This window comes from Camellia sinensis, chromosome 8, assembly GCF_055761805.1.
Source record: "Camellia sinensis isolate YWXY chromosome 8, ASM5576180v1, whole genome shotgun sequence".
Lineage (NCBI taxonomy): Eukaryota > Viridiplantae > Streptophyta > Magnoliopsida > Ericales > Theaceae > Camellia > Camellia sinensis.
Window position 1 is genome coordinate 121,457,119 of NC_138968.1, and position 72,089 is coordinate 121,529,207.

At 37.7% G+C, this 72,089-nt stretch overlaps 2 protein-coding genes and 1 pseudogene across 10 annotated transcripts; 1 reads left to right on the forward strand and 2 right to left on the reverse strand.

The window, feature by feature from the left end:
* Window positions 1-11,256: 11,256 nt before the first annotated feature.
* Window positions 11,257-25,842, reverse strand: LOC114261540 (putative F-box protein At3g52320). Of its 9 annotated transcripts, none has more exons than XM_082883264.1 (6): window positions 25,706-25,842; window positions 23,411-23,486; window positions 14,573-14,717; window positions 13,470-13,557; window positions 11,790-12,908; window positions 11,257-11,562 (listed from the first exon to the last, which is right to left on the reverse strand). In XM_082883264.1, the coding sequence occupies exons 3-5, from the start codon at window positions 14,579-14,581 to the stop codon at window positions 11,803-11,805; spliced, it is 1,203 nt and encodes a 400-aa protein (XP_082739390.1). In that variant the 5' UTR covers window positions 14,582-14,717; window positions 23,411-23,486; window positions 25,706-25,842; the 3' UTR covers window positions 11,257-11,562; window positions 11,790-11,802. The 9 variants fall into 9 exon arrangements, with proteins under 9 accessions (XP_082739390.1, XP_082739394.1, XP_082739391.1 ...); XM_082883268.1 differs by lacking the exon at window positions 14,573-14,717 and adding an exon at window positions 24,647-24,803 and having other exon boundaries at window positions 25,706-25,820; XM_082883265.1 differs by lacking the exon at window positions 25,706-25,842 and adding an exon at window positions 24,647-24,803.
* A 12,421-nt stretch (window positions 25,843-38,263) lies between these two features.
* Window positions 38,264-38,860, reverse strand: LOC145798017 (glucan endo-1,3-beta-glucosidase 11 pseudogene; annotated as a pseudogene).
* Window positions 38,861-54,851: 15,991 nt separating this feature from the next.
* Window positions 54,852-55,700, forward strand: LOC145798018 (uncharacterized). The gene has a single exon (XM_082885460.1). The coding sequence runs from the start codon at window positions 54,852-54,854 to the stop codon at window positions 55,698-55,700; it is 849 nt and encodes a 282-aa protein (XP_082741586.1).
* Window positions 55,701-72,089: the final 16,389 nt, after the last annotated feature.

Genomic DNA, 72,089 nt, shown 5'->3' on the forward strand with positions numbered 1-72,089 from the left:
GTGACAAATTTTCACTTTCTGGACTTCTATTCATTTGCCTTTTATTTATTCAACCTTTTAACAGTAGATAAGTTTGATTATGTTCACCTAATTAATTAATTAATTTTAAAAATAAAAAATAAAGAGAAGCATTATGAATAAGCAAATGTGTAAACTACAATATTTAAGTCTGCCGAAAGTTCTTCCCTCTTCATGCTTATCCATATCCATTAGGTGTAAAAAAAATTAAAAAAAAATGAAAAACAAAAACCTACTTTGGATGGAACATTGGCCCTGTTTGGTACAATTTTTTTTCAATTTATTTTAACTTTCAGCTTAATTTAAGCTATTTTGATGTGTTTGGTTTAACTTAACAATGTAGCTTATAACTTTTTGTAAATCAGAAATTAGCTTATTCTTTAAGTGGGGTAGGAGAAACTTAATTTATAAGTCAAAAATTAACTTATGTTCATAATTATAAACTATAAGCTATTAAGGTATAAGGTATAAACACTTTCCCATAACTTTACCATTGTGTGAGCTGAGCTGAGCTGAGATTCCAAGAATCCACAGTAAGTGGATAACCTGCAAAATATGATTGGCTACAAAACCAAAAGTCAAAAGGACCCTTTTTTAAGCCTCAAACTCAATTTTAATGGTCAAATGAAAATCTAATGTGGATATTTTCACATGTTTCTATTTGCTTAAGCCTACATAAGACAAGGGTTTGTTTGGTAAACAGGTTTTTGTCTGTACTGTTTAGTCCAACTAGTGTGAGAAGTGTTTTGAGCCCTACAATTAGGTTTGTACAAAATATCGTTTAACCCGTTAAAATTGTATTGATTTATATTAATTTATATTACTCTAACCATTAATCGCTGTTTAAACTTTAAAATTTATAATTCGTCTTTTAAACTGTTCCACTCCGTTATAGTTAATACATATATATTTTTAAAACTTTCAATGAAATATCAAAGTAAAAATGAGTGTGATAAAGATTTTAAGATATGAAATTTATTACAAATTAGTAATTATATATATGAAACATATTATGTAAAATTACTTTGTATTATATATATATATATATATATATATTATAAATTAGTATTATATATTATGTAAATGTATGATAATTCGTTAGAATATTTTTCAATCCGTCAAAAACCGTCAAACCACAGTTTGTCAATCCGCTAATCTGTCAATCCACCATGCGATTCATAATTTTACTCTCAAATCACCCGAATCATACCGCACACACCCGTACCTACAACAATGATTTCACTATAAATCTTAAGCCAACTCATTATCTTTATTTTTTTTAAAAAAAATTAAAAATTACTAAAAACGTTAATTCCCAAACAAACCATCGTTTTTATGGTTTTTTAATTAAACAACACGGTCCACTAAAAAGGTACTCTTAATCTTTATTTTTATATAAAAATTTATTTAATTAATTTTTTATCATGTCTTTATTTTGATAATTGTTAGTTAAAAAAAATCACATGCAGCTTGAATAATGCTCCGATTTTGTTAAATTTGGAATCTCTTGGATGACATGAATATGTTAATTAAATTCCTTGGCATTTTATGATCACTCAATTTTATAATAAACTTGTAGTTTTGTTGTTTATGAATTTTATTACACTAAACTAAAGCTATGAATGATTCGAGGTTAAAAATGTTGGATAAAGCTATTTTACCTCGTGATAAAATTATCATAGGTTTTCATATTATACAGAATAACTTTGTTTGGGAAAGGGATAGTATATCTTAGGATAAGAATTTTATTGTAAAATTATTCAAAGAACAATGCATATAAGTTCTCTGAAGATATTTTATCTCATATTCGTAAACTTAACATAGTTTAAGACTATATTTGATTGAGGGACAAAATGATGATTTAAAGATTCAAACATGAGTTGCTCATGTTTAATCGTTAAAGAAACAATTTGACTCATGTTTTAGCAAGGATTTGTTTGAAAAGTGACTTATTTCTAATTAACTTATGAGGTGAAAAAAATTAAAATTAGCCCCCACAAGTTTAAAAGAATTACACTGAACTCTGGTTTAAGTGACAAAAACATTGCAATTGTAGGTTAATAATGGTAAATATACATTTTAGGTATGGTTTGAGAAGTAGGTTGATTTTTTAGCTTTTTTAGTATGAGGCTAAAAAGCCTGGTTTGGGAAGAGTTTTGGACTCTTTTGGCTTTTTTGAATTTTTTATGAGAGAAAGAATGTAATAATTATGGATTAGATGTGATATTTTGTATTATTAGGCCAAAAAACCTATTTTATTTTTTGTAACTATTTTAGCCCAAAATCCCCCAAACCCTCTTCCCAAACCATGCCTTAGTAGAAAGAATATGATAATATCATCTTTTCATTCATACGACTCAAGAATTATTGATGAAAAAATATTTAAGTGTTATGTAAATTAAAACTTTGAGAGATACAAATGTAATTATGTCAAAAATGTGAAACTAGTTGTATTTTTTCCAAACTATTTTGATGAAAGTAATTTACCTTTTTAAATTGTTAGATTTTGCTTATTTAGTTTGGTGTAATATTTATTATATTTGTAATTATTTTCTTGCTAATTAAAAAAAAAGAAAAAAAAAGGAGTAAATTATAGGGAAAATCGGTCTAGGGTCCCTCTTCCACTTTTCGTAATGGAAGAGATCCATAAAATTATTTTTTGATGTCTAAGGTCCTAAACATATATCAGACAAATTTCAGTCAAACCCACCGCCATTCTTACCCACAACCACCGCCATTCTGATCACCATTTCCATTTCCATTCCTATTCCCACCACCTCTGCTTCGCTTCCAAACCACCAACACAGATTGAGGTTTACCGTTTCTACATTTATATCCCAAAGGCTGTCTCGAAATCGCAACAAAGCCGAAGATGAAGCCGATGAATGTTGAGTCCGCTCCCGATCTCACTTCTCTTTCCACTGTTACGCGATCTGGAAGATGTGTCGATGGAAAGGTTTAGAGAGGTTCTCGCGGAGCTTGATCGACGGAGAGAAGCTCTACGGCACAATCACAGTCACTGACGGACAGAGTTCTCAATCCATCCACAACCGATCAAGAGATCATTACGAATCCATCAGTCCGGGCCAAGCCACATTGCTGACTGGCCCAGCTCGATCCATCTCAGCCTGTGACGGCTTCACCATCGACGTGGTTCTCAAGGATAAGGACAAATATATCTTGTTATAAAGGATCAAGTAAATTTGAAGAGAATGAGTAGATAGTGATATCTTCGGTTTAGTATTTATATAGATTTTTGCTACTCATTAGGATTTTATTGAGGCAACTAGGGAGCCTGGCATCACATTCTTGGCTGCTAAGTTTGATGGTATACTTGGACTTGGTTTTCAAGAGATATCAGTTGGGAATGCTGTCCCTGTCTGGTAAGTTGATAAATATTTGTTGTTAATATTTCGATGATTGCTTGATTGTGTAATATTGGAAATTAAGGGAACTTGCTTGATTGGCATATATGTATCATTTCTCTGGAAACTAAGGATTTTTTTTTTCTTCTCTGTACCTTTTGGTTCAACTGTTGAGATCTAGAAGCCTTGGATGTAAGTAAAAGACCATTTCTTTAACTACAGTCATGATTTTAGTATTAGATTACCCTTGGTATAAGAATTTCTCTGGAGAGAAATTCTGAAGTCCAGAGAAATTTGGTTAAAACACAAACAGAGAATCTAGAGAAATTCAGAATTTCTCTGAAGAGAAATTCTCTGGATTGAATTTTCTCCATCAACCACTCCCCCAGTCAGTCAATGCATCAGAGAAATTCTAGGAAGGATTGGGCTAGAAAAATTCTGAGAAGAATTGGACCAGAGAAATTCAAAATTTCTTTGGACTCAGCCAATGCATTAGAGAAATGTTGAGAAATTCTAGGAAAAATTGGGCTAGAGAAATTCTGAGAATAATACACTATCATAGTCTTTGCTATTTGTGTAACAATGTATGCTTCAAGTAATGCTCTTATCTAATCTTTCATTGCAACTCTATTCATCAATGAAATACCTATTTTACGCTTTTTAATTCTTAAATCAGTTTTGATCGACCATTATTGGCTCGATTGGCTCAACTTATCCATTATTATACTGGTTTTGTTTTTTATCCCCCCAAATGGTCGTGTATCTTTTACATGGATTGGGTGATTTCAGAAGAAAAGAATATTGGATTGCTAAAAATGAGAGAAATTAGGGAAAATGAGAAGAAAAGTAGAGAAACTCATCCAGAGAAATTTGGTTCAGAGAAATTTCTCTGAGCCAGAATTTATCTGACCAATTTTCTCTAGACTGAAATTTCTCTGGACTGAAATTTCTCTGGACCAATTTTCTCTGGACTGAAATTTCTCTAGATCAAGGTTGAGGGACCTTAGACATTATGAAAATATTGTTGATGGATCTTAGACATGATAAAAATATTTGGTATCCTTTATGCTATAAAATCATAATACCAGGGACCTTAAAAAAAAAACCCCTAAATTATAATCACCTCCTTTGAGATTTGATAAATATATAGTTAGCCTCACAAGTTTAACATAATTACATTAATCTCTCTTTTAATAAAGTTAAAGTTATTAAAACTAATGTAGATGATGGTGTACACATAAATAAACAAAGATAAATATACGTTTTAGTAAACCAAACATGATAATATTATTTTTTCTTTCATGCAACTTGTGAATTACTAAAAGAAAAAAAAATCTAAGCATTATATTAATTAAAATCTCGAAAGAAATTAGTACAAGAGCATAAATAGTCAAGTCAAAAAATTTGACTTATTTTTTAAGCTCAATAATATGATAATTAATTATGATATTTAAAATAACACACTCTTTTATCTTTTCTAATCATCAACTAAATTATATCATTTAAACATTATTAAGTCTAAAAAATATATCTAAAAAGTAAATTTGTATATAATTTTTCTTAACATAATTAATTATATTACAAATGTAGAACTAATTATATTTTTTTAAAAAAATTTCAAAGAAAATGAGACTATTTAAGTTTTTTAAAAAAAATCTAAATTTTTTAGGGACAATTACTTCTCAGTGTGAGCAGAAAATCTAATTTATTGATCAATGGGAAAAGATACAAAATTTCAACAAGTCGTGGGAACGCGCCTCTAAATTCTGTCACTTCTCTCGGTATGTTTTTTAACTGACCAATAAATTAGTTTTCGTGCCATCACTGTAATTGTCTCAATTTTTTACTAAAATGTTGGCTTTAAAAAATTGGTCATAATGCGATGTAAGGATGTCGGCAAACATACAACCTGGCATATTTATGTTGTATTTGGTTAGAAGATTTGAAAAGAAATTTGAAAAGAGAAAGGGAATAGGTGTGTAATATTAAGTGAAATGTAAGTATATTTTATTTACATTTCACATAACGTTTTCTTTTTCTTTTTCAAATCCCTCCTCAAATCTTCCAACCAAATACAGCATTAACGAAGTCGGCAACCGCCTCGCCGGAGATTGGCGTTTCGCGAAGCTTCCTGTTTGTGCTGTGTTGACAGCTGTAATATCACTTTCGCAAAGCTGATCCAATCAATCTTATTTCCCTTCCTTCCTTCCCTCCTTCCTTCCTTTCTTTTTTACTTTTCTTTGGTAGTGAAGTGCTTTGAAATGAATAATTTTTATATGTAAAGAGATTATATGCTATAGGGTAAATTATATTTATATTTCTTAAAGTTTTTGCCAAATATAAAGATTTTCTCTGTGATTTTAATATTACAGAAATCTCATTTATTTTATTTGATAATATCAAGATTTTTTTATTTTCTTACTTCTGTTCACACAACTCACAGAAACTGTTCACTGTGTTTGGTTTGAGTTTTCTGGATTAAGTTTTTTAAAAATTGAGTTTTTTTATTTTCGTATTTTTTTGTTTTTAGTGAATATTTTTAAAATTTTAAACATTTTTATTACTTTTTTAAATACACCTTACTTAGATGTGTCTAAAAAGTAAAAAAATTGTGAAAAAATATTTTAAAAAATTAAAAAATACATAAAAATACAAAAAATGTACTAAATTCTTGTATTTTTGGTATTTAGTGAATTTTTAAAAGATTTTTTTTACAATTTTTTTACTTTTTAGGTGTATTTATGCTAGGTGTGTTTAAAAAGTAAAAAAATTGTATAAAATATTTTAAAAATTCAGTAAAAACAAAAAAAATACGAAAAATAAGAGTGTAGAATTTTCTGAAAACTGTTTTTAAAAAATGAGAACCAAGCAAAGTGATTAATGTTATTAAAGATAAATACTAAAATATCCATAATGCTCTCAAGTGTCTTGAATCCATCTATATATACCAAACCATAGACCTTACAACACCTAATCCTACCTCATTAAGCTTTATTCCTTCCCTTTGAAAAAAAAAAATAAAAATTATCATTATCACTGCTATAAAAGCAAGAACACAACACCCATAACACGGCCATTATTATTATTAGCGTATCTACCCCACCAGCCAAACACCAAGCTCTACTGGCTCTGCAACAAGCAAACCACCACTATCATTGCACAAACTCACCACCTAAACACCCCTTAATTTTTATTTTTATTTTAAAAAAAGAAAAAAAGACACCACCGCTAAAAAACCCACCATATTAAAGAATGGCTAATATATCCAAATTCAGTCCACTAATGTATAATCTTTTCTTTTTCACTTCTCGGATATGAAAAATCAAGTTAGTCATCCACATATCTAGCAAGAAGAAAAAAAGAAACATATGGCATTTAATCAAATTTGTTCCTTCTGATTATGTCAATGGGAAAGCTAACTGTGAAAGCTAAAACAATACAAATCACATGACCCAAAGTCATATACATATTCATTTTCATACTTGAGTCCTCTGCTAAATATAAACCCAAACCCACATGGAGAGACTGTCAAACAACACCATTTAATAATTTAGGATGCCATATCGAAGAAAGTTGCGCGCATTCAAAACCAAAAACCAAAAACAAAAAACTGAATAGGTAAAAAGGTAGATATTTATACTCAACTCAAGCCTTAATCCACAAGAAGTTGGATAGCCACCATCAACACCATCTCCAAAAAAAAAAAAAAAATAGTGCAAAATCAAAATCAAACCATATACCCATTGTTACCCAAAACAAATAAGGTACTGGGTTATAGTGCAAAAATTGGGTCGGGCTTGGAATCGCATGAAATTTGGTGGGTCAATAGAAAACATGATTTTAAACAGGATCCATGATGATGTAACATGCATAGCCATACAATTCTCAGATCAAACAGACATGAAATGCAAAAGCCAAAATCAGGTCAAGCTCGGAATCACGTGAAAATTTGGTGGGTCAATAGATAATGTGATTTTAGGACGAAGAATTATATGGCTATGCATGCTACATCATCATGGATCCTTCTTAAAATCATGTTTTCTATTAACTTACAAAATTTCACACGATTCTGAGCTCGACCCGTCTCTTTAAACCCACCACCTTTTCCAGGCTTCTTCTCTCATCTTCTCAATTTTCTTCTCCCGTCGTTCATCCCCATTCTCTGATTCTCTTATTCCTCTTCTCCCAATCGCGACCCAGATCGCAACCAATTGCCACAAACCCAAATTGCAACCTAACGCTGCTACTATCACCTCCTGCTACCGCTCTGAAAACTATAGATATAGGGTTAGGGTTCAAAAGAAGAAGAAGAAGAAGAAGAGGATAAGAGAAAAAGCTGGCAGCAAATGTTATAGGAAAGAAAAGTAAAGGAAGAAGAAAAGAAGAAGGATGAAAAAGAAATACGGCGGCGACAGATGGTATACGACGGACGGTGGAAAAGAGGAGAGAAAGAGGATGCCTAATGACGTCGGCGAGAAAGAACTTCTCTCTCTTGCCGTTTTGATCTGATGAGAGAGAACAAAAACAAACAAACAAAAAATTATTTTGTATTTGGTACGGTTAACAAAACTCGAAAAGATCAAAGGGTATTTTTGTCTTTTTATGCTCAAATAAAAGGGTAATATGGTCATTTTGTATAGGCAAGTAACGTCGTTTGTGTAAAATTGACGGATGGGGAAATCTTGATATTGTCAATTAAAGTAGAGGAAATTTTTGTAATTGTTGAAATTATATGGAAGGTTACTGTATTTGTCAAAAATCTCAGGAGAGATAAGTATAATTTATCCTATTTTATATGATACTTTTACTATTGTTATTAGATTTGATAGTAGAATTCACTATATTTATGTTGAATGTTTAGAGAATAATAAGAAACATATACTCTTCTTCTTTTTTTAAAGAGAGATATATACATTTGTGATTAGAAAAATGCTTCAGACCCCTAATTTCACACTACTAATAGACCATTAATGACGTGGCGGACATAAACTCCACTACTGATTTGATAGTTTGATTTTTATTTTATTTTTTTCCCCTTAGACTACCAACTCATTAAAATTAATATTAATGCTCTAATAAAATGATATTAATACTCTAAAATTAGAGTACTAAATCAGTACTGGAAAAGTAATATGTGATATCCTATTCTTATACACAACTTTTTCCTTTGGAAGACCCTGGGAGTTTCCTACTTGACCCACGTGGCCTTTCGAACTCATCCACACGTGCACCGCCTAAACAATGTTTTGGATAAGATTGTCTTGCCACGTCACATACTCTTTTTTATATTCAGAGTAAGCTAATCCCAAATCCGACTAAAAGCTTCTCCGGTCTCTCACTAAATTCTTGGTTAAATTTAAATATTTTGATAAAAATAATTTCTATTCATTAAACTCGTGAAAAATTTTGTAGTGTAAACATCTCAACTAGTGTGTATTATGCTTCCATTTGACAACTAAGTTGGTAAGTTAGAGCTAAAACAACATATAAAAAGATAAAATAAGTTAAATAAGTAAATAAAATAAAATATTACATCGAAATTATAATTATTTTATTTTATTTCTCTCATAAAAAAATCAAAAAATTCTTCCTAAACAAAATTAATTTGACCAAATTAAATTAGCTAAAAGTCCGACTAAAAATAATCTTCCCAAATGAACCCTATATACATCATGTTAATAATATTTTAATAGAGTTATACTCTCTCCGTCTCAAAATATTAGCCCCTTATTTTATTTTTCATTGTCCCAAAATTTAGTCCCTCTTCAAAAATCAAGTATAAAAATAATATAAATTTTCTATTTTGCCTTTCTTTTAAATTAATAAACAATATAAAAAGTACAATTATGACATTGATATTCCCAAAAAATATACTATCAAAAGGGTAATTTTGAAAAATTAATTTTTTTAAAGTGCAGTAATTGTACTACCAAAAAAAAGTTGGATTCCCCGAAAGAAATCATTATTTTGGGACAGAGGGAGTAACAATTTCAATTCTGATTTAGTTTCATGATTCTATGTTAGAAAATTTTAATGCCGTATATAGATTATTAATTTTTTTTTAATAATCTCCGAACTAAATTTATAAAATGTGTAAAGACAAAATCATGGGTCCAACTTGTCTCATATTGAGATCAAGAGTGGACCCGTTCAGTCCGGCCCATGGGTTTATTTTGGAGTCCCGTTTCGATAATCTAAACTGTTCAATGTATAAAACTCGTCAAGTACTATATCCCTTTAAAAAATCACATAGATCGAATATCGATAGCTATTTTATCGGATTAGAATTCTGTCAACCGTTTATTTTTTCACCATTCATTTTTTTAATACGAATTTAATCCGATCAAATAGTTATCGATATTCGGTCAATGTGATTTTTTACAAAGATATAATACTCGATGAGTTTTACATATTAAACGATTCGAATTATTGAAACAGAGCCCAAAAATGAATCCATAGGCTGCACTTGAAGGGCCTAATCTTAATCTCAACATAAGACAAGTTGAACCCTAAAATCATATTATATAACAATTACTATAATAGTGGAGAAAAAAAAGCGCACACAAAATTATGTAGCTTGGTGAATGAAATTCGAACCCAACACACAAACCTTCGGTGATTTAACAGCACACCTAAGACCTTCGATACTGGAAACATATAGTGTAAACTTCCATGGTGTTGCACAATGTGGAGCTTAAGAGTCGAACCCAAGACATTTGTTGATATAGGAAATAGATCATCTTTACCATTTGACAAGTATACAATATATATATATATATATATATTTAAAATCAAAATTAAAATTCATATTTTACAAATTTAACAGCACACTCAACAGGTAAACACACTCACTAATATATTTATATAGAATCGCAATATTTTGTAAATAAAATAAATGAAAGTGTCCACAAGATTAAAATAAAATTGAAGTTATAAAACATCAATGAAAAACAAAATAAATTCCTAATGAAATACCCTTATATTATCAAAATTAATAAAACATAAGGAATTGTTTGGTCCGTTTAATTCGATTTTTTTTAGGCTAAATCCGAGAACCAACCCATAATCAATGGTTTTTAATTTATTAAAATCAGAACAAAACCATCTAAAAAATTGAATCCAATTGCACAGTTTGTACCATTTTGGATGGTTTAACAATGTTGACCTATTTTTTTAAATACCCCTATCTCAAAAAAATTAAACTATACACACTTTACATACTTAAGAAACACAAGCCTATCGCTTAGACATATATAAAAACATATTACAAAACACAAATAAAATACGACAGTGCCGGGACCCCAGCACCCCCACCCCCACCTCCACGTGGGAAAAAAAAAAAAAAAAATTTGAGCCAATCAAAAAACAGTAAGGGTAGTAGGAGTCACCCCACTAGGGGTCTTAGTCTTTTTCCAATAAAATAACTTGAAACTTTAAGGAGCAAATGAGTTGCTTTTGTCCAAATGAGTTGCAATTCTAAGATTTAAATGTGTTAAGAATATCCTTTATACATTAAAAATTACTATATTTAAATTAAATACTTACATAAATGACATATAATAATTATTTATATATATCACATAATAAATATATAAAATTATATATTTTTCATGTGTCTCCCACTTGCATCGTCCTTTAAAAAAAAATTGTGTCGATGTTTCATGCCTGTGTTGAGTCATGAGTATGTGTCTGGTCGCTAGGTTAAATTCTTGTAACAGTTATCAATGGTTCCTATTGCCAATGCAACAATGCTAAGAATACAGAGAACTAAACACATAACGGACACACAAATGTCACAATGCATAAGTTACATCCCCAGCCATGTGAAGAGAGAGAGAGAGAGAGAGAGAGAGAGAGAGAGAGAGAGAGAGTATACAAAATAACAAGGATCCACAACTATGAAATGCAAAATCCCAACAGGTACCAATTCAACATCAAAATATAATCACAGTTTGTAAACTGAAACATCCTATCTACGAAACCTTAAACTTCAATTCCCCCAAAAAACAAAAATATAAAAACCTTTACCATGATCTCATTCAGCTAATAACACATTCCTTTTTCTTCATAAAATTCAAATATAAGCCTTCACTTCTAAAAGAACCAGACCTGGGTGAAGCAATTTGAGTAACAGCACAGATCAGACAGAGGTTAGCCAACTCATACAGAAAACTGTCACCTGAAAATTCCAAAAATACACATAATACTAATTGAGCATATAACCCAACCACCAATATAGACACGATAAAAAATCCCAACGCCTCATAAAGAACAAGTTTTGCATGACAAATCATACTTAACGCCTTTCAAATGCAGAGAATGTTTAACGACAAATTTATCATCATAAAATAAAGGACAAATAATGGGAAAAGTTTCTGTAATAAGGAGAAGAAAGAAAGGGCTTGCCTCTGAGGAGGCACTAATGCTGTATCGTCCATGAAGCTAGTGTGCTGGTGTGAACATGAGCATAGAAATCATATGCACATAAGCTTAAATCAACAATTTTTATCTCATTTTTCTTCACGTCATATGCCATATACATATCGCCCTGAGACGTCAATGCCTCTAAAATGAGTACTTCGTCGTTGTTCAGCCAACCCAAAGGTAAGTAGAAAAACAGATCCTGAGGGACATCAATACTGATTTCCATATTCACCTGATAGAGTTTAGCCCACTGTCCCTGGCGCCAGTCTTTCAAAACCCATATCTCGAATTGTAAACTTAGCGGAGCTGTTGTAAAACCAGAAAGATAATCTCCCATCTTCATATAAGCACAAGGCTCTTGAGAAACATCTGGAATCGGGACCTCGTGAATTGTTTCATTGTCCACGTCCATCGCAAGAAAGAAACTGAAACCATCCACTTGAAAGTCACAGTCGGTCCAGTAAATAACCCCTCCAACAGAAACTGGAAAATTGTCCAAGTCTACATATTCACGGCTAAATGGGTGCTGACACGAGATTTTTCTCCACAAATTATCAATACCCACAGTCAAAACAAGCCAATGGTATTCTTTGTTTAGGTCTTCATATGCATGCACTACTTTGTATTCCCCGGTAGAATGAACACGTCCTATGCAGTTACTATAGTACAGAGGATTGGAAGGTGCGTCGAGATAAGGGAGCTTCAACACCTTCAAGGTAGCAGGATTTGCAACATGAAAAACTCTATTATCGTTAGGATCATTAAACAACGCTACACCATCACAACTAGCCATCATTCTTCCGGGAAACCGATGTCTTAGATCGGTCACTTGAAAGCCGCCACCTTGTATCTCAAGTAAATGGGCCTTCTTTGGAGAACCCGTGCCTTCAATAAAAAGAACCGTCTTTGATTGTCGGAGGTGTGCCTCAATGAATAGAGGATCACGAACTATATAAGCCCAACGCTTGCAAACAGGCCTCGCGGAGCTGTGAAGCACATCAGCAGGAAGCCTCATGAGGATGTTAATGATCAGCTCTTCAGGAAGATACGGTATGGTGTTGCTCTGCTCTTTAATTTTCTTGTCCATCAATATCTCTAATTCTTTGAAAAAGAAAATTTTCTCTCTCAGGATAAGCACAAAGAAAACACATGAAAACAATCTCGAAATAAAAAAAGGACAACATATATTGGTAAATAAAAAAATTAAAAAAAAAAAAAGAATTAGTCAATAGTTATACATGGCATCCTGAAGATAAGAATTGGAGAATTGAATTAAGATGGTTTTAGTGAAGCTCAATTAATGCACCAGTGACATGGAGTAAATTTATGAAGTTGAAGGTGCAAAAAGGACAGAAGTAGGCCAAAACGGAAGAAATTTTAAAAATAAAAGTCATGTCTTGGCCTATATCAGAATGGTATCTGGAAAAGTTTAGTTGAAGAGCGCATATCAGAGAAGTTGTCCACATTGGGAGACTACAGAGCACAAACTATGATGTAAGCCCCATTAATAATATTAAAAAAAATGTCTTTCTGCCAAGAGAAAATGAGAAAGAAGAATACAAGCATGAGAGAGAGAGAGAGAGAGAGAGAGAGAGAGAGAGAGAGAAATGTTCTATTGCCTTAAATAGGCATAGTTAACATAACGAGAATTTTGGTGTTTACCTGGGGCTGAATTATGACAAATGATAGCAGATGGATCACGTCTTCTCGAAAGAAATTCACAACAGAGCTTGGTTTTCACTAAAACCTCCTGGATTAATAAAATGAGCACATCAACAATTGGAAACATATGAATTGCACTGAAACAAGTATTAAATGAATTTTGCAAGAAAAATTGAGGACACACATTGTGATAACCCAACCCGTATTATGCTTAATTATGCATGTGATTATGTGTTTGATATGAATTTGCAAGTTTAAGTATGTGAACTATGTGATTTTGAAATTATATCTGTTGAATGTAGGAATATCTGTTGCAATTACAACTTTGAATTGAAATTGAAAGTCTTAGAGGTGCCAGAAACCAAAACCAATTTCATATTTGTGTTTAACATGATTTTTAGAGTCTACGGCGAAATTTTGTAAAATTACAATTTGTAATGATTTGATTAAGTTTTAATTGACCTAAGTATATATGTATATAGTTTCTTGAGTTCATCATTTTGAGAGCTTTGCTAGAGAGTGAGTTAGAGAGAGAGAGGAAGAGGAGAAGCTAGGGATTTGGAAGAGATTCAAGGGGCAAACCCTAGATTTGAGCTAAGGTATGGAAATCTACCTAGAATTCTTGTATATAACTCATCTTTTGCTTGAAATCAAGAGAGATTTGAAGATTCAACACTTATATGAGTTAGGATTTGGAAATGTGTAATTGTTTGAACTAAATTTAAGAAGTGGAACCTTAATCTCTTCACCTTTGTTTGATTTGAATTCAATCTTGTGAATAATTCATGAAATAAGCTCTAGATTGTTGATTTGTTGAAAGATTATCCATGTTTATATATATTTTGGGTTTGATTATATAATTTATGAATGTATGAAAAAGATGAGACCTTGATTTTGTCATTGAAGCAAGATTGATGTGTTTGACTTGTAATTACACATGAATCATGTTAGTATATCATGTTTTTGAGTTGTTTTTGCATGAATTTGGGCTTGAAAATGAGTTTAGAAGCTTAAGGTTGAATCAATTTTCAGACTGTCCAGAAAAGCCCAGAACCGCACGTGCGGAAAGCAAAACAAATCTGAGCATCACTACTGTGCAGCACCTTCTGCATGTGCGGTGAGGGACTTCCGCATGTGTGGTGAGGGACTTCCGCACGAGCGGAAAACAGGAAAAAAACTAGTCTTTTTCTGTTAACTTCTCCGACCCTCTGGATCTGTTTATGAGCATGTTTTGACCCTCCGCAATGCCTAAAGATGAATGGAAAACAAACGAATCGTAAAACGAAGAAATAAAGGAAAAAACCTAAGAATTGAATGAATTGTTTACCGAATTTGTATATCGAACTTGTATATGTGTTATTTTGTGTAGGTCACCTACTAGAAGGACCGCCACACGGCCAACATCACTGTGAATAATAGTATTGTAAAGATATGTGCTTAATTGATTATTTTGATTCAGGTACGGTAACCTATTCTAATAATGTGTTTTGATCGAAATGAATTAGTTTTTTGAACGTTATATGACATGTGCAATATGGACCCAAGGTCATTCCATTTATGCTATGATGTGCTTGGGCCCAAGGCTGTTCTGTTAATGATATGACAATCTATGATTAGGCCCAAGGCTATTGTGATATATGATTGGGCCTAAGGCCGTTGTGTTAATATGTGGGCCCAAGGCCGTTATGTTATATCTTGGGTCCCGTTGGGCCTGAGGCCGTTCCGTAATTTGTTAGGCCCGAGACCATTATGTTATATGTTGGGCCTACGGCCGTTCTATAACTTGTTGGGCCTGAGCCCGTTCTGTAAATGTGACTATGGATAGTGTTATAAAGGATGACATTTTGGAAAAGTATTGTGTTTATATAATATGCTTTCTTTTAATTTAAGATTACTCATTTGATTCTCTTTACTTTACTATTATTCATTGAGCGTCGCTCACCCCTTATGTTGTATGTATGTAGGTAGGTGATCAGCATGGAGGTCAACCTTAGAGTCAGCCTAGAAATTGCTTATGAGGACCTATCGTGTCGAATCTCCAAGATAGAGCTGTTGTCTTTTGACTTTATGTCTATGTTAAGACTTTTGTACGGTGTTTGTTATGCTAGTCTGGTCTTGTGGATGTGTAACTTAATGTCTTGACTCCTATATATATAAGTATTTTATCTCGACTGTTTAAGCACGGCTCAATGGACATTATTTCTTAAATTTGCTTCCGCTTAAGGCCCCATTATTAAAAATATTTGTTTTTTGTATGAGGCCGTAGGTAATCGTGTGATTATTGGCCGGTTATGAATCAAACTTTTAGGGGCAAGTTTGGGTCATGACACACATGTACCTAAAAAAATAGATGACATCATAAGCATTTGCACCTCAATATGCAAATCAAGTTGACAGAGGAGCAGCCTATATTTGCTAAATCATGCGAACAAAACACATTTTGCCGATATGCCAATCAAATAACATCTAAGATAAATTCATTGCTTTGTAAAGATCACCATCGCATGTCACAAACTTGGATCGGAGCCTTTTAACACCTTTTCCGTCTAGGAAAACAAACACAGGTATGGACACAAACATGGGGCATGATTCAAAAAGTCAAGATGCAGACACAACAATGATATGGCAAAAAAACATTATATATATATGTTTATTTTCTGTCTATGAAAATTACATCCAAAAATAATAAATAATGAAAAACTATCACTAATTCAATATGAAAAAACAATTCAATCTATAAAACTTTATTCAATATAGGAAATACTATTTTATCAATTATAAAGCATTATGTTAAAATTGTTTGCCTTCATCAACAACAGAAATTGTAAATGTACTATCGAAAAAAAAAAAAAAAAAAAAAATTGTAAATGTACTACCAACACCATTAAAAGAATATAAGTTTTCCTACAGTCATTACACATAAAAAAAAATAAATAAATAAACAGCAATTTCAACAATCAAACACTAATTTAGAATCACAATTCAACAACATCAACAATTAAACATGAACGTAGAAATTAAGAGAGAGAATACTACTTATTTGTATTGTTTAAAGAATAAGGAGGGAAAACTACATAGTGATGATAAACACAAACATGTTTATATAGTAGTGATTATGAATTTACAATGACTCTTTCTATAGCTCAAGGCAAGAAAACTATGTCTTCGGGTGAATCCGGAGGCAAGACAAAACTATGCATTGTTTTCACTAAAATTCTCCTGACAGGCACGATAAAGCACTGAACTGTTAATTGGAAAGGAAGTAGGCGTGTCTTAAGCAAACTCATGCAAACTCAAAGAAACCCAAAAATCTACAAGGACTCATCATAGGGCAATCCCCTAAGAAAAATACTACCAATAGCTTGTTTAAGATTTTATAAATTTGCATCTCCCTTTCTTCAAAGGTTCTTCTAGACCACACATTCCAAACTTTTACCGGAAATTGATGGGCACAACTCTCCAGATCATCCTAAGCCTTCTATTGCTACAACCCCCCTCATCGAGCTTGTAAAATCTCAAGAACCGACTCTTGAGTAAGCCATTAAACCTCAAAAGAGAAGAAAATAAGTAATAAAAAAACAGTTGAGTGACCATTTGTTGCACCAAAAAATGATTAAAAGTTTCCTCTACCTGAATACATGTTAGAAGGTGCATTTCACCAACATCCTAAATTTCAATAACTACTTTTGTTGATGACTGATAGTGGTAAGCCCAATTAACGTGGCTAAAGGCCATTTGCTTATACAAACAAAAAAAGAAGCTTAAGCAACCCAAATAATTAACCCAAATCAAAGCCCAATCCAAAAGGGCACCAAAATAGTTCAATCATCAATTCAAACTAATTTCAGTCCATTTTTGGATGACTTCGGCTTGGCACAACCCATCTAAACCCATTTTTGGGTTGCTGACAGGGCCACATGCGATCTCAACCAACATCATCATGGAATGACACGGGAGATGTGGATTGGTTGGTGTAGTGACACCTGCTTCATCAGCTACAGCAGAAAATTGTTGGGCATTGTAGGGTGTCCCGAAGAGTTTAACAGATCCATAAGATGCACTTGTGGGATTTGACTTAGGTGATTTGACTTAGCTGTACACACTGGTTCAGGTCATATTCTGCCATATTCCTTTTTGAGAACCCATGTTTTTTACCTAAAGATAAATGGTAAGGAAAAGTGATATTATCACATGGCGATGTCAGGGGGAGAGAAAGACCTAAGCTAACATGGGATGTGATACTGAAAAAAGATATGTATTTATTTAATTTAACTGAGCATATATTCCCTGATAAAGTTGAATGGCGGTTAAAGATTCATGTAGCTAACCTCACTTGATTGGAATTTGGGATATAGGGCTTAGTTTGATTTGGTCCATACTGCAAGAGAGTTTTTTGTCCAACAAGTTGTTTTTATTCCTTTTTGGATTTCAAATGCATCAAATATGATAAAATATTTCTGAACCAAATTAACTATTATCTTGACACCTCATCTCCCTAATTAAGAGCCGAAATGACCCTTGGATAGGCGTCAACACCCTGTTTCTCTTGCTTCAGCAACTCCACTATAAATACATACCATTTACACATTTCAAATCAAACTAAGTTAGCCAAAGATTTTACTCCCTCAGTTCCTCATCTTTTAGATCTCTTAGGGCCTCAAAACTCTGGAAATTTGAAGCTTTAAAAGGCCAAAACCACCACCAGAATGATTATCTTACTCTCCAGCAACAAGCTTTTCACAGACTAGCTTAGTCTTTCCTTCTCTCCCTATGCTTTCTCAGGACTTCCTTGTTATTTCCTTCTTCTGTTTGCCCTCTGCCCTCCTCTCAGGACTGACTTGTCATTTCCTTCTCTCCCTCTACTCTCTCACGACTTCCTTGTCTATATGTTTGAGCTTAGTTGATTATTTCTGAGTTCTCCTCTCATAATTTATTGTGGATGCATCTAAAATGTTAGGGGTTGGACACAACCCTAGCATCCATGCTCAACCACCAAAAACTTGAGATGCTTGACAAAATGTACATAATCAGCTCCAACAAGCTAGGGGTTCAACATGTTTGACAAGCTTTCCAAAATCTAAATAATGTTTACCAAAAGGTCTAACAGTCCTATTGAACCCTGAACCACTTCCAAACAAAGTTCCAAGCTTCTAGCTGAACCTCACGAACTCAATCAGCTCAATTGGAACAACTCAGGCTTCTTCAACAATAAGCCTTTCTTGGGCCCAATTGTAACAGAGGAATACAGTCTACAACGAATCTAAAGTTCTGATCACCTGATGTAAAATTGAGATTAGTTATCAAGTTCCATTGTGTATGCAGTATTCGCATATGATATTGTCATAGTAGATGAAACTAAAATAGGAATTGACCATAAATTAAAATTTTGCACAGAAGCACTTGAGTCAAAAGGGTCTAAAATAAATAGAATAATAAACAAATATATGAAATGCAAGTTTAGTAACAATTAAATAAAAACAACATAGAAGTGAAGACCGAAAATCAGAAGACAACTAAGATTGAAGAATTCCATTATCTAGGTTTGATCATTGATAAGGATGGAGAGATTGGATAATGTGATCCATAAAATCAAAATAGAAAGCCTCAAGTGGAGGAGTGCTTCGGGCATATTATGTGATCGAAAGATTCCAACAAAATTTAAACTTTCATGGAATAGCTATTAAGCTGGTTGCATTGTTGAACAGAATGTGGTGCAACTAAGAAACAACACATTAATAAAATAAGTGTAGCTAAGGTGTAGCTAGGATGAATATACTAGAATGGATATGTAGTAAGACACAAAGAATTAAAAAATGTAAACATTCATGAAATAGTAGAAGTAGCACCAACGAAGATAAGTTAAAGAGAACTTAGTTACAAGAATCTCCTACATGGGGTGATGTTTCCACTCTAGAACTGTGATTCCACAATTTAGAGTAAGAATCTTATTAGAACCACGTTCCCATCTAGATGAAATCGTGATGATTCTAGCTAGGATGAGACCACTCAAACATGTGAATTCCACACCCAAAAAAAAAAAGTTGCCAAGGTATAAAAAAAACTAGAAATAACACATTTATCCTAAATTTTGGCTTTCCTCTTAGAAATTTAACAATGAAGATTTATGTTCTCTAAGGATTGATAAGTAAAAACATATATGTTATTGGTGATAAATTGTTACTTTCATAATGAGAATTTATTGTGCTTATGTTTAACAGTTTAAGTGGTAGTGCAATGTAGAGAATTAACACATGTATTACAACTAAGTAACAAAAATATTTCTCATAATAAATATTATATATAATACATTCACGCTCCCCTAGGCATTCCTAACCTTGGACTCTTCTATTCTATTCCCCCCACTCCCACTCCTATTTCGTGCAACTAAGGAACACACTAAAATGGTTTGTTCATGTATAACGAAAACCAACAGATGCAACGGTAAGGAAGAGTGGATATGATTCCAATAAATAGACATGGAGATGTTAGGGGGAGGGGAGGACCCTAAACTAGCATGGGCTGTTGTAGTAAAAAAATTAAATGATTTTTTTTTTTTTTTAATTTAATTGAGCATATAGTCCTTGATAGAGAAAAATGGTGAAAAAGAATTCATGTAACCGAGCCCATTTGAATGGGACAAGGCTTGGTTTGGCTTGGTTTAAACCCATGAAGTTTAACTCTACCAAAGAGAACCCTATCCTCAAAGCTATCCTTGTGTAAACCCACCAAAAATCAGATCTTGGGAGGCTATATCTTCACTTTCCTAAAGCTGCCCTACATCAAGGGTTGGAACTGCAACACAGTCATACACCAAACTATTTGTAATTTCTTCATTGAAAAACTCTGGCATCAAATGAACTGAGCTGAGCCAAGATCTGTGTCTGTACTCTTCGGGCTTAGCAGAGTTGTGTTTCTGGTGAGATAAGTGATAGGAAAGACTGAAAGTGAGACTTAGAAAATGGAAAATCTAAGAGGATTGCCTAAGCTAGAGTGTTATATCTTACAAATAGACTTCTAGTCCTCTAATCTAATTAATGGATAGTTTACACATACTAGTCTTCTAATCTAATTGTTAGTTTCTGGTCTTTTGGTGTTCTTTAGGCTTTTAGTCGTTTAAGAGAGATAATTGAAAGTCTTTTAGTCTTCTGTGCCTTCAGTCTGAGAATCTAACATTTTATATATAGATAGTAAATAAATAAAATATTAAAATATTCTTAAAAAGATAGTTGAAGTCTTACAGACTTCTAGCCTTCTAGTATTTTGTGCAAAAAAGCCCATGGTTTACATATATTTATATATTAAACAAATATATTATAAAATTATTATTCTTTATTTATATATACGTGTTGGGTTCAGATCGTATGATGCTTCCCCCGCCCTCTCTTCGGGTGGAAAAAAAAAAGCACCTGCACCTTTCCCTATATTTGATGAATGGGGTAAAATCCAGCCCATTCACATCAGGTAGAAGGGCGGATCAAAATGGCCATCCCTAGATCTGACCTCTATACACACACCTACCCAAGTCCAGATAACATAGCTAGATACATATATATAAGTAAATATTCTTTCAAAAATAAACGTTGATATACGAATTCCCACATCCAGAGAAGAAACCCTTGTCAATTGATTGAAGGTATGACAAAGATGAAACATTCAGAAGTAATGCCGCATACCATTAGACTCTGACTTAAATCACAAAAAAAATTAGGGCTTTAAGGTTTTACCTTCCATGCATGTTTGAAGATATCAGCCAATGATTTCATCATAAAAGGAAAAGAAAAATAAAAGAAGGTCGAAAAGTCTAAGATCTTGAAGAAAAATTGCTGCTGGCTACAGATCTATGCAAGAGATGCAAGACGAAAGGGGAACCCTAGTCAGAACTGGAAAGGGAAAGATATAGAGAGGCAGAAACAGCAAATGTAGAATGAAAAGAAAAGCCTCCTACAAAAGTAACGGTAGTAAGCTTGTAAAATGAGACTGACTAGGTTTTAATTTGTATTGGATTACAATAAAGTCTGTTTCTTTCAAGACCCTTCCAAATTGAACCATACCCATGTACACAAATGAATGTCCCAACCCAAGTCCCATCTTTCTAATTATCTCTAAATACTTATCCCTTCATTTTCATATGTCCAGAAAAGTTAAGGGTCCTTCAAGTTATGCATAATAAAAACAAGCTTAAAAAGCAAAATTCCAGCTCAGCTCCTTTCTATAATAAAAGGTTCTAGAAAGAGCTTGCCGGCAAATTGAGCTCAAGCTGTTCTTTTTGCAATCATGAAAACTAATCATGGTTTGCATCATATCAATTTGAAATTAATTGTTAAATGAGATAACACAGTTCTGCATTTTGCTCTGCTATAATAAGCTACCATATTGATGTGTTAAGAAGCACGGACACTTCTAAGAATGTGATGTATCCATGTCATATCTCTGTCAGACAACGACACCGTTGGGCACTTCTTGACACATGTTCGACACTCGTCAAAACATGTCCTATTTTTTAAAAAGTTTTTTAAACCCGGACACTTGGAGGACACACTGTCTATCGCTTAAAACACACGTGTCTATTGATTAGACAAGCATGAAACTAATTATAAGTTTCGACTAAATAACTTAGGATACAATAATGAAAGAAAAACAATGTAAATTTATAAAGGTAAGTTTTATATTGCGTATTTTTTTTTATTATTATCTTTGAAGGATATATTCTTATATATGACATATAATAAATATATAAAATTATGTATTTCATACGTGTCTCGTGTCGTGTCTTGCATTTTTTAAAAATTGGTGTCTGCGTGTCTGTGTCGTGTCATGTGTCCGTATCCATACTTCTTAGTTGATGTGTATACAATATACAAAATTTATTAACAATGAAAAATTAATTCATATTAAACTAGATTAGCATATATTCCAGAATTATCATTAATATTAAGCTGAGAATTTGGAATCTCCAGAAATTCATTAATGACTAATTCATATTGGATGACACTACCATTCAACTTTACATTTTACAACTACTACATTTTATACAAAGTCAAACATAGAAAGAATATTAATCTTTCTAAACTTTTTTAGTAGCAATTCTAAACCAAACAAAGTTATGAAAGAAGATAGTTATGAGGGAAAAGAAATCAACTGTGAAAGGCATAATGTTAAAACAAATATTATGTTCCCTGAAGAAAAATCTGATCACTGTAATTCAAGTTTTTAATACTGATTATAATAGTTCATTATTATTCCATAGCCTGGTAATGAAAAATAGGCTGTGCAGGCAGTAAAAGCAGGTGCAGAAATAGGCGTTTCTTATATATACCATGTTATTATCACAGAAGCCCTAAAGGGGTTTATGTGTATACAGTACAAGTTGGTTGCACTCCCAACCAAACATCATTTTTCATGTAAGCCTTATACATCATGGAAATGACCACTTAAGATGTGATAGTTAATTCGATGCTATAAGGAGCTTATGCTTAACGCCAACTGTCATGGTTGGTTTGCCAATTGCATATTTATAATAAGTCTCATGCCACCTCAAGTAGAATATTTCAACTACTCATATACTAAGGAAAATAATATGAAAGAAACAAACACACATCCAATATGAACTCATTCAAGAGACAAAAAATAAAAATCGGTCATGTCTTTAAATATATAACCTTCCCTAGTATTTCCAAATTTGCAACTCCTTGATCTAGAGAGATGATTAAACCAAGTGTACATATAGATGAATTGATAATTATTCATTCAATCTATATTTAGAAAGAATAAGCCAATTCTCAAGCTTCTCAGTCTAAAATTCCTTTCGCTGACAAAAGCAATCCAAGTAGTAGCATGTTTGATGCTCAAACTTTTCAATCAATAAATCCCACATGCCTTGATGTTCAAAATTTTACAAGAGGCAAAACCCAAGTACTAGATAGGGAGAAAGCCAAACTCACGATCCAAATTTGCAATCACACCATCCACAAGTTCCACCTCGCTGATTGAAATCAACTCACTCTTACCTAGATTAACCTTCAAAGATGACACCACCATAAATCACAAAAAGATGTAGCAAAGCATTCTAAAATACTACTCATCTCTATATAAAATAATGATATGATCAGCAAATAAAAAGGAAAAATTATATAAAAATATAGCTATTATGTTCACGCAAACAATGGTGTTACTGCATCATAAAATGAGAAGGATTTAGTGGCAAGATAAACCTTGAAACTAATAGCCAATATGACAAGATTGTACAAATAATATGGACAAGATTGCATGCGCATATATGAAAACCAAATATTTGACTTAATTACTTAAATAAATTGGCTAATATTAAATTAAGGATAATTTTTACCACAAATATCCATCATATAACAACAAAGTCATTCCAAGCCAGAAATGCTATTTATCCTTCATATTCAATCTAAAATGCGAAATTGGGTAAAAATTTTCGTGACAAGATTTCCCCAAGACCAAGATATTAAATGAGAAGATTGAATATTAAGGATAAATAGTATTTATGATCTCTAAACACTAATACCATGTTAATAAAAAATAGTTAGTATTTATACCAATAGTTAAAACATAAAATTTTGATTCATTGTTATCTAGCACATAACTTAAACTATGGCCTCTCCCTTGTAGATCTAACAATAATACAAATTTTGCAGTTTAAAATACAGAGAATACATAACCAATAGTAATTTTCTTAATAATATTTGAATTCAACAGTATTTATCCCTACAATCCTTGTAATAAAAATAAATAATAACAATCAGACTACCACCAATAAATGCTCATATAATAATGACTTATGTCATCTTTATTTATATATATCCAAATGGCCTGGCTGTCTTAGTTACTATAATAAATATACTAGGATATTTCTAATGGATTCCTATCTCTCACTAGCTCCCTTTTAACAAATCTATAACAAATTCTAAGGATATACAAAAGCAAAACAATTTTTTTCCCTCAAGTTTGACAAATATACGAGCAAGTCTATAATTCATTCCCTCAAACATCACTAAAGTATTGTCTACGACTTTATAGGTTTTTACTATTTAACCTTACAAGGGACACAAAATATCATAATTGTATATGAGTCTCCACAGTATTGACTACACTGGAAAAAAATTCCAATTCCATAAAATCTAGTCAAGCATTTAAGGAGAAGTGATGGATACCTTTCCTGCAGTACAACTTATTCCATATATATTGCAGTCCCTTAACTTTGTCAAGAACAAGGCACAAATGCCCATTGTGAAGAACAACAAGGCATGGATGTGGACGAGGGCAGCACATTGTCAAGAACAAGGCATGGATGGAGATCAAAGGTGAGTTCTGTCAGGGGATTAAATTTTGACAATGAGAAGGGATGTAGATTTGGAGAGTTCTCTATGTTAAACATTTTTGGATTAAACAATTGGTTGGGTGATTGAAGCACAGAAGGGGTAAGCAGCTTTGGCAGGGGATTTCAATCCAATATGGTGAAAGGTTCAAAGAAACAGCTATTTCCATGGAGAAAAGAACTGGACAAGGAGGAGGCAAAGTAAAAATTTGAGAGGAGATTTGTGAATGGAAAAGTAAAAATAAAAAAAAAAATTATTTTTCATTCACTTGTCCCTTCTTTTTTGCTTTCCCTACCGAAATTCTTTATCCAAATGAACCACCATTTGAGGAATATCATTATGGAATTCAATAACAAAATAAAATCTCAAATGAATCTTATTTGTTATTACAGTATGTGAATGCACCCTCCAAATAAATGTGTCCAGAAATGTTAATTAGCCCATTTAAATTCCTTAACTAAATAAACCTGATAACCTTCATATCAGATTATAGAGAGAGACAGCTCAAAAAAAAGATTATAGAGAGAGAGAAACGGAGACACAGCTAAACAGGAAGTGGAAGGAAGAGAAAATAGAGTTTCAAAACTCAATTCCACCTTCCAGACACACACATCCCCACAAGATCGGACCAAAACTTGTTGGACCATTTGATTCAGCAATGAAAAAGATGATCCGTGAGACCTCAATTGCAGCCATAGCAAACAGAGATGGTTTCAAATTCCAACACAAACCCAAAAAGAATATTACTGTTTAAAGCAAAACCCTAACCTTAGATTGCAATCAAACGTAAAAATATGAGCAAAATGAATGACAAAACGAACAAAATCACAAAAATTCAATTCTATATTAACTAAGCAGAGATAAAATCGAATGAAAGAGTGTGAGATTGCTTACAGTTAGTGGTGAGGAAGTTGAATTGAAGCAAATTGGACCCGTTAATGAATCGGCTCCTGATTGGAACCGGACAAGGATGGTTCAATTTTGATACGACACGCAAAATTCGCCCCCCGTTCCCTATCGGATCAGCTATGTAAGATAAATTGACAAAGAGAATAAATTGTATTTATTAATAGAGAGAAAATAAATTGTATTTATTAATAGAGAGAAAATAAATTGTATTTATTATGATTGTTGTTAAGTGTTATACAAGGAGAAGCTCACTTTCTTTTATAGAGAGGAGAGTGTTGTACATATGATGCCAAATGTACCAAAAATAGAAACAAGAAACATTACAATAAATATTTTACTTTACATATATATAATATATGCTAATGTATGACAGCTATATATGACACTAATATTATAATACACTAACAGCCCCCCTCAAACTCAAGGAGAAGAGACACAAACCAATTTGAGTTTGGAGAGAGTAACAAAACGTGAAAATAAAATAAAAATAGGATAGGAGACACTGTCTGGTCGTGTCAGACCATTGTAGGAGCTAATGTCTGGACAGTTTATGAGGTCATGCCGGACCGATGTAGAAGCTAACCGGAATCAATATCGGGACAGTTTACGGGGTCATGCCGGACCGTTGTAGAAGCTAACCGGAATCAATGTCGGGACAGTTTACGGGGTCATGCCGGACCGTTGTAGAAGACTTTGGTGGTGCACCAAGGGGGCGCCTTAGGAAGTGCGCCATGGGGTGGCTTGAGTGGTTCCCATGGTATATAACCATGCTCATCAGCTTGGGTGGTTCACATAGTGTGTAACCATGCTCACCATGATATATGTATAACCCCCCTTCAAACTCAAATAGGTGTGAAGATAGAAACCTATTTGAGGTTGAAAGAAAGGGATTGATAAAGTGGAGCAAAACAGCTCAACACAAAGTGAAGATGTTAAAAAAAAATGAGAGAAAGTTTTTTTTGGGGGGGGTTATGGAAAAAGGAAGATAAAATAAAAATAAATAAAGTGGTACTTGAGCCCACGGTTGTCTTCAAACTAACGCAATGTGGTGCCAGCTATTGGTGCCAGCTATTATAATTAAAGTGGGTAATGACAGATTAAACAAATATATATATATATATATATATATATTTTTAAAACAAAAACAAATTGTAGGTGGGTGGATGTTGATAGATTAATAAAATATGAGAGAGTAGGTGGAATAAAGTAGGGGGAATGATAGATATGATTAAAGTGGGTCTGGTGGAGAGAAAGGGACCAGAGAGAGAGAGAGTGGGTTGATTAAAAACGTTTTCATCACTTTGACTCGCCATGGAGGAGGAAGCTTCGAGTAGTGGAGCAGCATGTTAGAGCAACATAGTGAAGCAGAAAGCAGTAGCACCACAGCAAGTCCAGCACCGCGTGAGTGCGGCGGCGGATGGAGGTGTCACGCTGGCCGGGAAGGACGAAGCAGGCGTCGAAGAGCTCGCCGGAGGAGGGATCTTCAAGGCGGATCTCGCAGCGGTCAGTGGGATCAGACTACTGGTTCCTGAAGCTCGTCTTCATGAAGATGCATGTTGGGGATGCCCTTGATGACTGGGAATCGACGGTCGGTCTTGGGGCAGAGGAGGGCGCCCTCTTCGAGTGGAGCTTGAGGAGGGAGTGATGGAAGCGCCGGAGAAAGTCGTCGAAGTCGAGCATGGCGGCGTCAGCGGAGTCGGGAAGGTCAGGGTAGCCCATGGTCTAAGAGGCTCGGACGAGAGCGTTCCAGTCGTTCTCATTATACATATATCATGGTGAGCATGGTTACACACCATGCGAACCACCCAAGCTAATGAGCATGGTTATATACCATGGGAACCACCCAAGCCACCCCATGGCGCACTCCCTAAGTCGCCCCCTTGGTATTAGCTTGGGTGGTTCACATGGTGTGTAACCATGCTCACCATGATATATGTATAAAGATTGTGGTGGTGCACCAAGGGGGCGACTTAGGGAGTGCGCGATGGGGTGGCTTGAGTGGTTCCCATGGTATATAACCATGCTCATTAGCTTGGGTGGTTCGCATGGTGTGTAACCATGCTCACCGTGATAAGATAACATAAAATAAATAAAGTGGTAATTGAGCCCACGGTTGTCTTCAAACCAACACAATGTGGTGCCAGCTATTATAATTAAAGTGGGTAATAACAGATTAAACAAATATATATATATATATTTTTTTAAACAAAAACAAATTGTAGGTGGGTGGATGTTGATAGATTAATAAAATATGAAAGAGTAGGTGGAATAAAGTAGGGGGAATGATAGATATGATTAAAGTGGGTCTGGTGGAGAGAAAGGGACCAGAGAGAGAGAGAGTGGGTTGATTAAAAATGTTTTCATCATTCGACTCGCCATGGGGGAGGAAGCTTCGAGTAGTGGAGCAGCATGTTGGAGCAACATAGTGAAGCAGAAAGTAGTAGCACCACAGTAAGTCCAGCACGACGTGAGTGCGGCGGCGGATGAAGGTGTCACGCTGGCCGGGAAGGACGAAGCAGGCGGCGAAGAGCTCGCCGGAGGAGGGATCTTCAAGGCGGATCTCGCAGCGGTCAGTGGGATCAGACTGCTGGTTCCTGAAGCTCGTCTTCATGAAGATGCATGTTGGGGATGCCCTTGATGACTGGGAATCGACGGCCGGTCTTGGGGAAGAGAGGTGGAGCTTGAGGAAGGAGTGATGGAAGCGCCGGATAAAGTCGTCAGAGTCGAGCATGGCGGCGTCAGCGGAGTCGGGAAGGTCAGGGTAGCCCATGGTCTGAGAGGCTCCGACGAGAGCGTTCCAGTCTATCTTGGGGAACATGTGTCAAAGAAAGTCGGGGTTGAAATCCACAGTCTTTTCGATCACTTTCTGGACGTCGATTCGGAGAGGGAAGCCATTGGTGACTGTTGTAGAAGCTGCATGTTGGGGATGCCCTTGATGACTCTGCATGTCGGGACAGTTTATGGGGTCATGCCGGACCGTTGTAGAAGCTGACCGGAATCAATGTCGGGACAGTTTACGGGGTCATGCCCGACCGATGTAACAGACACTGTGTGGTCGTGTTAGACCATTGTTGTAGAAGCTTTTGGTGGTGCACCAAGGGGGCGACTTAGGGAGTGCGCCATGGGGTGACTTGGGTGGTTCCAATGGTATATAACCATGCTCATCAGCGTGGGTGACCGAAATCAATGTCGGGACAATTTATGGGGTCATGCCGGACCGTTGTAGAAGCTGACCGGAATCAATGTCGGGACAGTTTATGGGGTCATGCCGGACCGTTGTAGAAGTTGACCGGAATCAATGTCGGGACAGTTTATGGGGTCATGCCGGACCGTTGTAGAAGCTGACCGGAATCAATGTCGGGACAGTTTATGGGGTCATGCCGGACCGTTGTAGAAGCTGACCGGAATCAATGTCGGGACAGTTTATGGGGTCATGCCGGACCGATGTAACAGACACTGTGTGGTCGTGTTAAACCATTGTTGTAGAAGCTTTTGGTGATGCACCAAGGGAGCGACTTAGGGAGTGCGCCATGGGGTGGCTTGGGTGGTTCCCATGGTATATAACCATGCTCATCAGATTGGGTGGTTCGCATGGTGTGTAACCATGCTCACCATGATATATGTATAACCCCCCCTCAAACTCAAATAGGTGTGAAGATAGAAACTTATTTGAGGTTAAAACAAAGGGATTGATAAAGTGGAGCGAAACAGCTCAACACAAAGTGAAGATGTTAAAAAAAAATGAGAGAAAGTTTTTTTTTTTTTTTTTGGGGGGGTTATGGAAAAAGGAAGATAAAATAAAATAAAATAAATAAAGTGGTAATTGAGCCCACGGTTGTCTTCAAACCAACACAATGTGGTGCCAGCTATTATAATTAAAATGGGTAATGACAGATTAAACAAATATATATATATATATATATATATTTTTAAACAAAAACAAATTGTAGGTGGGTGGATGTTGATAGATTAATAAAATATGAGAGAGTAGGTGGAATAAAGTAGGGGGAATGATAGATATGATTAAAGTGGGTCTGGTGGAGAGAAAGGGACCAGAGAGAGAGAGAGTGGGTTGATTAAAAATGTTTTCATCACTTCGACTCGCCATGGGGGAGGAAGCTTCGAGTAGTGGAGCAGTATGTTGGAGCAACATAGTGAAGCAGAAAGCAGTAGCACCACAGCAAGTCCAGCACGGTGTGAGTGCGGCGGCGGATGGAGGTGTCACGCTGGCCGGGAAGGACGAAGCAGGCGGCGAAGAGCTCGCCGGAGGAGGGATCTTCAAGGCGGATCTCGCAACGGTCAGTGGGATCAGACTGCTGGTTCCTGAAGCTCGTCTTCATGAAGATGCATGTTGGGGATGCCCTTGATAACTGGGAATCGACGGCCGGTCTTGGGGCAGAGAGGTGGAGCTTGAGGAGGGAGTGATGGAAGCGCCGGAGAAAGTCGTCGAAGTCGAGCATGGCGGCGTCAGCGGAGTTGGGAAGGTCAGGGTAGCCCATGGTCTGAGAGGCTCCAATGAGAGCGTTCCAGTCGATCTTGGGGAACATGTGTCGAAGAAAGTCGGGGTTGAAATCCACAGGCTTTTCGATCACTTTCTGGACGTCGATTCGGAGAGGGAAGCCATTGGTGACCCCCTTGATGTTGGATGATAGCATGTTGTGGGTTAGCAGCCTCATCTCTGTGTGTGTGTCATGCCCATCATTGTTGCAGACATGGTGTTCGATGAAATGTCCTAGAGGGATTTTGGGTTTTCTTCGGCGAGGTGGTGAAGAAGAGTGAAGGTATGTGTAGAAAATTCTAGCGGACTAGGTTGAGGTCCGGCGGGCGGCCAAGGCGAGGTTGCCGCCCGCCGGTGAAGCGAAAAATACTAAGTTCTTAACCTAGCTCTGATACCATGTAAGATAAATTGATAAAGAGAGAAGAGAGAAGAGAGAGAAAATGAATAACTCTATATTTTTGTGTATTTCTGTGTATATTTACAAGAGATGTACACTCTCTTTATAGAGAGGAGAAGACAACATGGGGTCATGCCGGACCGTTGTAGAAGCTGACCGGAATCAATGTCGGGATAGTTTACGGGGTCATGCCGGACCGATGTAACAGACACTGTGTGGTCGTGTTAGACCACTGTTGTAGAAGCTTTTGGTGGTGCACCAAGGGGGCGACTTAGGGAGTGCGCCATGGGGTGGCTTGGGTGGTTCCCATGGTATATAACCATGCTCCTCAGAGAGAGAGCAAGTGAATAAATGAGATGTGTATATGAATTTGTTAATTTACAAAGGGAGCCTAGCTCTCTTCTTATAGCCTGTGATGTACATTGGATGCGAGGCACCGAAAGCATAAAGCTAGCCGAAAGCATAAAGCTAAACATAATAATAACAAACATAATAATAACAATACGGTGAGGGGGGCTGTTATAGCCTGTGATGTACATTGGATGCGAGGCACCGAAAGCATAAAGCTAAAGCCGAAAGCATAAAGCTAGCCAAACAACAACACTTTTTTTTTTCATTACTTAATTTATTCTATACTTTAATACCATGAGTTGTCTCACTTTTCACCATCCTTTTTTTTTTTTTTAAAAAAAAAAAAAAAAAACTCTTGCTGATTCACATTACCCCCACTTTATCTTCCTTTTTCCATAACCCCCCCTCCAAAAAAAAAAAATTTCTCTCATTTTTTTTTAACATCTTCACTTTGTGTTGAGCTGTTTTGCTCCACTTTATCAATCCATTTGTTTCAACCTCAAATAAGTTTCTATCTTCACACCTATTTGAGTTTGAGGGGGGGTTATACATATATCATGGTGAGCATGGTTACACACTATGTGAACCACCCAAGCTGATGAGCATGGTTATATACCATGGGAACCACTCAAGCCACCCCATGGCGCACTTCCTAAGTCGCCCCCTTGGTGCACCACCAAAGTCTGCTACAACGGTGACCCCGTAAACTGTCCCGACATCGGTCCGGTATGACCCCGTAAACTGTCCCAAAATCGGTCCAGCATGACCTCGTAAACTGTCCCGACATTGATTCCGGTTAACTTCTCCAACGGTCTGACACGACCACACAGTGTCTGCTACATCGGTCCGGCATGACCCCGTAAACTGTCTCGACATTGATTTCGGTTAGCTCCCACAACGGTCTAACACGACCAGACAGTGTCTCCTATCCTATTTTTATTTTATTTTCACGTTTTGTTACTCTCTCCAAACTCAAGTTGGTTTGTGTCTCTCCTCCTTGAGTTTGAGAGGGGCTGTTAGTGTATTATAATGTTAGTGTCATATATAGCTGTCATACATTAGCATATATTATATACATGTAAAGTAAAATGTTTATTGTAATGTTTATTGTTTCTGCTTTCGGTGCATTTGGCATCCTATGTACAACACTCTCCTCTCTATAAAAGAGAGTGAGCTTCTCCTTGTGTAATACAGATTCAATATCTATCAATACATAATTTATTCTCTCTCTTTCTTTATACATAAAACTAACTTGGTATCAGAGCTAGGTTAAGAACCTAGTAATTCTGCTTCACCAGCAGGCGGCAGCCTCGCCTTGGCCGCCCGCCGGACCTCTACACATACCTTCACTCCGCTGCCACAAATTATTCTTCTTGATCTTGATCTTGATCTTGTTGTTGTTGATGATCAGTTGATCATCTTCATTGCAGTTGTTCCTACCAGATGATGTTGAATTGGAAGAGTTTGTTTTCTTTGTTATGTCATACCTTTGACTCAGGCACGAATTGCAGACTTGGTATGACTCAGCTTTTGGATACAGATTGCTACAGTACCAGTGCTGAGATCTATATAGGCAGACTTTGCAGTTGAAGAGTTCATGAGAGAGACCAAAATCTCCACACATGCAGCACTCTTATGATGCTGTTGTTGTTGCTGTTGCTACAGTAGTTTCTAACAAATTCCATGGCAGAACTCCGCTCATCATAACGATCATGGCTATGGCTACAACAACCACCATTTCTTCTCTTCAGTACTACCACTACTTCACTAAACCCAATTCAAAATTCACCTTCAAGATCACAGTATCATCACCATCATCCATCTTGGTCACCTCCACCAACTTCTGCCTTCCCAACTACGCACTACCCAACGACAATGGCGGCTAGTGTAACCCTCTTCAGCACACTCAATCATGATTTGATTATCCAATTTTACACATCTGGGATTGATGTTAATCTAAGACCCTTCAATTTCATTACTGAAATGTTTACTTTCAGCACTGTCCACCGTGGCATCTAAGATCGATGGTGGCCGAGCTTGAACTTGAGAGAGAAACCGACAAGAGACGTCGCGGCCGCGACATCCTCATCGCCGTCGATCATGGCCCCAACAGAAAGCACGCCTTCGATTGGGCCCTCGTCAACCTCTACCGCCTCGTCGACACCGTTCATCTCGTTCACGCTGTATCCAGTACTTTTCCAGATCGAGAAAGTTGTGTTTGATCACACAATTCCAAGACCTCTCCCATGGCCCCTCACTCTCTCTATCTACTCAAGGACATCCACCAGGGTGACCACTTTCCAACCCATCATCCACCACCTTTTACACATACCCATACCCCTTTTTTATTTTTAAACCAATCTTCTCTTTCTTTCTTTTTGCTTTTCTTATCATGACACCCACATGGGCATGTCCCTTTGCTTTTGACAAACTATTTTTCTTTTCCTTCCTCTTATTCCCGTATTTATCCTTTTCCTTTTTCATATATATATATATATATATATTTTTATTCCAACAAACAACAACACTTTTTTTTTCATTACTTAATTTATTCTATACTTTAATACCATGAGTTGTCTCACTTTTCACCATCCTTTTTTTTTTCAAAAAAAAAAAAAAAAAAAAAATTGAGTTTGGAAACAAGATCATTGAAGCGGCCAGGAGGATGGGCCTTAGTGAAGATATCAGCGGGTTGGTCGACGGAAGCAATAGGGAGAAGATGAACAGTACCACAGGTAACATGCTGGCGAATGAAATGACAATCAATCTCAATATGTTTGGTGCGATCATGAAAAACATCATTGTGAGCAATCTGAATGGCACTCTGATTGTCACAATAGAGAAGGGTAGGACCAGAAGAAGAAACACCCATATCAACAAGAAGCCAGCGAAGCCAGAGAAGTTCCTGAGTAGTATCAGCAAGAGCTCGGTATTCAGCTTCAGTGCTAGAGCGGGCAGTGAGGGATTTTTTTTTGCTACGCCAAGCAAGAAGAGAATCCCCTAAGAAGAAGCAGAAACCCCTGGTAGAGCGTCGATTCGTAGGATCCCCAGCCCAATCAACATCGGAAAAGGCACGCAGTTCAAGAGAGAAGGAAGCAGAGAAGTGAAGGCCATGGAACAGAGTGCCTTTGAGGTAGCGAAGGATGCGGAGTAGAGCAATATAGTGGGGAGTGCGGGGAGCCGACATGTACTGACTGACAATGTGAACAGCATAGGCAATGTCAGGACGAGTTACTGTGAGGTAGACAAGACTGCCGACGAGCTGGCGATAAAGAGTAGTATCAGAGAGAATAGTCCCATCAAGAGGAGTGAAACGAATCTGAGGATCAACTGGAGTAGAGGTAGTTTTGCAATCAGTAAGACCAGCACGAGCCAGAAGATCGGATGCATATTTGGCCTGGGACAAATAGGAACCAATAGAATCATGAGAGACTTCAAGTCCTAAGAAGTAGTTAAGAGTACCAAGGTCCTTCATCTCAAACTGTCGGTTGAGAAACTGTTTGAGGTGGAGAATACCAGCGTCATCATTACCAGTGATAATCATATCATCCACATACAGAAGAAGAAGAGTGGTACCATGAGAAGTAGTCCGTATAAAAAGAGCAGAGTCATAGGGGCTAGAGGTGAACCCGAAGTCATGAATGGTAGAACTGAACGTAGCAAACCAAGCACGAGGGGCTTGCTTGAGGCCATAGAGAGCACGCTGTAGTTTGCAAACTTGATAAGGTGGAAAAGTGGACCCAGGTGGAGGTTGCATGTAGACCTCCTCAAGAAGATGACCATTGAGGAAAGCATTTTTGACATCCATCTGAAAGAGCCCCCAGTGGCGAGCAGCAGCAACAGCAAGTAAACTACGAACAGAGGTAAGCCGAGCAACAAGAGAGAATGTCTCCTCATAATCAATACCATATTCCTGGTTGAAACCCTTGGCAATAAGACGAGCTTTGTAGCGTTCAATAGAGCCATTAGAATGTGTTTTGATTTTGTAAACCCATTTGCAGCCAATTGCAGTCTTGCCGGGAGGAAGATCAACAAGATCCCAAGTATGAGCTTTGTCCAAGGCCTGGAGTTCATCAGTCATAGCTTGCTGCCAAAGAGGATTAGTACAAGCCTCACGATAGGAGGTAGGTTCATAAGTAGAGAAGGCAGCAGATCCAACAATATAATCACGAAGATGGATAGGAGGTTGAGTTACCCGGCGTGGTCGACCCGTAGGAGGATCGGTGGGAGGAAGAACCGGTGGAGAAGGAGGTGTGGTAATAAGAGGTAGACCTTCAGGGAGAGCAGGCTGGACGGGATCAGGAGTGAGCAAGGGCGTCTTTTGCTGATTCACATTCTCTCTATAAGAAAAGAGGTACGCAGCCAATTGCACAGACCCATCTCGACACTCTGGCATTACGGTGTGCTGGCTCTTGTGTTCCTTGTTATTATGGTGGGAATCACCATTTTTAAGTTGACAAATGGAAGCATTTCGATGCCCAGGTTGCTTCCTGATGTTACTGGTTTGACATTATTCGTTAATCTCTTCACTGTAGTCCCTGTTTTCGTCACTACTTCATTTTGGAGCTGACCATTCGGCTCATTTGTGTTCCGCCTGTCTTCAGCGCTACCATCGGAACTCCGGCAACCATCGCTTCTAACACCGAGTTCCAATCGCATCAACGGGAGTATTGAACACCCATCTGTGCATGTGCTTCATTAATTTCCCAACGTATGTCCGCGAGATTTGGATTTGGACTCCATGAAACAGATTTTCTCGGCAACCAAGCAGTTCGATCAGTAAAAAAAAAAAAAAAAAATTCGGCAACCCGATTGAGTTTGAACAACTGCTTTGCAGAACAACTCATGAATCTTTTTTTTCCCCAGTCTCTCTCACTTTACACCCACTCTCTCTCTCTCACTCCGACTGGAACGACCAAGCTGTTTTACATGTTGGAGATCATTTGTACAACCATCCTTGGTTACAAACACACCCTTTGAATAATTTGTATGAGTTCAGGAAAGGGGAGAGAGACTCATGCAGAGTTCAATTTCGAAGAGAGTTGAATTGCCCACAACAGAGGATCAATACCCTTTCCTGCCAATACCACCCAATCTGTCTCCACTCACTTTGACACATTATTTTTCTTTTTCTTTCTTTTATTATTTTCCTTTTCCTATATTTGTGATGGAGTGCACGGTGGTCATGAAACCCTTACCATACTCCACTCATTCTCTCCAACTGGTCTAACTTTTTATTTTTATTATTATTATTATTTTATCAAATAATCAATGCACTCATGTTTCCCACTGACAGTGTCCACTTTTGAACCCATCTCCACTTCTTTATTTATTTTTAATCAATTTGCCCTGTGCCTTTCACCACCACTTTTGACCCAAAACATTTTCAACCCATCATTTCTCCTTCACCTTTTGCACCCCACTCACCGACTCCCTCTCCACAAAATAGAATACCTTTCTTTATTTTATCTTATCTTTTTTGTGTCCTGTGTATTCTGTGTGTGTGTCCAGCGTGTGTCTCTTCCCCATATCACCATACCCACCGTTTCTTCCTCTTGTATTTTATCCTATTTTATTTTCTTTATCACAAGCACAACAGTATCCAATACTCAAAGTGCCAGCATACCATCATAGACTATTATTCACAAACCACCAAATTCAAGTCCTCCATTTCCATTGTAATACCAAAGCATTACCAATACATCACACACACACACACATAAAAAAAAAAAAAAAAAAAAACACATGCACAAATAAAAAAAAATAATAAAAAAAAAATACAAACCAAAACAATCTCCACTCACAACCCACAACCACCACCAAAACCGGCCTTACTTTTTCGCCTCTTTAGCCGGTCTTTTCTTTTTGCCTCCGTCCTGAGCGGCCCTTGACGGTGCTGCCTCTGTGTTTCCCATGCCGCCGAGCCCGTTCACTCCCCCTTGGTTCTCCACCGCAGCATATGGCGGACCTCCGAATCGGAACATAATGGTGGCCTTCCACTTCAGCTCCTTGTTTTCCGCCTTTAGTACACATATTTCTACTCGCGCATCCTTATACATGCGCTGGAGCAGAGCCAGTTGGGCGTTTAACTGCTACACCTCATTTGTCCTACTCTGAAGCCAGTGCGACAAGTTTGTGACTGTAGTCATGGTCTCCATACATGACTTCAATGTATACTGATTGGCCTCAATATCCGATTGCGCTGCCATTATTTGCTCCACAGACCGCATAGGAAAGGTCAACGGAGCAAAATTAGGGGCGCTTGGTTGAGGTTCAAGGGCAACCGCACCGGTTATCTCTCTTGTGGACTCGTTGAGGTCTGGAAAGAGAGTGAGCAGACCACGGGAAGAAGAGGCCATGTTTTGGGTTGCTGAGTGTTTCAGAGCAACAGCGATTTCAAACTGGTAATGTCAGAAAGGGTTGGTTGCAGAGTGTTTCAGAACGAAGATGTTCAGAGGTTTCAGACTAGTTTGGTTTGCACAGCCTCCACATTGGTTTATATAGACAATGACGAAGAGGATGACACGACGCTCTGTCGATCACGTTCATCGCCACGTGTCCGATGCGACTTTTGATGGCTCGCCGCTCGACGATTTCTGTCGGGCACGACTTTTGATGAATTGGGCGCGCCTTTTGAGGGCGCGACTTTTGAGGGCTCGATATATATATATATATTTGGGCAGCCTATATACACATTCATACAGTGTATTCAACAACGGTTTAACATGACCACACAGTGTCTTCTACATCGGTCCGGCATGACCTCGTAAACTGTCCCGATATTGATTCCGGTTAGCTAGTACAACAGTCCAACATGACCATACAGTCTCTTCACCAACGGTCTGACACGACCATACAGTGTCTCCTATCCTATTTTATTTTCTTTTCTTTTTCTGTTTTGTTATTCTCTCCAAACTCAAGTTGGTTGGTTCCTATCCTCCTTGAGTTTGAGGGGGGCTATTAGAATATAGAATATAATATGTAAAGTGCTGCTTTAATAATTAGGTTAGTATAATAATTAGTATGCTTTAATAATTCTGTTTTCTCTTTTGGCTTGTAAGCTTGTAACTCCTCTATATAAAGGAGCTAACCCAACAATATTCAATATATCAATATATACATAAAAGTAAAGTGGGGGTAATGTGAATTAGCAAGAGTTTTTTTTTTTTTTATTGTTACATGGTATCAGAGCTAGGTTAACAACTTAGTAATTCCGCTTCACCGGCGGGCGGCAGCCTCGCCTTGGCCGCCCGCCGGACCTCTACATATACCTTCATTCCGCTGCCACAAATTCTGCTCATAGTCCACCACCACCACTGCAAAACTCACAGCTCAGATCCACGTCATACACCTTTGAACCATCCCCATTAAAAATCCCAAAGTTCCTCTCACTGTCACCTCCCTTTTTCTTGTTCTCATTGAACAGAGCAAACACGAATATCTCTATGTTGTCTTTGGGCCTCATGGGAGTCCCTTTGTTGGACTGGGCTCGTTCGATGAGTCTAGTATTGTAAGTCTTTGCGTTTTCCGGCGTGGCGGTTTTTTCGCTGGAGTCCCCTTTTGAGGGCCACCCGGATTCGGAGACCGTTATTTGGATTGTTTGATTTCCGAATCCGAGGGCGGAGATGGCGGCTCGAACAGAGTCTATTTGTGCGTCCAACATGTTGGTGTACATGTATCCCTTAGGGTCACGGACCCCGGTGGCATTGCCTAGCAATGCGTACTGGAGATTGATGGTGTTAGGGTTGTCTCTGTAGGCAAAATATGGGTATGCATTCACCATGAAAGGTGCACCTGTGCCGGCTAGGAAGTCTACGATGGAGGTCATAGTAGGGATGAAGTTCATGGCGAATGTGGAAGCCGAAGGTGGAAACGAAGAAGCAAGAACAGCCATGCTGTGTGGACAGCCTGATAAAGAGAGAATAAATTGTATGTATTATGATTGATGTTAAGTGTGTCTTTACAATGTGAAGATGACTCTCCTTTTATAGAGGGGAGAGTGTACAAAGAGAGCCGAAAGAAGAAAGCAGAAAGTGTGCACTAAGAAAGCACTAAGAAAACAACATGATTAAAGCTTGGTAATTTACAGCTAACATATTATGCACTAATATATAATACATATAATATACTAACAGCCCCCCTCAAACTCAAGGAGGATATGTACTAGCCAACTTGAGTTTGGAGAGAGTAACAAAATAGGAAAATAGGATAGAAGACACTGTATGGTCGTGTCGAACCGTTGGTGAAGACACTGTATGGCTGTGTCAGACTGTTGTAGGAGCTAACCGGAATCAATGTCGGGACAGTTTATGGGGTCATGCCGGACCGTTTGTAGAAGCTAACCGGAATCAATGTCGGGACAGTTTATGGGGTCATGCTGGACCGTTGTAGAAGTTGATCGGAATCAATGTCGGGACAGTTTATGGGGTCATGCCGGACCGTTGTAGAAGCTGACCGGAATCAATGTCGGGACAGTTTACAGGGTCATGCTGGACCGTTGTAGAAGCTGACCGGAATCAATGTCGGGACAGTTTATGGGGTCATGCCGGACCGTTGTAGAAGCTGACCGGAATCAATGTCGGGACAGTTTACGGGGTCATGCCGGACCGATGTAACAGACACTGTGTGGTCGTGTTAGACCATTGTTGTAGAAGCTTTTGGTGGTGCACCAAGGGGGCGACTTAGGGAGTGCGCCATGGGGTGGCTTGGGTGGTTCCCATGGTATATAACCATGCTCATCAGCTTGGATGGTTCGCATGGTGTGTAACCATGCTCACCATAATATATGTATAACCCCCTCTCAAACTCAAATAGGTGTGAAGATAGAAACTTATTTGAGGTTGAAACAAAGGGATTGATAAAGTGGAGCAAAACAGCTCAACACAAAGTGAAGATGTTAAAAAAAAATGAGAGAAAGTTTTTTTTTTTTTTGGGGGGGGGGGTTATGGAAAAAGGAAGATAAAATAAAATAAATAAAGTGGTAATTGAGCCCACGATTGTCTTCAAACCAACACAATGTGGTGCCAGCCATTATAATTAAAGTGGGTAATGACAGATTAAACAAATATATATATATATATATATATATTTAAACAAAAACAAATTGTAGGTGGGTGGATGTTGATAGATTAATAAAATATGAGAGAGTAGGTGGAATAAAGTAGGGGGAATGATAGATATGATTAAAGTGGGTCTGGTGGAGAGAAAGGGACCAGAGAGAGAGAGTGGGTTGATTAAAAATGTTTTCATCACTTCGACTCGCCATGGGGGAGGAAGCTTCCAGTAGTGGAGCAGCATGTTGGAGCAACATAGTGAAGCAGAAAGCAGTAGCACCATAGCAAGTCCAGCACGGCGTGAGTGCGGCGGCGGATGGAGGTGTCACGCTGGCCGGGAAGGACGAAGCAGGCGGCGAAGAGCTCGCCGGAGGAGGGATCTTCAAGGCGGATCTCGCAGCGGTCAGTGGGATCATACTGCTGGTTCCTGAAGCTCGTCTTCATGAAGATGCATGTTGGGGATGCCCTTGATGACTGGGAATCGACGACCGGTCTTGGGGCAGAGAGGTGGAGCTTGAGGAGGGAGTGATGGAAGCGCCGGAGAAAGTCGTCGGAGTCGAGCATGGCGGCGTCAGCGAAGTCGGGAAGGTCAGGGTAGCCCATGGTCTGAGAGGCTCCGACGAGAGCGTGTTAGTTGATCTTGGGGAACATGTGTTGAAGAAAGTCGGGGTTGAAATCCACAGGCTTTTCGATCACTTTCTGGACGTCGATTCGGAGAGGGAAGCCATTGGTGACCCCCTTGATGTTGGATGATAGCATGTTGTGGGTTAGCAGCCTCATCTCTATGTGTGTGTCATGCCCATCATTGTTGCAGACATGGTGTTCGACGAAATGTCCCAGAGGGATTTTGGGTTTGCTTCGGTGAGGTGGTGAAGAAGAGTGAAGGTATGTGTAGAAAATTCTAGCGGACTAGGTTGAGGTCCGACGGGCGGCCAAGGCGAGGTTGCCGCCCGCCGGTGAAGCGAAAAATACTAAGGACATCCCTAACATGCATCTTCATGAAGACAAGCTTCAGGAACCAGCAGTATGATCCCACTGACCGCTGCGAGATCCGCCTTGAAGATCCCTCCTCCGGCGAGCTCTTCGCCGCCTGCTTCGTCCTTCCCGGCCAGCGTGATACCTCCATCCGCTGTCGCACTCACGCCGTGCTGGGCTTGCTGTGGTGCTACTACTTTCTGCTTCACTATGTTGCTCCAACATGCTGCTCCACTACTCGAAGCTTCCTCCCCCATGGCGAGTCGAAGTGATGAAAACATTTTTAATCAACCCACTCTCTCTCTCTCTGGTCCCTTTCTCTCCACCAGACCCACTTTAATCATATCTATCATTCCCCTACTTTATTCCACCTACTCTCTCATATTTTATTAATCTATCAACATCCACCCACCTACAATTTGTTTTTGTTTAAAAATATATATATATATTTGTTTAATCTGTCATTACCCACTTTAATTATAATAGCTGGCACCACATATTGTGCACCCGCGCGCGCCATTCTGCTACTATACGCCGCACGCCCTCTCTGCTACCGTGCGCCGCACGCCCTCTCTGTTAACGTGCGCCGCTGACATCATTTTCCATCCTGCTGACATCATCTCTACACAGCCCACCTTTCCTAGCTATTTTCGGCCTTCCGGACTCACTGGTACACTCTGTTTTACCTAATTTTGCTCCTACAGGTCTATTCCTATCAATTTAGCCCTACTCCACTATTATTATGGATCGTCATGATGCCTCCCATCCCATTTCCGTTATTTTGAATGGTTCCAACTATGTTCAATGGGCCCAAGCCATGTCCTCCTTCCTCAAAGGCAAGAAGCTCTGGCGAATTGTCACCGGGGATGTGACTAAACCGGTGAAAGACAGTGCCACTAATGAAACTACTACTCATACTACTACATATGAAGACCGACTTGAGGAATGGGACAGTAAGAATTACCAAATCATTACCTGGTTTCGTAATACCTCTATTACCTCTATCAGTCTTCAGTTTGGTCGTTTTCAGCTTGACTCTGTAACTACTCCTGCAAAAGACATCTGGGATTTTTTGAAAGAATGATACCAGACTACTGGTCTTGCCCATCAATATCAACTTCAGAACCAACTTCACCGCATGCGCCAAGAATCCACTCAGTCCATTAATGACTTACTTTCTCAAATGTACTTTGTTTGGGATCAGCTTGCACTTTCAAAACCAACTTGGCATAACCACGAAGATGCTGTTTTATTTACTATCTATCACAACCAGCAAAGGTTGGTGCACTTTCTCATGGCTCTTACTTCCTCTTTTGAGCCCGTACGTGCCTTTCTGCTTCATCGCCATCCATTGCCCATTCTTGAACAAGCAATTTTTGAGTTGCTATCAGAGGAGACTCGTCTCGGTACACTTCAAACTCATCATGTGGACTCTGTTCTTGCCACTCCTCCGCACCGGCCATCATTTACCCAACGGACCACTGCTTGCCTCTATTGTCAGAATCGGGGCCTTCCTTCAACCCATCTTCTGGTCAATTGCCCTGTCAGATCCTGCCGCTACTGCAACAAACTTGGTCCTGGTCATCTGCAACAGGATTGTTTTCGCAATCTATCCCGATCATCCTCCAATAGCCACTCCTCTCGCGGTGGCTCTTCCCGGGGAAGCTTTCATCGTTCTGGGAATCAGTCTCTGCTGCTGCTGCTTCCGGGCATCAGTCTCATCACACTGATGCTTCTGCCTCTGCGGGGTTCTCTGAGTCACCTGCTCCGTCTACCCCTCGCTTTTCTCCGACAGATGTAGAGGCCATGCTCAAACAACTTCTCTCCCCTTCTGGTACACCTCCTCCTACTACTTTGTCTGTAACCCCAGGTAACTCTTCTTGGTATTTTGACTCTGCCTGTTGTAATCATATGACCTCCAGTTCTTCTATATTTTCTTCCTTCTCCTAATCTCATCATCTTCCCTCAATTCATACTGCTGATGGTTCCCTTATGTCTGTCCGTCATATTGGTACTGTTTCCATCTCTTCTTTATCTATACCTCAAGTTTATCATATCCCTGCTCTCACCTTAAACCTTATTTCCATTGGTCAATTATGTGAACTTGGTCTAACTGTCACATTTTCTGCTACTGATTGTTTGGTACAGGACCCTCAGACGGGGCAGACTATTGGGATCGGCCGTAAGCGTGGACGTCTCTATGAACTCATTCACCTTCATGTTCCTGCCTCTCCTCAGATCGCTGCTCCTATATCTACTTCCTCATTATCTCCCTTTCATCTTTGGCATTGTCGCTTAGGGCATATTTCTGTTAATCGCTTAAAGTCTTTGGTTTCTAGTGGACAGTTGGGTCATGTAATTCCCGATCATTTCGATTGTATACCCTGTCAACTTGCCAAACAACCTGCTTTATCATTTAATAAAAGTACTTCTGTTTCCCTTGCACCTTTTGATCTTATATATTCGGATATTTGGGGACCCTCCCCTACTACTACTATGGGGGGATCCCGCTATTTTGTTGTTTTTATTGATGATTTTTCCCGGTTTACTTGGCTTTTTCTCATGAAAAATAGATCTGAACTTAAACACATTTATTATAGATTTGCCCAAATGGTCCACACCCAATTCTCCAAAGCCATCAAAATTTTTCGCTCTGACAATGCTATGGAATATCGGGATTCAGATTTCCTTTCCTTTCTTCAGCATCATGGTACACTGCCTCATCGTTCTTGTGCTGGCACATCCCAGCAAAATGGCCGCGCTGAACGGAAACATAGGCATATTCTTGACACTACTCGCGCTCTCCTTCTCTCTTCTTCCTGCCCTGAAAACTTTTGGGGGGAAGCTGCCCTCACTGCTGTTTACACTATCAACTATGCTCCTACCCCTGTCATCCATAATCAAACTCCCTTTGAACGTCTGCATGGCACTCCCCCTCCTTACGCCAATCTCCGGGTTTTTGGCTCTGCCTGCTTTGTTCTACTTCAATCCCATGAACACACCAAGCTTGAACCTCGTTCTCGTCTTTGTTGCTTTCTTGGGTATGGAATTGAACATAAAGGCTTTCGCTGTTGGGATCCTCTCTCTCAACGCCTTCGTATCTCCCGCCATGTCGTTTTTTGGGAGCACCAAATGTTTTTCTCGCTATCCTCCTTTCACTTACCCGCACTTTACACTCTTGTACTGTTTACTAATCCTTCCATAGATCTTTTCTCTGCTGATTTTGATACAGATTCCTCCTTCATCGAGACGCCCTTGCTCACTCCTGATCCCGTCCAGCCTGCTCTCCCTGAAGGTCTACCTCTTATTACCACACCTCCTTCTCCACCGGTTCTTCCTCCCACCGATCCTCCTACGGGTCGACCACGCCGGGTAACTCAACCTCCTATCCATCTTCGTGATTATATTGTTGGATCTGCTGCCTTCTCTACTTATGAACCTACCTCCTATCGTGAGGCTTGTACTAATCCTCTTTGGCAGCAAGCTATGACTGATGAACTCCAGGCCTTGGACAAAGCTCATACTTGGGATCTTGTTGATCTTCCTCCTGGCAAGACTGCAATTGGCTGCAAATGGGTTTACAAAATCAAAACACATTCTGATGGCTCTATTGAACGCTACAAAGCTCGTCTTGTTGCCAAGGCTTTCAACCAGGAATATGGTATTGATTATGAGGAGACATTCTCTCTTGTTGCTCGGCTTACCTCTGTTCGCAGTTTACTTGCTATTGCTGTTGCTCGCCACTGGGGGCTCTTTCAGATGGATGTCAAAAATGCTTTCCTCAATGGTCATCTTCTTGAGGAGGTCTACATGCAACCTCCACCTGGGTCCACTTTTCCACCTCATTAGGTTTGCAAACTACAGTGTGCTCTCTATGGCCTCAAGCAAGCCCCTCGTGCTTGGTTTGCTACGTTCAGTTCTACCATTCATGACTTCGGGTTCACCTCTAGCCCCTATGACTCTGCTCTTTTTATACAGACTATTTCTCATGGTACCACTCTTCTTCTTCTGTATGTGGATGATATGATTATCACTGGTAATGATGACGCTGGTATTCTCCACCTCAAACAGTTTCTCAACCGACAGTTTGAGATACAGGACCTTGGTACTCTTAACTACTTCTTAGGACTTGAAGCCTTTCATGATTCTACTGGTTCCTATTTGTCCCAGGCCAAATATGCATCCGATCTTCTGGCTCGTGCTAGTCTTACTGATTGCAAAACTACCTTTACTCCAGTTGATCCTTAGATTCGTCTCACTCCTCTTGATGGGACTATTCTCTCTGATGCTACTCTTTATCGCCAGCTCGTCGGCAGTCTTGTCTACCTCACAGTAACTCGTCCTGACATTGCCTATGCTGTTCACATTGTCAGTCAGTACATGTCGGCTCCCCGCACTCCCCACTATACTGCTCTACTCCGCATCCTTCGTTACCTCAAAGGCACTCTGTTCCATGGCCTTCACTTCTCTGCTTCCTCCTCTCTTGAACTGCGTGCCTTTTTCGATGCTGATTGGGCTGGGGATCCTACGGATCGACGCTCTACCACGGGTTTCTGCTTCTTCTTAGGGGATTCTCTTCTTGCTTGGCGTAGCAAAAAATAATCCCTCACTGCCCGCTCTAGCACCGAAGCTGAATACCGAGCTCTTGCTGATACTACTCAGGAACTTCTCTGGCTTCGCTGGCTTCTTACTGATATGGGTGTTTCTTCTTCTGGTCCTACCCCTCTCTATTGTGACAATCAGAGTGCCATTCAGATTGCTCACAATGATGTTTTTCATGATCGCACCAAACATATTGAGATTGATTGTCATTTCATTCGCCAGCATGTTACCTGTGGTATTGTTCATCTTCTCCCTATTGCTTCCGTCGATCAACCCGCTGATATCTTCACTAAGGCTCATCCTCCTGGCCGCTTCAATGATCTTGTTTCCAAACTCAACTTGGTTGATGCTTTCCCTCCTTGAGTTTGCGGGGGGATGTTAGTATATTATTATATGTTAGCATTGTATATACTTTAGTATTGTTATTATTATGTTTGTTATTATTATGTTTAGCTTTAGCTTTAGCTTTATGCTTTCGGTGCCTCGCATCCAATGTACATCACAGGCTATAAGAAGAGAGCTAGGCTCCCTTTGTAAATTAAACAAATTCATATACACATCTCATTTATTCACTTGCTCTCTCTCTCTCTCTATCAATTTATCTTACATGGTGTCAGAGCGGGCGACACAGCATTAAAGTGGGTAATAACAGATTAAACAAATATATATATTTAAACAAAAACAAATTGTAGGTGGGTGGATGTTGATAGATTAATAAAATATGAGAGAGTAGGTGGAATAAAGTAGGGGGAATGATAGATATGATTAAAGTGGGTCTGGTGGAGAGAAAGGGACCAGAGAGAGAGAGAGTGGGTTGATTAAAAATGTTTTCATCACTTCGACTCGCCATGGGGGAGGAAGCTTCGAGTAGTGGAGCAGCATGTTGGAGCAACATAGTGAAGCAGAAAGCAGTAGCACCACAGCAAGTCCAGCACGGCGTGAGTGCGGCGGCGGATGGAGGTGTCACGCTGGCCGGGAAGGACGAAGCAGGCGTCGAAGAGCTCGCCGGAGGAGGGATCTTCAAGGCGGATCTCGCAGCGGTCAGTGGGATCAGACTGCTGGTTCCTGAAGCTCGTCTTCATGAAGATGCATGTTGGGGATGCCCTCGATGACTGGGAATCGACGGCCGGTCTTGGGGCAGAGAGGTGGAGCTTGAAGAGGGAGTGATGGAAGCGCCGAAGAAAGTCGTCGGAGTCGAGCATGGCGGCGTCAGCGGAGTCGGGAAGGTCAGGGTAGCCCATGGTCTGAGAGGCTCCGACGAGAGCGTTCCAGTCGATCTTGGGGAACATGTGTCGAAGAAAGTCGGGGTTGAAATCCACAGGCTTTTCGATCACTTTCTGGACGTCGATTCGGAGAGGGAAGCCATTGGTGACCCCCTTGATGTTGGATGATAGCATGTTGTGGGTTAGCAGCCTCATCTCTGTGTGTGTGTCATGCCCATCATTGTTGCAGACATGGTGTTCGACGAAATGTCCCAGAGGGATTTTGGGTTTGCTTCGGCGAGGTGGTGAAGAAGAGTGAAGGTATGTGTAGAAAATTCTAGCGGACTAGGTTGAGGTCCGGCGGGCGGCCACGGCGAGGTTGTTGCCCGCCGGTGAAGCGAAAAATACTAAGTTCTTAACCTAGCTCTGATACCATGTAAGATAAATTGATAAAGAGAGAATAAATTGTATGTATTATGATTGATGTTAAGTGTGTCTTTACAATGTGAAGATGACTCTCCTTTTATAGAGGGGAGAGTGTACAAAGAGAGCCGAAAGAACAAAGCAGAAAGTGTGCACTAAGAATGCACTAAGAAAACAACATGATTAAAACTTGGTAATTTACAGCTAACATATTATGCACTAATATATAATACATATAATATACTAACATGACTGATCTATCTCATGTGTAAGTTTGATATATCTTGATTTTAGGGGGGCTGTTAATATATATATGTATATATTGATATATTGAATATTGTTAATATTGTTAAAAAGGAAGATAAAATAAAATAAATAAAAGTAAAGTGGGGGTAATGTGAATCAGCAAGAGTTTTTTTTTTTTTTTTTTTGAAAAAAAAAAGGATGGTGAAAAGTGAGACAACTCATGGTATTAAAGTATAGAATAAATTATGTAATGAAAAAAAAAGTGTTGTTGTTTGTTGGAATAAATATATATATATATATATATATATATATATGAAAAAGGAAAAGGATAAATACGGGAATAAGAGGAAGGAAAAGAAAAATAGTTTGTCAAAAGCAAAGGGACATGCCCATGTGGGTGTCATGATAAGAAAAGCAAAAAGAAAGAAAGAGAAGATTGGTTTAAAAATAAAAAAGAGGTATGGGTATGTGCAAAAGGTGGTGGATGATGGGTTGGAAAGTGGTCACCCTGGTGGCCGAGCTTGAACTTGAGAGAGAAACCGACAAGAGACGTCGCGGCCGCGACATCCTCATCGCCGTCGATCATGGCCCCAACAGCAAGCACGCCTTCGATTGGGCCCTCGTCAACCTCTACCGCCTCGTCGACACCGTTCATCTCGTTCACGCTGTATCCAGTACTTTTCCAGATCGAGAAAGTTGTGTTTGATCACACAATTCCAAGACCTCTCCCATGGCCCCTCACTCTCTCTCTCTACTCAAGGACATCCACCAGGTTGACCACTTTCTAACCCATCATCCACCACCTTTTGCACATACCCATACCCCTTTTTTATTTTTAAACCAATCTTCTCTTTCTTTCTTTTTGCTTTTCTTATCATGACACCCACATGGGCATGTCCCTTTGCTTTTCACAAACTATTTTTCTTTTCCTTCCTCTTATTCCCGTATTTATCCTTTTCCTTTTTCATATATATATATATATATATATATATTTTATTCCAACAAACAACAACACTTTTTTTTTCATTACTTAATTTATTCTATACTTTAATACCATGAGTTGTCTCACTTTTCACCATCCTTTTTTTTTTTTTCAAAAAAAAAAAAATGCACCGAAAGCAGAAACAATAAACATTACAATAAACATTTTACTTTACATGTATATAATATATGCTAATGTATGACAGCTATATATGACACTAACATTATAATACACTAACAAACTAAATACTTACAATTTTGCATCAAGTGCTTCGGCATAAGAAACGTTAGGGAAAACAACTTTCCTCACTTTTTTTCATTCATAACCGAATTTTCCGCCCTTCCGTTTGGAGGGAGGGATTTGACGAGAAAAGAAAAGACAAGAAATGGTGAGAATTACTCCCATTAAAATTGTGTTTTGTTTTTTGTTAGAAGTAATAAAATTTGGTGGGAAAATAAGGGATTGTTGGGATGTCTTAAATAAGTGTACTTGTTGACTTTTTGAACTAAAAAATTGAGGGAAAAAAGATGATTGTTTGGTATAATTTTTTGAATTTTTACGAAAAAATGTGTATTAAAAAATTATATAAATTAGTGTATAGGAGAAGCTTAGGATAGAATAGGCAGTACGATGGATGTCCTAGCTGGCAGTGTGTGCAGAGTAGTGTATAGGAGATGGTTGCCTCCTTTTCGGGCATTGAATTGGACGGTATTGTTCGGCCCGTTAGGGCCCACCACGGGTTCTGTTTTGCTAATCGGAACCATTCAATGTGTAAAACTCGTTGAGTACTATATGTTTATAAAAAATCACATTGATCGGATATCGATAGTTATCTGATCGGATTAGTTTTTGTCAACCGTTAATTATAACACCATCCATTTTTTATACAAAATTGATTTGATCATGTAGTTAGCGATATCCGATCAATGTGATTTTTTATAGGCATATAGTACTCGACAATTTCTACATATTAAATAATTCAGATTATCAAAACAGGACTTGTGATGGGCCCCCACAGGCCGAACAACAGGGTCTTGTTTGCTTCTCTGCCTGTTCCCTTTGTACAAACGGTGGGTAGCTAAAGTACAACTCACGTGACATGTGAGTTATATTTTTTTTTTGTAAAATTAATTTTTTTATTTTTTATTTTTGGTAAATAGTGATAACTTTTTAACTTTTTTAGTAATTTTTTGATTTTTTGGCTTTTTTGAGGTATGCCAAACCGCCCTAAATGTGTTTATGCAGACATCTCATTTTGATTAATTCTAAGATTTGGGTCTTTTGTTTTTTATTCGATGTTGACAATCAGAATATGTATTTTACAAAATCTCCAGTAAAAAAAATAGAATTTAAGCTTTACTTCTTAACCTTGAGCCAATTTTAGACAAGTGTTTAAGGCCCCTGGGACACCTGGAGTGAAATTGGGTCAAATTGGAGCGGAACTAGGCTGGAAGCAAAACAGGTTTTTTTTCCTCTCTATCGGTCGATCGCTCGGTCGTTTGGCCAGTCGATCATCCCAAAACAGTCAGTCCAGAATTTTGTTGGTCAATTCATGTGGACATTCCATTATCCCATTTTCTGATGTATTCATGCCCCAAATGCATACAAACTCAGCTTCCATTGCCAAAAAGAACTTGACCCTTCAAAACAGAGAGAGCTAAAGCAAAGAGAATACTTAAACCATTAATACAATAATGCTCCACTGTCTCTTCCACCTTTGGTTGCCTCTACTGATATAATCCACTCACGTTGTCTATATACAAAAGTCTGAAATGAGGAGAGGGGAGAGATTTTGATGAAAAAGGACTAGATTGATAAGAGAGAGTCTAAGCTTTTGAATGTCAAAGTTGAGAAGTTTGAGCTGTGAATTCCATTACACTGTTATCATCCTTGCACACTGTTATTGGACACTGCTATTGGATTCCAAGAATTTTATTCACTGTTATACATTGTTGGTTGATCACAACAATTCCTTCATAGTCAACTTGAGTGTTCAGTTTGTGTCAAAAGTAAAAAAACTAGAGTGAATTGTGAAATTTGGGTTTTCATTATCTACCTCACACACATTGTTAAACAACCCAAAATTGTCATTCTAGCTAAAATTCCAAATTTTCGAATGAAGGATTAAAAACACAATTCACAACTTTAAGGGAGATCAAAATGAAATTTGAAAATCAAGAAGTTCATTCTTTTCTTTGCAAGGTGAATTTTTCTTTCATTTTCTTGCATTTTCTATTTGTTTTCTTACTTTAATTTCATATTAGATGTGTTGTAATTTAATCGAAAGTAGTTAGTTGAGCCACCTATATATTTCTTGTTTGTTCATTTTTTCGATTTTGTAACAAGATAGGTTTTGCTAGGCCTAGTTGGCCAGTTGGCCTATACGGTTGGCCGATTAGCTTCTTTTAGACAAAACAGAGTAACCTTCCGGCATTGAGCATACTAGTTTCCAGCAATCCTCAGAGATACATGAAACTTCTATTTTGTTTTTTTTTTAATTTGAGTGTTTTGTTGAGGTTTTTATTTTGTTGTAATATTTTCCTCCTCTCTCTCTAATTTAGTTTGTAATTATTCTTTCAAGTGTTGTAATAATTCCCCACCCCGCTTCTTTCTATCTTATTCTTTTATTTGCTTTCTTTATTTGTGCATAAGCATCATATTATGATTTTTTTCATCCCATCTATGCTTTGCGTCCATGTTTTATACATCTTGATTTGGCTAAATTTGCATTTGTGGATTTAATTGATTATTATGTGATTATGTGCGCTACCTCATGTTCTTGAGATAAATCACATGTCATAGCTTAGAAGTCGAATCTTTAATTGCATCTCATGAGTGAATTGCTTAGGATTGTGTATATAAGATCATATATATTTTGCTAACTTTGTTTTGTAGCTGCTCGCGGGACGTCGGTAAATATGTAAGTTTTTATGCTTTAGCATCCCGCTTTTGTGTGTTTTTTCTTACTATGTTTAAGCATCCTACCATGTGGCTACTTGCTTACTTGATATAATTATATGAATGCCAATGAATGGAGGTTGTGTCGCTTAATTTGGAATAATGTTGATTTTTATTTTTTGTAAACTCAATTTATTTGGGTTGTACATCTTCAAAACTCCTTCAAAACACATGAAATCAAATTGTTTTAAAATAAATGACATAGTCTATACTTGTATGCTTCACATAGCAATTTTTAGGATTTATTAAATAATTGAAATATGAATATATAAAGTAAATAAAACTCATATCATTGTTTAATATAGGCTGATATTTGATCAGGTGAGTGGGGGTGCTCAAATAATGACATTCCCCTCTCATACCTAAGGTTCCGAGCTAAGCATCCTTGGTTACGACGAACAGTGGCCTTGGCATGAGTCACGAGTTTCCTAATTTATCCAAAAATATTAGGTGGTGACTCTAAGATCTGGTGATGTAGTCCTTTTCTGGCAAATGTTTTGTAATAAAATGGATTTTCTATACAAGTTACCAAATCTGAACTCTCATCTACGTTTCACATTGCACTCGTGAGACTAGATCGAAGAAATTGAGGGTCCGAACTGTTTAACGTACACAGGTACCCTCGGATAATTTATAGTTTAGTGAAATTTTTTAAAATTATTTATGATTAAAAAAAAAGCTTAGAAAAATATATTATTAATATGGAAGGTTATTTTAATAAAATAAAATAAATATGATATAATATTTTTTTTCTTATTTATTCTATCCAAACAATATAAGTGAAGTTCTCTTCTTTTTTATTCATCCAACACAATGGTGATAAATTATAATTATTTCTTTTTATTTTTCTCACATTAGGTGAGAAACTATAATCATTTGTTTTCTCTTCTCACCTCACGATCCAAACAAAAATATTTCTTTCATCAATTTAAATTTGATGAAAAGTTACTAAAAAAATCCATCTCCAATCTTTTTATTAATATTCATCAAAATTAAGAATGAGTTATTTTTTTTTATCAAATTGAAAATTCACTAAATATAACTTTTGATAAAAAAATTTAAAGGAGAATTCTACCATAAACACTCCTTATCTACACACTCGATCCATTTTAATGGTAAAGTCGTAATACAACTTATTTTGTGTTGATTAACTTGCATGTTATTTGAAATGTAATGGTCTTTTTTAATGAATATTGCAGACACTTTCATGGTAATAAATTTCTGTTTGATTTGGTTTTCAAAATCTATTTTCAAAAAAAATTTTCTAAGAAACTAAAAATTAAATTGATGAAAAAAAATTAAAAATACATCATTTTTATACAATTCTATTTTTTGGATGGGTAGAAATATTTTTTTAAAATTTTTTTTATTAAATTAGTTTCTATTTTTTTAAAAATCAAATATGACCACAACTTTAATGTCATTATTAACAGATCAGATCACTTTTTTTTCCGCACATACACTCTTTGGTCTCTCTTCTCATAACTTTTTCCAAATCTGTTTGAAAAACATTCCACTCGCCCCCAACTTACGCTCCTCTTTCTCTCTCAAAATAGAACCCACTCACACTCTTTTATCCTCTCTCTTTTCACTTCTCTCTCTTTTATCCTATCGCTGACGCCGACCACCGATTTCCCTTCCCAACCCCCTTTTTTCAAAGGCGACCTTTCACAGTCACCCTTGCCGCCCTCTCTCCCCTTGTAGTGCAAAGATCCAACCATTCAAGTTCGTTGACGATATAACTTTGTCTTAGCATAAAAACGGGCAAAAGCATCAAAAACTAGATATCTTACGACCGCCGTCAAGAATAGTGCTTCACATGAAGAATGACTTTTCGTTTCAAAAAACGAAAGAGCACCGATGACGATTCTGAGCCCATCGCTATTCATCACCTCTCTCCATCAATATCACTTCTCGCCATTGCCGTTACGACCTAGTCATCCAGATCTGAAATATAGAAAAGTGTAGATCTGAATCTATGCCGGAGAGAAAACCAAGAATGGTGGAGTAATTGAGGAAAAAAAGAAAAAAAGAAAATGAATTTATGTTGATGTGATATATTACAAACAAACAGTTTTTGCAATTTATGTTTATGTATTATATTTTTTGTTTGAATTTGTGTTGATATATTATATTTTTTCCAAATCTGTTTCATCTTTTTGTTGTAAAAAATTATCCAACACAAGAACATGTTGTTGATGATGAGAAGAAAGTTACCCATTTGATAATGATAAACTACCAATTTGAGAGGAAGAGAGGGAAAACGAGGGAACAGAAAATATGGCTTTTGTTTGAGAGAAAAAAAGATACCAGTTTGAAGAGAGGGAGAAGTAGAGTTTTGTGTACGAAAGAGGAGGGATAAGACTTTTTTAGAGAACGAGAGGCGCTTATTGTGCTTGTTTTTCATGTAGACCGTTTTAGAACACCTCTCCGACTGGTCATTGGTCTTTTGCGTCTTTTTTTTTTTTTTTTCTTCAAACGCTAAAGCTATTATGTGGAGGATGAAACAGATTTAATTGATTGACTGTGTTTGCTGGCAGTGGGAGTATTTCAATGCTTCTCTGTGGGCTGCATCACCAGAGTTTTGGGTTCATTGGCAACGTTTTTTGCTCCGACAAGGAGTTGTAAGTGGTCAAATTTTTGTCAGGGGTCGTCGTTGCCAGTTTGTTTTTGTTAAGTGGTAGCGTCTATGTCATCCATGACACACCATGACATCAATCCTATTTTAATGCCATCCATGACATCAGCCCTATTCTATGATGTCATCCATGACATCATCTCTATCCTGATGTCATCCATGGCATCAACCGTATTTTATGATGTTATCCATGACATAAGCCTTGATATACTTTAGCTTATAAATAGAAACAATTCTATATATCACTAAAATATTCTTTCTCTCTTCTTCTTCTTCTTCATCTATGTTTTTGATATGGTATCAGAGCCATATCTTTGTTCTTGAAGATTTCTGGTTCTTGTCTCATTTTTTTTCTCTCTTTAGATTTTGTTTAAAAATAAAAAATAAAAAATCAGCATGTTCGACTAGGCCCGAAAATAAGCTCTATGATTTTATTTTAATTTTTTATTCATTATTTGATTGGTTTTCTATTTTTTCTTATTTTTTGGAAAATGGGTTGTTTTTCTAGAAATCATTGATGGTGAGATTTTTGGTTGATTTTTTCTCTTCCTCCCTAGTCCTTGGGAGCTAACTGGTACATTATTGACCTTTGTTGTCCATGTTTTGCAATTTTTGTGGGACTTCTCTCCTTGAATGACTTATTCGACTCATGTAGGTGTTGTCTCAACAGTGTTTGCTTGGGTCTAGCTTTGTTTTTTGGGCCCTACAGGTAATATACTGGTCCTGAGTTTTTTTATTTTTTATTTTTTTTTTTATACTTGATTCTATTTTTTTGGGTTGTCTCTGTTGTGTGGTTTTAATTTTCAATGGTTGAGAGTGAGAATAAGGATCCTTCAATCAATGCGGACTATGGGCAGCATCGTGTTATGACTTTTAACAGTAGTCCATTTCTTCAAATCAATCATGTGAAACTTAATGGCACCAATTACCTGATTTGGTCCCGCTCTTGTAATCTTGCTATTGTTGCTCGCCGATTGACTGGTTATATTATCAGTGATCTTCCTCAGCCTGCCTATGATGATTCTTTGCATACTCAATGGGTGTCTGAGAATACTTTGGTTATGACTTGGCTCATTAACTCTATGCAGCCTACAATCAGTAGGTCTTTTCTTCTAGTGGACACTACTTATAAGATTTGGACCACTGCTTCCCAAATGTATTCTCAGCGAGGTAATGACACACAAGCATATGAGTTGAGGAAGAAACTTCGAGGCTTGGATCAGAAGGATCGCTCACTCGCGGTGTACTATGCTAAATTAAGTAGCTTGTGGCAGGAATTGGATTATTATCAGAGTTTCCAGGCTATTTGTTCCAAGGATGCAACTTTATTTCAACAAACCGTGGAAAATGAGCTTGTCTATGACTTCCTTGCTGGCCTTAATTTGGAGTATGATCAGATTCACGTTCAAGTATTGGGTTGCTTTCCTTTTCTCATCTTACGCGAGGCTTATGCTCTTGTTCAGCAAGAGAATAGTCGGCGTAGTGCTATGGTCCATCCCTCTATTCAAGATCAATCTACTTTGGTTGTGGTTCCTATCACTCATGATCCTAAGCCTAGTTTAGTTCAGTTTGGTAGTAAGGGTATCATAGGTGATCGGGATCATTTGAAGTGTGATTTTTGTGGGAAAGGCCGACATGATCGTGGGCATTGTTAAAAATTGAATGGTCACCCTGCCCGGGGTCGTGGTTATGGTAGTACAGCTCGTCTACAAGCACATGTGTCTAAGATTGCAACTAGTACTTCTTGTGCCAAGATAAGTTACACACTCTCAAGCGTTTGATGGCTCAGCTTGATTCTCCATCTACCACAGTTCTTTTGACTATTGCTTCTTTCAATTTTGCTGTAACATCACCCGAGGGTACCCAAGCACATTAAACAGTTCAGACCCTCGATTTCTTCAATCTAGTTTCACCAGTGCAATATGAAACGTAAATGAGAGCCCAGATTTGACAACTTTTATAGAAAATTCATTTTATTACAAATTCTTTACCAGAAATGGACTACATCACTAGATTTAGAGTTGCCACCTAATGTTTTGGGAAAATTAGAAAATTCGTGACTCGTGCAAAGGCCATTGTTCATCGTAACGAATGATGCTTGGCTCGGAACCTTAGATATGATAGGGAAAGGTCATTAATTAAGCACCCCTGTTCACCCGATCAAAAGATCAGCCTCTACTAAACCATGATATAAATTTTATTAATTTTAGATGTTCGAATTCATATTTCAATTATTTAATAAATGCTAAAATTACTATGTGAAGTAAACAAATATAAATTGTGTCATTTGTTTTGGTACAAGTTGATTTCATATAGTTCGAAAATGTTTTGAATAGTGCAATCAAGAAAATCAATTTTATTCCAAATTAAACAACACAACTTTCACCTACTGGCATGCATGGAGTTATATCAAATAAGCATATAGCCATGTGGTAGGATGCTAAACATAGTAAGAAAATCACATATAGGTGGGATGTTAAAGTACAAAAACTTACATATTTACTGACGTCCTGCAAATAAGTAAAAAACAAAGTTAGAAAAAATATGCATGATCCTATACAAGATCCTAATGCAATTCACTCATGAAATGCAACTAACGATCCGACTTCTATTATATGACATGTGAATCATCTTAAGAACATGTGGTAGAGAACAAAATCACATAATAATCAATTAAGCCCACAAATGCAAATTTAGCCGGATCTTAAGGCATGAAGCATGGATATGATGGCAATTAAAACATACTGTATATATACAGATATGGAAAGCAAATAAAAGAATGGGATAGAAAGAAGGGGGGCGAAAAATTATTACAACGCTTTGAATATTACAAATCTGAATAGGGGAAGAGGAAAAATATTATAACAAAATAATCCTCACAAACACTCTCTAATTAAAAGAAAAACAGAAAGCTTCAAGGGGTCTCGAAGACCATTGGAGACTGTTCTACTCAACACCAGGAGACTGCTAGGTTTTGTCCAGGAAAAAGTGGCTGGTCGGCCAAAAGATGAGCTGGCTGACCAAAAAGTTAGCAGGTCGGCCAATTAATTGGCCAGCTAGCCAATAAAATAGACGATCGGCCAATCAGGCCAAGCCAAAAACTCTCTTTTGCTTCAAACACCAGAAAAACAAATAGAAAATATGCAAGTGGCTCAACTAACCACTTCCAGTTAGCTACAACAGTTTTATAACATGAAATTGAAGCAAGAAAAACAATATAAGAAAGAAAACGCAAGAGAGTAAAAGAAAATGAAAAGTGTGCAAAATTTGCCTTCTAAGGAAGGATTTGATTTCTAAACTTCTTTTTGATCATCCTCAAGTTTAGGAAATGTGTTCTCAATTCTCAGTTCAAAAATTTGAAATTCTTAATGGAATGATGTATTTGGGTTGTTTAATAGTGTGTGTGGGAGAGTTATACAACTTTATGTTTTTCTCAATTTCAACAACACTCACTCTATTTTGGATTAAGGCTCAAGAATATGGCTCTCAAAGAATTTTTGGGCTGGTTTTGATGTATGGAACTTGATATATCAGTGTATGGAAGCTTATAGCTCAAATGTTGAAGACTTCTCTCATTCTCTCTCTCTCTATATCTCTTTTTAATTCATTCCTCCTTTCTTTTTCTCCTCACATTCTGATCCTCTCTATCTCTATAAGCAGTCAGGGAAGGCTGTTAAGTCAAAGAGAAAGTGAGAGACAAGGATGATGGGTGACAAGGGTGGTTGAAATGGATGCCACCTTATGAAAGAGGACAAATGCTCTTTTTACAATAGAGGCCAAAGGAGGATAATGGAGGGGGGTGGGTGTGTACGTCGTGCACTAAATGTATCAATAATATTTGAATTGGCATGACCCACATGCATTCAACAAGAATTCTGCCAAAACTACCCTGCTTCTGGGCAAATTAGCCGGATGACCAAAAAAACCTTGGTTAGTCGGCCAAAAAAGTTGGTTGTGGCTGACTATTTTGCACAAAATAAGATTTTCCGACATAATTATCTTCTTTTTCTCCTATTTCCACATTGTTCTTTGCTCAATTTCTTAAGAAAATGTTTCATTTTGAAGTTTAAAAATGAGCCTCGGAACACTATAGAAATATTTGGAACAAAGCGCAAAAAGAAGGTTTCGAAAGAGAGTCTTTTTTAACAGAACTTAAGCACTTGGCCAAAACAAGCTTAGGGTTGGAAATGAAGCACAAATTTCATATTTCTTACTAAGAATTCTGCGAGAAACACATTTGTTTTCATCATCGAGTAATCAAAAGAAAGCACTCAAGTCCTATGGTCAATCAAAATAGAGTGTCTACAGTTGCCCCTCTTTGACAGAACTCAAAGTCATTTCTTGACGTGAGTGAGTGTCAAAGCTCGAAGACGACCCTTTTTACAAGGCCATAAGACTTGGACAAACAAACAAGATGCAAATACGGTCGGTTGAACCCAAGGGTTGCCTATGTATCCTTTTGCAAGGAATCAAACCAGCATAGTTCAGGGACAGAATGCAAATGACATTCTCAAAATGCAATTGAAAATTGGATTTATACGCTTCATGAAGCCATTTTTTTGGGTCAAAATTCATGATTCACAATGCAATGTAACAGGTAATATGCAAGGCAAGCCTCGTGCAAATGATATGAAACATAATAATGGATACAATCCAAACACACTCACATAAGAAAAGAAAATGTAATCGATAAATAGTTTGAACCGACAACCCAAAACGTGGGAGGTATTAACCGAAGATGGTTTGAACCGACAACCCGAGAAAGGGATAATGTCGTCATCTTGGAGAGGGCCAGCATTAACTGATGGAAAATGTTGTAATCAAATGTTAATGTGAAGAGATTATATCCAAGTAATGCAATAGTGGTAGTTGTAACCATGCAAATGATATGCTAATGCAATTGAAAGTTGAATTCTTTTTTTTTTTTTTTGAAAGTGCATGATTTATGTAATGCAAGATGCAATATATAGTGAGGCAAGCCTCATGCAAATGATGCAAAACAAAGGGGTATAATCCAAACACACTCACATAAAAGGAGAAAAAAGGTTTTAATCAAACAGCGAGACCTACACCGTACCTCAATACAAAATAGGGGATTGATTTCAACCAAGTAAAGAGAAAAGGGATCTTAACCAATATACAAGACCTAGACTGTGTCTCAATACGAAATAAAGTGATGGTTTCAATCGGATAAAAGAGAAAAGGGTCTTAACTAATATACTAGACCTAGACCGTACCTTAATACGAAATAGGGCGATGGTTCTCAATTGGGTAAAAGAGAAAGGGGTCTTAACCAATATGCAAGACCTAGATCATACCTCAATACGAAATAGATGGTTTCAACTGGGTAAAGTGAGAAAAGTTATAACCAAAAAGTTTGAAGTGATGTGAATTGATTGTAACCATGCATGACAAATGTAATAGATAATGCAAATGTGATGTGAGTGCAAAAACACAAAGGAGCAATGTGAGACATACAATATGCAATGATATGATATGATGGATGCACAACAGATAAAATGATTTTTTTCCTTTCATTTTCCAAAATTTTCTTCTTTTTATTTTTTATTTTTTGTTTTTTTGAAGATTTCTTTTTTTTTTTTATTTTTTTTTTGAAATTTTTTTTTTTTGAAATTTTTTTCAACATTTATATACATACCATATATATATACAGATACAAATGATATACAAAATACATATCCCGTACATATACATACACATACAAAATATATACATATACGAATACATACACATACATATATATATATATATAAGGACACAGACATACGTTTATACAAATATATACATACATAGACATACATATACGAATACACAGACATATACATACAAAATATATACATATATACACTCCTCCTGTTTTGTCTCTCTCTTCCTCGTTTGTATTTGTCGAGCACCGTGTCTGGCGCGCGATTTCAACAATCACAACGCGCCTAACCGACAACAACTGGACCAACCTCGATTTTCAACGATTGCCTCGGCAATCCACTCTTCTTTTGGCTTCTTCTTTTTCTCTATTCTTTTCTTAAGCCGAGGCTCGCAAGAGAGGAAAGCAAAAAGCTACAAACTCTCTCTGCTATTACTCTGTCAATTCTCTCTTTAGCAACATTGCTCTATTCTGACATGGCCTCTTCTTGCCATCCTCTCACTCTCTTCCCTGACCTTAACGATTCCCCAATCGAGATTACCAGCTCTTCTGAGCCTGGACAGAGTATCCCTGCCCTTGCCCTTGCCTCTGTTCTCAGTTTTCCTGCGCTGTCAGTCGAGCAACTGATGGCAACGCAGTCTGATATCAATGTCAACCACTTCACATTGAAGTCCTGTGTGGAGACCGTGGCCACGGTCTCCAATTTGTCCCATTGGCTGCAGGGTAGGACGAGTGAAGTACATCGGTTAGACGCCTAACTCTCTCTACTCCAGAGTATGTACAATGATGCTCGTGTAGAGACTAGCAATTTGAAAAAGCAAAACAAGGAGCTGAAACGACAAGCGACCTCTACAGCCCGATTCAGAGCTCATTGGTGCTCTACATTTGACAGTCGAGAATGAGTAATTTCTTTTGGAAGCTCTGCCAATGCCGCGGCAGAGTCTTCAAAGACCTCCCGAGAATGAAGATACGGCAATGCAAGTGGCGGTATAGTTGAACGACAAAGTTGTCTGCCAAGGAAGTCGGTTATCTTTGTCACCAGGTTGCTGCCGGAAACTGAGAAAAAGTCCCTATCTATTTTTTGTATTTTCAATTTTTTCTTTTTGTTCTTTTGTTTTTTTCATTTTTTGTTTTTGCTTAGAAAGGAGCACCAATGCTTTGGAATTCCCCTTGTTTTTTTATTTTTATTTTTATTTTTTTTGATCGAGGCTTCACCTTGAATTTTCAATAAAAGAAGTTTCGTTGTTTCCACATCATGGTGTGAATGGTGCATCATTTAAGCATGAAAACATTTTGTTTTGAACTTGAATATGAGTTGCTTGATTTTTAATGAATTTTGAATTGGACATTGAGCCTTCAACTAACCAAAAATTAAAAAATGGCTCAATGAAAGAAAAAGAAAACAAAACAAAAGCAAACACACCTATTTACACTTCCTGGAATGAAAGACACTCAAAACAAGACTCTAAAAGACCAACCATTGAGCCTACACAAATTCTGCAGTTTTCCATTCTAGATATCAAAAATTGGCCGGCTGACTAATTGATTAACTGGCCAGCTAATTTTTTGTCCAACCAGCTGAAAATTGGCGAGCCGGCTAATTCATTAATCGGCCAGCTAAATGAATTGATGAACTGGCTGAAAAATTGGCTGGCTGGCTAAACAAGTGGCCAGCTAGCTGGCTGAAACAATCAAGAAGCACACCTGGAGTCAACTAAAACTTGGACGACCAATTGAATTGTTAGCCAGCCGGTTGAAACATGTACATGAGACTCGAGAGTGCGGGGAGAATACAGAATTCCTGACTCAACCATGCCCTAGTTCATTGCTTTGAATTTTTATTTTTGTTTTATGTACAAAGATTTTGATCAAGATGAGAGTTAGATTAATATGCTTGTTCCACTCTCTATTTTGACATCATATAAGTCAAGTTGCGAGCACTGAAATTTTTTCATTTTTTGGGTCTAAGAAATGGTCTAGTTTTACAAAAATGGAATAATTTTTTGAGAAAAATCAGTTAACTTGATTAAAAGTCCTCAAAATCTGTTTTGCAAATGGCCATTACCCGACCAACATGAAATCAACCCTTTGAGATACACAATCTCAAATCCGAACTTGATTTTTCTTATAGTTGAATCTGCCGTAAAGAAGAGATAGGACAATTGAATTGAACGGAGATGAACCAATTGAACATGGACAAGACAGCTGAATCAAGTAAAAATATACCAATCAAACATGGACGGGACGAGTGAGTTGAAAATGGATAGGGTCGAACTTCAAGATGAAGCTACCTATGTATCCTAAAGATAGGAATTGAGCCTTACGTAGTTCCCAAGTGAAGGTTCACTCAGGTATTAATATTCTCCTTTTGTGCTCTAAATTTTTCCAAAGTCGCCCTTATGGGTTTTCAACCTTGTGAGCTTTCTTTTTTTTTTTTCATTTTTCATTTTATATTTTTCATTTTCTATTTTTTTATTTTTTATTTTTCTTCATTTTTTATTTTTCTTTATTTATTTTTTGTTTTTCTGTTCTAACTTTTGCTTAGGTTGCCATTCCGGATTTTCGGCCCAGTAAGTCTCTCAAGAATAGCATTGTCTATGTTGATTAGTTGTAAGATCTTTAGGCCATCTAAATCCATGAGAATGGCTGTTCTTCTTGACCAGATAGACGTGATGATGTAGGGACTGAGCTAATTGGCTCTGAATTTGCCTCTAAGGTCGTGGATAGGGGTTCGATTGTCCTTCAACACCAAATCTTCTTCTTTCAGATTCTGGGATATTATTTTTTTCTAAATGCCTTAGCAATCCTGCGTTGATACCTTATCCTCGACATTTGCCCCTTGTGGGGCATAGGTCATTTTCCAAAATGTCATGATACCAAGGATTTTCATCTTTAACTCCTACTATTGCGGCTATCATCTACTCTATGAGGATCAAATGCATCTTGACCCCAATCAGTATATCCACCATTAAAGCTAAGGTTATGAAAGAGTTGACAAACCAATTATTCATTTTGACTAGGTGGGTGACTAAGCTTGAATTCCTGATCACATCCAACCTAGGGCTGCTTCCAATCTGGCTATACAAGCCTCGCACTTTGGTTGATCATTGAACATTCTGAATCAGGGTTTGAAAGCTAGGGGGGTCGAGTCCTAAGGTCGAGAGGGATCCTATGCTATACAATCTCAAGATCAATTCCAAGCATGTCTTCGTAGGACCATGCAAAAACATTTTTTGAAATCTTTTAATAAAGTGACTAATCGCTCATGCTCTTCTGAAGACAATGTAAAACCAATCTAGACCGAGCCAGGACCCTTCTCAATACCAACATTAACAAAAATGATCTCATCTATTAAGGGCTTAACACGTCTCTTTTTCTCTCAGTCGATCATTTTTTTTCAAATCCTGATGAATTCATTCCTATTCGTTTATATCAAAATGTTGGAAAAAAATTTGGAAATTTTTTGGTCAATGCAATGATTAAAGGCACAGAGAAGTAGGCAAAAATTACTGCATCAAAACTTTTTGGCTCAATGGTTGAAACAGACTCAAAAGCAAAAGAAAAGAGACAAAGAAAAGACAATGATGTATGGGTTATCGCCCTCGAAATCACCAAACTTAGACGTGCTAGAATGATTCGAGCCTGATCCCAACTCTGCAAACTTGGAGGAATCAAACTTAGACTCAACACTTAATTTAGGACTAGTCAAAATGGGTGTCTACATTTGCCCACATAGGTACTTTTGCTAGTGCTCTTAGTACATCTTTGTCGCCTTCTTGGATTATTGATTCTAGTGCTACCGACCACATGACAGATGCCTCTAGTCTTTTCTCTACTTATTCTCCTTGTTCTAGGTGGGATAAGGTTAGAGTGGCTGATGACAATTTATCTTCTTTCTCCAACAAGGGTTCTATTCATTGCTAATCGTTACTTTCTTTTTCCTCCATGCTTCATGTTCCTAATTTTTTTTGACCAACTTACTTTTTGTTAGTAGCCTTACTACTTTCCTAAACTGCTCAGTGACATTTTTTTCCTACTCATTGTGTCTTTTAGGAACTGGCTATGGAGAAAACGATTGGAGTGGTAAAGCACATAGTGGATTGTACTTTCTGAATGTTGTTTCTGCTCTATTACCGTTGTCCAACACTCTAGCTCTTCAGTGCACTACTAGTTCTCCTCTTTCCCTCCATCAATGGCATCTTCATTTAGGTCGTCCATCCTTTAGTATTTTTGAAAGACCTTTTCCTTCCCTAGTTTGAGATTGTTCTAGGAACACTTTTGTTTGTGATACTTGTGAACTTGCTAAGTATAAACGTGCTTGTTATCCTTCAGTTAATAAAAGAAGTACCTTTCCTTTTATGCTTGTTTATACTGATGTGTGGGGGCCTTCTTCCATAATGTCTACTTTTGGATATCATTGGTTTGTCATTTTTATTGATTATTATTCCCGCGTGACTTGGGTCTATCTTCTTCGAACTAAAAGTGAGGTTTTTTTTTTTTCTTCTTGTTTTTGCCTTTTCCATAAAATGGTACGCAATCTCTTTAATGCTACCATTAAAATTCTTCGGAGTGATAATAAGATTGAGTATGTTGATGGAGCTTTCCAAGCATACCTTGAGGAGCATGGCATTCTTTATTAGGCTAGTTGCATTGGTACTCCTAAGCAGAATGGAGTTGTTGAACGCAAGAATTGCCATCCTCTTGAAATTGCTCGCTTCCTTTTGTTTACCATGAAAGCTCTTAATTCTTTTTGGGGTGATGTTGTTCTTACTGTTACTGTAACTGTAATGACCCAAATATATATATATATATATTTAAATAGTCTGTGTATAAATTAATTGAGTAATATTTGGATTGGAGTGTTGTGTAAAGTTATGTGCGAAAATGGTTCAATTTTGTAATAATTTTTTTTTTTAAATATAAAATTTCAATCTCAGAAATTATGAAATTTTTATTATGTTGTTCTTATAAGAGTCTAGCATGTTGGATAAGAATTTAGGAATTTAATGGTGAATATTTATTTTAAGAAAATTCGCGGACTGATTGGTGTTCAGTTTAATTTATAACAGAATTTGAAATTGAGTGTTGGGTGTTTGGACCATGATTTGAGATAAATTTATACACAGACTATTTATTCCCCAATAGCACCCAACATCTCCTATTCTCGAATGGCAATACAAGCTACACTGCCAATGGATTTTCTACTCAAGACATTGGCCACAACATTGGCTTTTCTCGGATGATAATGTAACTCGAAATCATAATCTTCTATAAACTCCATCCACCTCCTCTGCTTCAAATTCAAGTCTTTCTGTGTAAACAGATATTTCAGACTCTTATGATCAGAAAACACTTCAAACTTCTCACCATACAGATAATGCCTCTAAATCTTCAAGGCAAAGATCACCGCCGCTAACTCTAAGTCATGAGTAGGGTAGTTCCTCTCATGTGTTTTCAACTGCCGCGAGCCATAGGCCACTACCTTTCCCTCTTGCATCAAAACACAACCCAAACCTTCCCATGAGGCATCACAATACACCGAATAGCCCAAATCTCTCCCCAGAATAATCAAAACTGGAGTAATGGTGAGTCTAACCTTAAGCTCTTGAAAAGACTTCTCACAAGTCTCACTCCACACAAACTTGATCTCTTTTCTCGTCAGTCTAGCCAATGGTGAGGCTAGCTTAGAGAAATCTATCACAAATCTACGATAGTACCCCGCCAACCCCAAGAAACTACGGAACTCGAAAGCATTCTTAGGTGGTTCCCAATCTTGCACTGCCTGTATCTTAGATGAATCTACAGTCACCCCTTCCCCGGATACCACATGGCCTAAGAACTTAACCTCTCTCAGTCAGAATTCACATCTCCCAAACTTAGCATATAGTTTGTGGGCTCTAAGCAACTCAAGCACTACTCGCAAGTGTTCTTCGTGCTCCTCCTCGGAAGGTAGTAAATTAAAATTTCGTCCACAAAGATGACTACAAAATGGTTTAGGAACTCACGAAAAATCTGGTTCATCAAATCCATAAACACGGCTGGTGCAGTGGTTAGCCCAAAGGGCATCACTAGAAACTCGTAATAGCCATACCGCATACGGAATGCCGTCTTCAGGATGTCATCCTCCCTTACTCTCAACTGGTGATAACTTGATCTCAGGTCTATCTTAGAGAAGCAACAAGACCCCTTCAACTGATTAAACAGATCATTTATACGAGGAATTAGGTACTTGTTCTTAACAGTTACCCGGTTTAGCTTTCGGTAATCTATACAAAGTCGCAACGCTCCATCTTTCTTTTTGGCGAAAAGAGCCGATGCTCCCCAATGTGAAGTACTAAGGTGGATAAAACCCTTATCCAACAATTCCTAGAGTTAAATCTTTAACTCACTCAACTTAGCGGGTGCAAACCTATGCAGTGCCATGGAAATCAGTGTCGTGCTAGGCACTAAGTCAATGGAAAACTTAATCTCTCGGTGAGGTGGTAAACTAATGAGATCCTCAGGAAAGACATCCGGATATTCACAAACCATCCTTGGCAACTCAATCTGGACTTCGTCATACTCACTACCCAAGAAGTTGGCAAGAAGGCAACTAAGTTCACTCTGCCCATGTGGATCATTCACCGGTGATAAGACTCTATCAACTCGATCCTCCAAGAAATAAAAGCAATCACCGCTTAAGGTACATACAATAACCTTTTGACAGTAGCAATCTATAACAGCCTGATATGATGACAACCAGTCCATATCCAAAATAACATCAAAGCTAGGCATGTCAATCAACACAAATGAAAAAGGAAGTCGGCGATCGGCGACCGGCAACCTCTATGTCACAACCTCAACACCCCTGCTTCAAAACAACCTCACCGCCAATAGGAGATTCTACACAGATAGGAGATGGTAACTAAGCCAACTCTAATCCCAAAATCGACGCAAATGCAAACGAGATAAATGAATGGAATGCACCTAAATCAATCAACACATTAGCAACTGAATTGCAAAACAAGAAGGTACCTCTCACTACCGAAGGCGCTGGTACTAGATCTGGTGCTATAACAGCATACACACACGCCCTGTAGGCCTCTGCTCAACCTGCTCACCCCTCGGAGCATAAGCCTGATGCACTGACTGAGCTGAAGAGGTTCCTTGAGTGGCCCTCGAGGCCTGTGCTGATTGCACTAGCTGGTGGCTTTGTGTCTGCCTCGAACCAGACGCACCAGGTATGCCTCCTAACTGAGGGAAAAACCTCTTCATGTGGCCCACTTGCCCACACTGATAATAAGTGAGCGGCTGGCCTCTCCCTTGACTCTCTCTCTAAGAACGAACTAAAAACGACGCAGACCGCTACCCTCCTCCTTTGTGGGCAAACTAGACATTTATGACCTAGCTGGCCATACTTGTAACAAGTGACATCTCCCTGACCACTTCTCTCGAAACCCTAACTCGGCACTGGAAAAGTAAACATTGACTGAGCTCCCTAGGACGATTGGGGGTTAGAACCCTTCTGCCTCTTACTATCCCTCTGAACATCCTGACTCCTCCTAGAGCCTCTCATCCTCTATATACATTACGGTCTCTAAATGAGCCACCGCCTCCACAAGGCGTCCATAATCTCTTATCATTGACCTGGCCACTTCGAACATGAGTTCGGTCCTCAATCTCTTCTCAAACTCAAGACAACGGCACTCCTCAGTCGCTATGAGTTCCGATGCAAACCTCGACAGGCTAGTAAAGGTGGACTCAAACTCGGCCACTGGAGTGTTCAACTACACCATCTTGGAGAACTAACCTCTAAACTTCTCCCTAACAGTGGGAGGCAAAAACTTATCCCGGAAGGTGTTGACAAAAGCCTCCCAAGTCACCCCTATGCACGCACGCACATACTTCCACCACTGACCCATATCTCCGTTCAGCTAGAAAGATGCCAGGGTCACTCTCAACTGGTCATCTTTGATGCCAAGTATCTTGAACATCTTCACTATTTTCTCTAGCCACTCATCTGCCTTAGTGGCTCCTTGGGATCACCCACAAATTCATCTAGATTTGACCGGAAAAACAATCATTTTAAGAAAGACGACCCTGCCTCAGCTACTTGGGCCTGGAATTAATTCTCAGCCCTGAGAATGTCCATAGACTCCCACAATGCTCTGGCCATTTCATGGGCTAAGGCACCCATGGCCTGCTAACCAACTAGTTCAGCCACATTGGCCTGATTAACCCTTTCTTCTTGCATCGGAATATCATCCGGTATAGGCACCTCATGCCTCCTAAGCCTACCACGCCTACCACCAGCACGTCCACGTCTTGACATCCTAATGAAGGTAATAGAAAAGATTAGCACATTTACAAATATACTGAAGCTAACTCACTCGCGTCCTAATGCGGTAGACAACAATAATTCACTCCACATAAACACATAGTCACATAAACACATACAAATTTCATTCCCAGGTAATGATTGTCTCGCGACGTTGCCAGAGTTCCAATTAGAAACAACAGTGATCAAGTGCTTTTCTAATAGGACTTCTAGAAACCCGTAGACCCAATCAATATCTTAGGAACTAAATCTCATACCCATATAATCACATAAGCATGTTATCACATAGCACACCATACCCACAAATGTCTCTATCAAGCAAGACAAACCTATTGTGGTAACAACTACTTCCCATGTACCCAAAGTATTCAAACCCGGTACGCTCTGATACCAAGTTGTGACACCCCCAAATAATTACAATAAACCAACTCCTAACACTATTACAATGTGATATAAATAAAATAAGAAGCTTTCATTAATCAGAGTTAATATACAAAAGGTGACACATACGATATACATTCATAAATCGTTCATCCTGAATCTATAACATGTGTTACAAACAACAAAACGCAATGAAGGCTAAACAAATATTAATATGCCCTAAAGGCTTACATCTTTCTAAGTCACTACTTGGTTACAACAAAATGAGTCTAGCTCAATACAATTAAGCCTTTGACTATAAAAAATACATATAATCAAAAGGAACCTCTTGCTCCGAATCTTCCCAAACTACTGTCTTGGCGGAGGCATATCTCTAACACCTGAAAATGATTTTTTCCAAGTAGGGTGAGCTAAAGCCTAGTAGAAACAATCTAACACAATATATGAATCTTAACAAAGATATAAATATGATGTGCATATACAATGTCTATGACAAAATCATTTACAACTCCTTTGCAAATCATGACATGCCAAGTTTTATATCACAATTCATGTTATCTTGATCCCCTTTTTTATCTCAATTCATGAACTGTTTTCATTTATTACAAACAACCAAATTGAGGATACAACTCAAAGGTTCTCAAATCAATATGGTTCACACAAACACTTCTATTTGCCATTTTACGAAAATTTCATCCGCGGGAATCGGCACCCATGTATACACAACATTTTCGAGACTTTCACTATGGACACATAGGCCAACTTAATTCAATAGAGTTCATCCCCTTTATTCTCCCAAACATGTATTACATCCATTTTTTCCTCCTAAACATCATACACCTACAATATATTAAAATACAGTCATGTTCAATGACAACCGATAAGAGATTAGTTTCAATTTACCTAATCCTCATGCAATTTCTACAACAATCATGACTATCCTCCACCGATAGCCCAAAATAGATATTTCTAAACAGATATACAATCTCTAAAACAGATAAATTATCCAAATTTCCATAGGTGATAGATAATACATATCTAACTCCACCATTTATATAGACATTCAACCAATTTCATATTTCCAAATACCAATCTCATTTATTTATACAAAATAACCATTTGAGACATTTTAGGGCAAAACTCCATTTTCTTCTAAAATTCAACCCATGTGTTAAAAACAACAAATTTAACACAACACATCCCCATATCTACACCTGCAACCAATTTCATTGCCTTCATTTGAAAACCCCTCTTTTGATTTTAAATCAAAATCTTAGGTTTGTCTAAAATCCTCCAAATCCCAACATTTATTTACACAATTAGCAAATAACTAAGTTAAAAATCATAGGAGAGTGTAGAAAGTCTCTACCTCAAAGTTAGAAGACGAGCAAAGCAAGGAAAAAACTTCAAAGACACTGAAACCGACCTTTGTTCAAATCAAAATCGAGCTCTTGAGATACTCTACCTTTTTTCCCAAAGACACTAGGGTAGAGAAACCGACGGATCTAGTTAAAAATGTAGAGAGAATGTGAGTTTTAGAGAGAGAGGCTCTAGATCTAGGGTTTTGGGAGGAAAAGATATGAAAAAGTGATGTAGAATGAGGCTGTTGCGAACTGATATACGCACAGTTCACTCGAGGGTAAAAAGTGAAGCTTGAGCGTCAAACACAATAAGTTGTTTCGCTTGAGCATAATAAATGATGCTCGAGCGTAGAATACACACCCCCAGTGGTTTTGCAGACAATAGGCCAACGTTCAAACGTGAGAGGAGCCGCTTGAGCTAAGCCCACTCGAGCGTAGAAAGGACCGCTCGAGTGTAGAATACACTCTCCTAGTAGTTTTGCAGACCTGCAAAAGTATTGAGAGTTTACAAAGTCCGCTCAAGTGCAAAAAGTGTCGTTCGAGCAGAGGAGCAAAATTCTAGGCAGCAAGAGTTTTGAAACTAAGCAACTAACCTATTCCAAATGCAACCACAACAATCCCATAGCCAAATTTAAGGAGATACAAGGGAAGCAAGATGTGAACAACAATATGAAACCATTAAACCTGAGTCCGGGATACAACAAGAGTCGGGTCAAAACTGGAATCGCTATAATTAATTTGATATCAAATTGAGTTTAACTAAAACTTTTCATCAAATTGAGGATGAGTAAAACTTTTCATCAAATTACTGTAGATAACTGGATGACCGGTCGGTTGTCTAGCCGGTTGTCCCCATAGACATCCACTTCTTTGCAATTTACACTGGTCGGTTAACTGGCTGGACATCCGCCTGATCGTCCGCCTAGTTGACCGATGATTTGATGAAAGAGCAAAACCCTCCATTGGAGTGCGCAATATCATATAGAGTTTTTACTCAAATTTGATGAAATAGATGAATAAACGTCGGAGATGCCCTTAGGTGTATGCAATATAAAGTTTGTTATATGGTTGTAATTTGAATGTCAACAATAACACTAGCTAATGTGCATTTTAATTTTAATTTTTTTTAGATTGCAGAGCACTTGTTGATGTATATTGTTTGATATTTAATTTTTTTTTTATATATTTGATTTCTTGGGAATTGTAGAGTACAAGTTGTTATGCATTTTTCAATTTAATTTGTTGAGATTGCAGAGCATTTGCTGGTGTGTTTTATTTGGTATTTAGTAATTTTTTTAAATTTATTACAGAACATTAACAAGTGTACAATAGCTTTAATTTGTGTATTTTATTTAGTATTTACAAATTTTTTTTGACTTGCTCTTATATTTTGATTTGCAATATTGGTAAACATTATAAATCTTATATATTTGTTTCTTAATTCGATTAAGGCTGGGGGAGTTATTATTTTATTTAAGTTCTGTAGAACGTGTGGTACAAACAAAATTGTTACAAGTTCTTTAAGAAGAATACTATTACTTTATAATTTTTTCAATATCTTTATTAAAAAATCAACATGGTACTTGTAAATTACAATTGCATTTTGATCACGACATTATTTACACAGTGCCTTCAGGCACAAGCATACACTAGTCTATATAATATGGCAAGAGGGTTTATGAAAATGTCTAAGATGTATCAAAGATACATTTGGTTTTAATGGTCCAGATCTTCCCAAACAAAAAATTAACGAATCATGTCACTTTTTTTCCCGCCCATACACTCTTTGGTCTCTCTCGTCAAAACTTTTTCCAAATCCGTTTGAAAAACATCCCACTCACCCCCAACTTATGCTCCTCTTTCTCTCGCAAAACAGAATACACTCATGCTCATTTCTCATACTCTTCTCACTCCTCTCTCTTCTATCTTATCACCAATGCCGACCACAGCTGATGTCAACCACCAATTTCCCTCCCTAACCCCCTTCCTCCAAAGGCAACCTTCTCTAGTCGTCCTCGTCACCCTCTTTTCCCTTGAAGTGTAGAGATCTGACCATTCAAGTTTGTCGACGATATAGTTTTTTCTGAGCATGAAAACGGACAGAAGTATCAGAAACTAGACCTCTTACAACCTTCGTTTTGCGAGAGTGCAATAACACTGTCAAGAACAGTGCTTCGCATGAAGAATGACTTTTGGATTCGAAAAATAAAAGAGCACCAGAGACGATTCTGAGTCCATCGCTATTCATCACCTCTCTCCATCAACGTCGCCTCTCACCATTGCCGTTACGACCCAACCATCCAAATCTAGAATATGGAAA

Excerpts from the sequence above, each read along its gene's own strand:
- LOC145798018 (XM_082885460.1), top strand. The coding sequence starts at position 54,852 with ATGGTTGAGAGTGAGAATAAGGATCCTTCAATCAATGCGGACTATGGG.
- LOC114261540 (XM_082883263.1), bottom strand. The coding sequence starts at position 24,721 with ATGGGCATTTGTGCCTTGTTCTTGACAAAGTTAAGGGACTGCAATATA. Across the intron at positions 13,558-24,646 it reads TAAGTTGTACTGCAGGAAAG|GAGGTTTTAGTGAAAACCAA; the intron begins GTATCCATCACT and ends TTATTAATCCAG. Across the intron at positions 12,909-13,469 it reads TTGTCATAATTCAGCCCCAG|AATTAGAGATATTGATGGAC; the intron begins GTAAACACCAAA and ends TCTTTTTCAAAG.